Source organism: Hemitrygon akajei, chromosome 11 (genome assembly GCF_048418815.1).
Source record: "Hemitrygon akajei chromosome 11, sHemAka1.3, whole genome shotgun sequence".
Classification (NCBI taxonomy): Eukaryota; Metazoa; Chordata; class Chondrichthyes; order Myliobatiformes; family Dasyatidae; genus Hemitrygon; species Hemitrygon akajei.
The window spans coordinates 18928543-19000631 of NC_133134.1; the positions used below are offsets into that span (position 1 = coordinate 18928543).

The following is a 72089-nucleotide window of genomic DNA, read 5'->3' on the forward strand; positions in this document are numbered from 1 at the left end:
GTCAACCCCCTACCAACTACCAAAGAAAAAAGCTGATGTATGATAATGGATAAATTAGAAAAGAAAACATATTTGCTTAAAAAGAGAAGATAAAAATATACATAAAAGTCTGTGCACTGTTAAACTTTATAAATTGGAAAAGTAATTTAGGAAAGGTCCCCAGATATCATAAAAAGATTGTTTTGAATTTAAGACTGAGCAGCAGATCTTTTCTAAATTTAAATAAGACATAATATCACGTAGTCATTGAAGATGTGGAGGAGGGGTAGACTCCTTCCATTTAAGCAAGATTGCTCTCCTTGCTAAAAGAGAGGTAAAAACTAAAACCTGTAGGTTAGAAGTATTTAAAGTTATATCTTCATCTGCAATAATACCAAACAAGGCAGTAAGGGGATTTGGGTCAAGTTGGACCCTAAAAAGTTGTGAGAAGATATGGAATACTTACCGCCAAAACTTTTCAATTTTAGGGCAAAACCAAAACATATGAATGAAAGAGGCATCAGCAGTTACATTTATTACAAAGTGGAGAAACATTCAGATAAAAACTGGACAGCTTCTGTTTAGAAATGTAAGCCCTCTGAACCACTTTAAATTGTAGAAAAGAATGACGAGCACAGAAAGATGATTTATTAACCCGTTTAAGAATTTTATTCCTTCTATCATCAGAAATCTGACAATTTAGGTCATCCTCCCAAGCTTTTTTTAAAAAAATCACTCAAAGAGTTGAACTGCATGTGCATATAATGAGAGCTGTATAACTCATCTCCTTCTACCTTAGGCCACAAACTTATCAATCACCCATCTGTGGACACTTTGTGGAGGTCCAAGATCCATATGCTCCACGACCCGCTGGACTAGGTGTAAAAATGTAGGAGGGGACTATGTTGAAAAATAAATGTGCTAGGTTTTCTAATATTGATTCCTTCTACCTTAGGCCACAACCTTATCAATCACCCCTCGTACTTTGATAATAAATGAACCTTTGAACCTTTATTGAGTGTTTTCTGTATTTTCTGCTTTTATTTCAGACTGTCAGGATTTTATTATCACCAAGAGCTGGTCACCTCAATGTTATCACATTGTCCTCTGTGGGATCTTGCTGTGCTCACATGAGCTATTCACATTTCCAGCGTTACAGGTCGCAGCTGTAAAGGGTGTGGACAAGTGCTGAGACTGCGAAACGTATAACAGAAATCTGAATCTTTCTCATTTGATTATCTCACTTTATAATAGTTCTCTTGCTTGTTGCGCTGACTGCTGTCATTTCATCTTAACTTGATATCACAGAGTTATGTCAACTTAAAAGTATGTAGGTCAGCAAATGTCAGTGCCTTGCTAGATTTGCATAGTACACTAAATGGGCAGAACACTGAAAGACTGACACCACAAACCACAGGTACAACTTCAAAATTTGCCAATCCTCACAACAGTGCTTTTCTTCAGCTGCTCAAGTCTCAATGACTTGCATGACTTGTTATACATATCAGTAGTTCTATTAAAAGGTTCTCCTAGTGGGTGGCTTGTAGCATCTTGTACGTGGGTGGTATAGACTGTAGCCCTCACAATTAGAACCATATGGCTATGTTCTCTCATCCTCCCCAGTGGCTCTGTCCCCTAAATCCATGTCAAGCAATGTATCAATTGACACTAATTCCATCTACACTGGACATTGTTAAATACATGGCTGAGAGTAAGGGGCTGGATGGAATGGACAAAGATGCCAAACAAGAGATGCTGCGTCGGCACATATTGGTTAGCTGCTCCACCTCCCACTTAGCTTCACAGATTTCAAAATGGCATTTTGGATAATAGTCAGTTATTTCCTCATCATCTGCGCCAGACTGATGGTTTCTCTTTAAGGACTCTTAATCTTGTTACTTCATACTTATTATTCATTGCTATTTATTTATATTTGCATTTGCACAGTTTTTCATTGATTTTGTTTACAGTTACTATTGCCAAGTATGCCCACAGGAAAAAGAATCTCAGGGTTGTATGTGGTGACATGTATGTACTCTGCTAATAAATGTTACTTTGAACTTCTGAACTTTATCAGACAAGCTGATTTGCCTTCATCTGCTGCTGACCCAGTGTGAGATGAGGAACTCCTGTGAGCTTGTCCTTGCAGAAACATGGCTCTGAGACAGCATCCCATGCATCATCAATCTTCAGGCCATACCAGTCAGGGACTTGTGCCAATATTATTTTTGTGACTGTATGTGCAATTGTAACTATATGTGCTCTGTGCTGTGTGTGACTGTAAGTACCACGTTTTGCATGTTGGCCCAGGAACGTTGTTTCGTTTAGTTGTATACATATACACTATTGAATGATAAGTACATTGAATTTCAACTTGTTTTGCATTCTGGACTACTGCCTTTGTCTTTACTATTGAAGCAGGTGGATATTTAAATTCAAGTTCTTTAGGCCTTGTACTGATTGAAACCACATATTTACGTTCCAGAAAATGGAGTCCAGTCTCATCCCTCTTTATTGCATTGCAAACATCTGCACAAGCTCATACATAGTTTTTTTTAAAGAAAGGAAGCATTGTGTTCTTGCAATATCAACAACAATAATATTAAAATAACAGAACTTATGAATGTTCGCAGCATAATGCGATCCCATGGAAATCAGGCACTTCCTTTTTGTAATGATTGAAGTTCAGCTATTGTTCTCTCTGTTGATAATGGGCATAGTTTTGGGGACGTGAGAAAAGACAGTATGAACTGTGGCAGAGTGAGCGGGTAATACGGCCAGTTCATTACAATTTTTGGCATTAATGTTTGAAACAAGAATGCTCACTGGGTGATTTGCTAATATAAACCTCATTACATTCTTCTGGCACAATCCACAAATTGTTTGCTTCAAGGCCAGCAAATTAATTAGCATGCCATGCATTCTTTCTACATGGCATGGAAACAGACCATTGGGCTCAGAATGCCAGCGTTGTTCCCTATGAGCTTCTATTTCTGACTATATTTAATCCCAGCCTTCAATTCCTTTCTTCATTAGTGACTACGTAGAAAAATTGATCATATGATGACACAATAAGTAAGTGTTCCGGTGTTGAAATATATTTAGGATTGTGCCTTATGAGAATAGGTTGACTGAAACTCGGCCTTTTCTCCTTGGAGCGATGGAGGATGAGAGGTGACCTCATTGAGGTGTACAAGATAATGAGAGGCACTGATCATGTGGATAGTCAGAGGCTTTTCCCCAGGGCTGAAATGGCTAGCATGAGAGGGCATAGCTTTAAGGTGTTTGGAAGTAGGTACAGACAAGATGTCAGTGGTAAGTTTTTTTACTCAGAGAGTGGTGTGTGCGTGGAATGATCTCCCGGTGGCGGCGGATATGATAGGGTCTTTTAAGAGACTCCTGGATAGGTACATGGAGCTTAGAAAAATAGAGGGCTATGGGTAAGCTTAGGTAGTTCTAAGGTAAGGACATGTTTGGCACAGCTTTGTGGGCAAAGGGCCTGTATTGTGCTGTAGGTTTTCTATGTTTCTATCCAGAACATAAGGGCACAGGGAAGGTTAACAGGGATACTGCATAAGGAAGTCCAGGCCATGAAGAAAAAAACTAAATTAATCGAAGTATATCCTAATTAGGTTTTGTGCACCAGGTTCAACAGACTAAGCTAATTCCTAATTCACCCACTCATGGCGCACACTTGGATAAAGAAAACACTCTACTGTTGGATAATTATGTTGTGACACATAGTTTTTTGTTTGATCTAGTTGTTGCAAACTTAGAATGATAGAATTGCACTGGTAAAAGAGGGAGACCTTTTAGCACATGACATCTGGGCTCCAGCCTGGTGGAGCAATCCCTTCAATCCTATTCCTCTTCACTCTCCCCATGGGCCACAAGTCCTCTTTCCCTCATCTAATTCCTTTAACCTTTCGAGAATCAGATTGAGAATTGGGTTCATTGTCACTGACATGTCGTGAAATGTGTTGTTTTGTGGCAGCAGTACAGTAAAAAAATTACAGTATGTTACAGTAACAAATGTAAAAAGTGCAAAATGTAAACAGTTAAATAAATAGTGCAAAAAGAGAGTAAAATAGTGAGGTTATTTTCTTGGGTTTATTACCCATTCAGAAACTTTGATGGCGGAGTGGAAGAAACTGTTTAAAGTGTTGAGTGTGTGTTTTTTAGCTTCTGTACCTCCTCCCTGAGCGTAGTAATGAGGGCGTGTCCTGGATAGTGAGGGTCCTGAGTGATGGAGAGTGATTCTCAAGACATCACCTTTTGAAGATGTCCTCAATGGTGGGGAGGCTAGTGCCCATAATGGAGCTATCTGAGTTTACAACCCTCTGCAGCTTTTTCTGATCCTGTCAGAATGTTCTCCATGCTATGTCTGTAGATTACTTCTTAAAAAAATTCTGCTTTTATCTTGATTTAACTATTTAATATACATATATACTGTAATTCAGTTTTTCTGTCTATTTATCATGCATTGCATTGTTCTGCTGCTGCAAAGTTAACAAATTTCACAACATATGTCAGTGATATTAAAGCTGATTCTGATTTGGATTCACACCCACAAACTTGAAGCTGCTCATAGCCTGTAAATTTTGCCCAAAATCTTAAATCTCCACATCCTGTTCTTTGGGTATTCAGTTAAATGTGAAAACTTCCTTTAATTTATCTCAACTAAAACAGTCATGATCTTGTAGAGGATTACTATGACTTCTAAAAGCAAGAACTGAAGTGGATCTTTTTCAAAACCATGAATATTGCTGCTATTTTCAGAACTTTGTGTGTTGACTCCATTTAAGGCCATAAGTCTGTGAGACATAGTAGCAGAATTAGGCCATTCAGCCCATTGCCTCCACTCTGTCATTCCATCATGGCTGATCCCGACCCCATTCAACCCCATACACCTGCCTCCTTACCATATCCCTTGATGCCCTGACCAATCAGGAATCTATCAACTCCTGCCTTAAATATACGCACAGATTTGGCCTCCACTGTAGTCTGTGGCAAAGCATTCCACAGATTTACTACTCTCTGGCTAAAAGAATTCCTCTTTACCTTTGTTCTAAAGGGTCACTCCTCAATTTTGAGGCTAAGCCCTCTAGTGCTAGATATACCCACCACAGGAAATATCCTCTCTACATCCACCTTATCCAGTCCTTTCAACATTCGGTAAGTTTCAATGAGATTCCCTTGCATTCTTCTAAATTCCAGTGAGTACAGGCCCAAAGCTGCCAAACACTCCTCATATGTTAATCCCTTCATTCCCAGAATCATCCTCATGAACCTCTTCCGGACTCTCTCCAATGACAACACATCCTTTCTGAGATAAGGGGCCCGAAACTGTTGACAATACTCCAAGTGTAGCCTGAGCAGGTAAAGCAGCTTCCGTGGAAGCAAAGGGATGTTTGTTGTGACATTTCATGTTGAGACCATTTAATCACCGACTGCATTTCTCTGATTTATGATGGGGCAGGTTACCATATGATGAATGCTGTTTAGTACAGAGCTAATATTGAAGTGAATTCCCCTGGATCACTCTGTCAAGTCTTCCAGAAAATACTTACTTTAAAAATACCATAAGACACAGGAGCAGAATTAAGCCATTTGGCCCATCAGTTCTGCTCTGCCATTACATCATGGCTGATATATTATCCCTCTCAACCCCGTTCTTCTGCCTTCTCCCCATAACCTTTGACACCTTTACTAATCAATAACCTATCAACCTCTGCTTTGAATATACCCAATGATTTAGCCTCCTCAGTTTCACCACCCTGTGGCTAAAGAAATTCCTTCTCATCTCTGTTCTAAGGGGATGTCCTTATATTCTGAGGCTGTGCCCACTGTGCCCAGACTTACCACTATAAAAAATATCTTCTCCACATTTATTCTAGGCTTTCAATATCAAAAAGGTTTCAATGAGATCCTGCCTCAGTCTTCTAAATTCCAGCGAGTATTGGCCCAGAGAAATCAAATCCTCCTCGTACGTTAAACCTTTTATTCCCAGGATCATTCTCATGAACTTCCTCTACATCCTCTCCAATACCAGTACATCCTGTCATAGACGAGTGGCCAAAAACTGCTTACTATATCCCAAATGTGGTCTGACCAATCTCTTATAAAGCCTCAGCATTACGTCCTTGCTTTTACAGAACCCATTAAAAAGTATTCACCCCACCCGAAGTTTTCATGTTTTATTGTTTTACAACATTGAACCACAGTGGACTTAATTTGGCTTTTTTTGACTCTGAGCAACAGAAAAATACTGTTTCATGACAAAGTGAAAACAGGTCTCTAAGTGAACTAAATTAATTACAAATATAAAACACAGAATAATTGATTGCATAAGTATTCATGCCTTCAAGTCACTATTGAGTAGATGCACCTTTGGCAGCAATTACAGGCTTGAGTTTTTATGGATAGGCCTCTAACACTTGGCACATCTGGCACACATTCTTCTTTATGAAACTGCTCAAGCTTTGTCAGATTGCCTGGGGATTGAGAGTGAACAGCCCTTTAAAGTCCAGCCACAAATTCTCAATTGGACCAAGGTCTAGACTCTCACTTGGCCACTCCAGGACATTAACTTTGTTGTTTTTAAGCTGTTCCTCTGTAGCTTTGGCTTTATGCTTGGGGTCATTGTCTTGCTGGAGAACAAATCTTCTCCCAAGTCACACTTCTCTTGCAGTCTGCATCAGGTTTTTCCTCCAGGATATCCCTGTATTTTGCTACATTCATTTTCCCCACTACCTTCAGAAGCCTTCCAGGGCCTGCTGCAGTGAAGAATCCCCACATGATGCAGCCACCACCATGCTTCACGGTAGGGATGGTGTGTTTTTGATGATGTGTGTTGTTTAGTCCAGTGGCCAAAATGCTCAAGTTTGGTTTCATATGATCATAGAACTTTCTTCCAGTTGACTTTAGAGTTTCCGCATGCCTTCCGGCAAACACTAGCCGAGATTTCATGTGAGCCTTTTTTCAACAGTGGCTTTCTCTTTGCCACTCTCCCATATATCTGCAACTGGCGAAGTACCCAGGCAACAGTTGTTGTATGCGCAATCTCTCCCATCTCAGCCACTGAAGCTTGTAACTCAGAATCAAGTTTATTATCACCGGCATGTGATGTGAAATTTGTTAACTTAGCAGCAGCAGTTCAATGCAATACATAATCTAGCAGAGAGAGAAAAAAATAATGAATAAAATAAAACATAATAACAAATAAATCAATTACATATATTGAATAGGTTTTAAAAATGTGGAAAAACAGAAGTAATGTATATTAAAAAAAGTGAGGTAGTGTCCAAAGCTTCAATGTCCATTTAGGAATCAGATGGCAGAGGGGAAGAACCTGTTCCTGAATCGCTGAGTGTGTGCCTTCAGGCTTCTGTATCTCCTACCTGATGGTAAGTGAGTAAAGGGCATGCCCTGGGTGCTGGAGGTCCTTCATAATGGACGCTGCCTTTTTGAGACACCGCTCCCTAAAGATGTCCTGGGTACTTTGTAGGCTAGTGCCCAAGATGGAGCTGACTAGATTTACACCCCTCTGCAGCTTCTTTCAATCCTGTGCAGTAACCCCTCCCCCCCCATACCAGATAGTGATGCAGCCTGTCAGAACGCTCTCCACGGTACAACTATATAAGTTTTTGAGTGTATTTGTTGACTTACCAAATCTCTTCAAACTCCTAATGAAGTATAGCTGCTGTCTTGCCTTCTTTATAACTACATTGATATGTTGGGACCAGGTTAGATCCTCAGAGATCTTGACACCAAGGAACTTAAAGCTGCTCACTCTCTCCACTTCTGATCCCTCTATAAGGATTGGTATGTGCTCCTTCATCTTCCCCTTCCTGAAGTCCACAATCTTTTGTCTTACTGACGTTGAGTGCCAGGTTGTTGCTGCGGCACCATTCCACTAGTTGGCATATCTCATTCCTGTATGCCCTCTCGGCACTACCTGAAATTCTACCAACAATGGTTGTATCGTCAGCAAATTTGTAGATGGTATTTGATCTATGTCTAGCCACACAGTCATGTGCAGAGAGTAGAGCAGTGGGCTAAGCACACACCCCTGAGGTGTGCCAGTGTTGATTGTCAGCGAAGTCCTATAACAACTCCAGAGTTGTCATAGGTCTCTTAGTGGCCTCCCTCATTAGTCCCCTTCTTGCATGGTCACTCATTTTTTGAGGACAGCCTGCTCTAGGTAGGTTTACAGCTGTGCTATATTATCTGTTTCTTGATGATAGACTGAACTGTACTCCAAGGGATATTTAGTGACTTGGACATTTTTCTGTATGCAGCTCCTGACTTGTGCTTTTCAATAACTTTTTGCAGAGTTGCTTGGAGTGTTATCTTCATGGTGTAGTTTTTGTCAGGATATTGACCCACCAGCAGTTGGACCTTCCAGATAAAGGCATATTTTACAATAATTAACTGAAACACCTTGACTGCACACAGGTCTCCAAAAACAAATTTCCATTTTACTAATTATGTGACTTCTAAAACGAATTGGCTGCATCAGCAATGATTTGGTGTGTTCTATTAAAGGGAGTGAATACTGATGCAATCAATTATTTTGTGTTTTATACATATAATTAATTTAGATCACTTTGTAGAGATCTGTTTTCATGATGACACGATAAGGTCTTTTTCTGTTGATCAGTTCAAAAAAGCCAAATTAAATCCACTGTGATTCAATGTTATAAAACAACAAAATACGAAAACTTCCAAAGGGGGCAAAAACTCTTTATAGGCACTGTATATTCTAGTCTTTTTGAAATGAATGCTAACATTACATTTGTCTGCCTTACCACTGACTTAACCCGCAAGTTATCTTCAGGGAATTCTGCTTGATTTTTTAGTTGCTCATAGTTTTGGAAGCATTACTAAATCTTTGCTTTGCTTCAGGCTTAAATCATTTTCTTCTTCAATTGGTTTGTTTGCAGGGTTGGTTCAAGCCCTCCCATTTAACATGGTCATGGCTCTTCTACCTCATCAATTTGGTGCATGTGTCAGCAGTGAGTTTGGTGACAGACTGGCAAGACTCATTGTCCATGCCAAATTGCTGCTGGACAGAGAAAGCCATAGAGTCAACAAGATTGGTAGCACTGGGATCATATGCAGTGAATTTGGTTAACTGGACCACAATGGGACCAGTACATTTTGGCCCAATTAAGCGACTGCCCCAGTTAGCTGTCAGGGCGAGAACCTACAAACTCCTGACAGGCAGTGGTGGGAATTGAACACCAATAAAAAAGACAAACTACCGTTTAACTGAGTAATAAATTATGCATTTAAATAAAATACAGAACAAGTTAGAACATTACCCATACCACTATAGTATTATGACTGTGTATTAGTTCCTAATAATTATTAATGGAGAAATTTATCCGGTGTATGCTGCTGTGTACTTCTGATTGGCTGTAAATGAACAGACGCCTGGTACAAATAATGGATTGCCTTCATACAATACTTTTTTTTTAAATTAGTTTTTTATACATTTTCTACATAGCTACAGATAAAAAAATCCACAGATCAGAATGAACATTAATACAGTGCAAAAATAAACATACAATAATAATGATACAAAGAAAGATAATTGAGAAAGCACCCAAATTGAAGACATGTAAAATTAGTATCCTCTCCAAGCCCCGCAATAAAAAAAACTCCAGACCAACCACAACACAATATAGAGAATATAAATCAGGACAATCAAACCCCCAAAACTGTAAATACACTTAGCAACAGAAGATATTAATGCCTACTACCAACAAAAAAAAAAGGAGCTGAAAGCAAGGGACCGAAAAAAAACCTTAGTCAAGAGGAAGGATATGAAAGTACTCAATAAAAGGTCCCCAGACCTTATGGAACTTTAAATCCGAATTAAGAACTGAATAATGAATTTTTTCAAGGTCTGAGCAGGCCATAATATCGTTAAGCCATTGAGCATGCGTGGGCGGGGCAACATCTCTCCATCTAAGGAGGATTAAACGTCTAGCCAGGAGAGAGGCAAAAGATAATATTCGACACTTAGTCGAACTCAGACGTAAATCTGTCTCACCCCAGAAACCGAACAAAGCAATTAAAGGGTTAGGTTCTAGGTGGTGATTCAGAATATGCGATAACGTTATGAAGACATCTTTCCAAAATTTCTCCAAGCTAGGACAAAGCCAGTACATATGAATGAGAGAGGCCTCGCCCCTTTTGCATTTATCACAAAGCAGACTGATGTCAGGGTAAAATCGAGATAATTTAGATTTAGACATATGGGCTCTATGAACAATCTTAAGCTGTAAAAGGCAATGGCGAGCACAAAGAGGTTGAATTAACCGATTTGAGAATTGAGTCCCAATACAATACTTTCGATGACTACATCCTTCAAATCTTCATTTTCATTGTAATGATTGTTGATACCTTCAAATTTTTCCCTAACATGTGAAGTCATGAAATAGCCATTTTCACTTCCAGCTGTTTCTGGCATCTCTAAGCCTGAATGCTTGAAACTGTAGTGAGCGAAACAGTTCTGAATTGTTTTACCAACTAATAGAGACAAAAATCGCTGCTTTTAGAAAACAGGCAACTATTTAAAAACTGTTTACTCTAAACAGTGTAGTGTGTAACAGACACACAAAGGCATGTGATTGATGCTAGTTAGCTGTTCAGAAACAGTCTCCTGTCCCATCTGAGTGGTATAGTGTCCCAAATCAACAAAGGGAATCCCGGATATTTTCTCAGTTAGTTTTTGTTCTTTACAAGTTGTCTCAAATAAGTGGCCACCCAGATTAACCAATGGTGCAATTAACTGGAATCCACCGTATATAAATCTGAACAATTAAGGATTTATTCTGTGAACGAATCAAGTGAGCTTTTAGCAATTTGATAGGTACAGAGTCACCATAAATGATGCATCACATTTATTTAATTGCTTGAATTTAATGTTCCCCAGGTGCCTTGGTGAGACTCTCCAGATATAGAACCATGGAACATTACAGCACAGGAACAGGCCTTTTGGCCCTTCTTGGCTGTGCTGAACCATTTTTCTGTCTAGTCCCACTGACCTGCACCATATCCCTCCATACACCTCTCATCCATGTACCTGTCCAAGTTTTTTCTAAATGTTAAAAGTGAGCCCGCATTTTTATCACCCAGTACACCCTCCAAAATCAGGAAGAAAGCATTTTGAATGATTCATTTATAAGACAGTCTTTTAGAATTGTTTCTCTAGATCCGAATTAGGTTTAATATCACTAGTACATATCATGAAATTTGATGTCTTTGTGGCAGCAGTACAATGCAATACATGATAATAGAAAAATGTGAATTACAGTAAATATATATTAAATAATGTATCTTATATATTAGATAGTGCAAAAATTAAAAAGTAGAGAGATAGTATTCATAGATTCAATGTCCATCCAGAAATCAGATGGCAGAGAGGAAGGAGCTGCTCCCAAATTGTTGAGTGTGTGCCTTCAAGCTTCTGTACCTCCTCCGTGATGGTACCAATATGAAACAAGGCATGACCTGGGTGATGGGGGTCCTTAATGATGGATGCCCACCTTTTTGAGGCCTCGCTCCTTGATGTCCTAGGAATTCAGTATTTGTAGTGTTTTCAGCCTAATATTCACCCTAATTCTGCTTTGCTTCTGTTTTAGACAGAACCTATGAAAAAGTTGTGATGGTGATATGATGTAATGAGCCTGTGACAACAAATGCGTGAGGTCAGGAAGCCACTGTGACAAACAGGAAATAAATGCTAGAGATAGACTTTTAATAAGTTGTGAAGAAATAGCAGTTCATCTGGATAATGTGCAGTGATATATTAGTTCAATTTTCTTAAGGGGCTTTCCAGTGATCTTGAAATCTTAGTGGCGAAGCTGTTATTTTAATATTCAAACCATCCATTTTACTCTGTGTATTTTTGGTATTTTCCAATCTTTCCCAACTTTTTTTGAAATTGGAATATATGCAGGAAACAATTTAGTCCAAGACTACAAATTATTTGAACAACTTCCTGAATAATTAAAGTTTTACATTATATTTTAAAGTTGAAAAATAGTCTTCCGTTTTCTATTTTCAGCTTTTCCCATTTTAATATTATTCAGTTAATAGAATCTTAGAACATTAAAACACAGGAAGAGGATACACCTGCACCAATGTTAACTTCAGTTGACCAATCCTGAATAATCCTACTCTCCTGCTAGTTCTCCACATCTATTAAACTCTTTTTAAAGCAAATGTCAAATTACCTTAAAATGGCTTCTTTTTCATCAATAGCAGCTGAACATTCTCTTTAAACACCTTGTTTTTTTCCTCTACAGTTCTTCAGTTCTTTTTTTTAAAAATGATTTGAAATGTGTGTAAGTCAGAAAACAAGAATCAAAGCTCAATTTTTGAACATATGTTTATTTCACAGCAAGGCGTGGGCAACAATTCTCAAGAATGCATGAAAACCGGCTGTTCAGTTTCATTAATAATCACATTAATTAAATATAGATGTTCATAATTGGTTTATTATTTCACATGTACTGAGATAATAGAGGAAAAACATTTTGTTCGCCATCTGTACAATCATTTCAAAACATAAACACATGCAGAACATAGCTTAACTGGCAAAGCTTCCCATTTAAAAACACTTTGTCACCTTTGCAAATAAAAATAAAACACAAAAGGCCTTTTATGAAACTTCATAACTGGCATGTAATTGTCTTTAATTTTTAGCTAGGGGAGGAACAAAGTCAGTACTAATGCAGTCCATAATTTAAAAACCATGCACTAAATTTTCAGTCAGATGTTTAAAAATGCCTCAGGGTGTTTACTACAGTGATTTTGAAAGTGCTTGAAATCTGTGGAGTAGATTTTTTCTGGAGTCTGTGTTGGTGGGATTCCATTGTGAGGAAAACAGTGGGGTTATGTCTGTCTCTCAGTATATATTAAAGATCTCAAAATTATGGGAAGAAAGCAAAGGAGATCCTTTGCCCCCAAATCTCCCTCTCTCTGTATTGATATTATTGAAGTTAGCTGATCATATTCTTCACAATATTCTTTGAGAGGCCTTCCCACGCACGTGGCTGCCACAATTGCACGCAGTTTTCCAAGCCTCCACAATACATTGCTGTCCCTTCATCACCACTGGAACTCCATTCCCAGCGGCGTCCATGAAGTGCCTTCCTTCACCAGGAGGTGAAGATCAAAATGGCAACTCACCACCAGTTTCTCAAGGGATAGGCTAGTGACATTAACATCCCAAGAAAAAATAACAGCAACAACACGCATTTTCTTGGCAAGTATTTTGAGATTTTTTTTAAAGAATATGAATGGCATTTAAAGTTGAAATCTTACAGAACGAAACAGAGTTAATCAATACCTGCAGATCACATGATCACCGGCCGCAGACATCGGGGGGGGGAAGGGATCTCTTCGCACATGCGCACCACGTATCGGCTGTTATGAGGGAAAAGGATGCTTGACATTAGCCCCGCCTTTTGAACGGCAACGTAGCCTCACCCCGGACATGACGCCATACTTGGAAAGAAGCGCCCGCCTCCTGGAAGAGGGAGAAAGGAAGGGGGGGGGAATTTGACGTACGCCCTCCTCACCCCGCCCCTCCGCTGGTCAAGAGGCGACAGCCGCACACGCCCCGCCCACCCTTACGTCACCAGACTGACGCTGCCTCCCGCCAATCGCTCCTTTGGCCGTCGCCAATAGGATTGGAGATGAAGGAGGCGGGGCGAGAGTGCGCAGCGGTGGGCGGGGGAGAGGGCGGACGGTGCGGTGCGGGGCGGCTGCTTCCGGCCGTCACGCTGGGGACTAGGGGCGCGGCGGACGGCGCGTCCCTTCAGTTTAATAACGTCAGCGAAAAGTGCAAGTGGGGCGATTGTTGACGGCGCCGACAAGGTTTTAATGGTGTCTGTGTTGGGGGAAGGGGGTGGGGCTTGTGTGAGTTTAGGGTGGGGGGCGGGGGTGGGGCGGGAGGAGAGACTAAGGGGGGGGGAAATCAGCTGGAGCTGAGGGGGGCAAAATAATATAAAGCGATAAATTATACAAAAATTGCGAGAGAGAAAATTACCGCCCGCCCGCCCGGCACGGGAACTCGAGGCAGGGCGGCCTGCGATGGAGGATAAGAAAGACGAGCGGGAGTCGGAGATCCAGGAGCACTGCCCCGAGCACTGGTTCTCCAAATGGGAGCGGCAGTGCCTGGCCGAGAGCGAGCAGCAGCAGCAGGCCGAGGCCGAGAGGGCGTCGCTGGAGCAGGAGCAGAGCCAGCAGAAGCTGTGGCATCTCTTCCAGAACTCGGCCACGGCGGTGGCCCAGCTCTATAAAGGTACGGCGGCGGGTCATCCTCCTTCGACACCTCCACCCCCACCCCATCATCCTTCTCGTCCCCATCATCATCCCTTCCCCCTCCCTCATCACCGCCATCCTCTTCCACTTCCCCTCCCCCATGATCATTCCTCTCCATCTCGTTCCCATCATCATCCCTTCCCCCCTCCCTCATCACCGCCGTCCTCTACCACTTCCCCTCCCCCATGATCATCCCTCTCCATCTCGTTCCCATCATCATCCCTTCCCCCTCCCTCATCACCGCCATCCTCTTCCACTTCCCCACCCCCATGATCATTCCCCTCCATCTCGTCCCCATCATCATCCCTTCCCCCTCCCTCATCACCGCCATCCTCTTCCACTTCCCCACCCCCATGATCATCCCCCTCCCTGTGATCACCCCCACCATCTGGCCATAATCACTCCCTAAACGTCCCCTTGATCACCCCACCCTTCCCCTTAAATCATCCCCATCCCTCCCCTTGATTGCCCCAACCCCTCCCCATAATCATCCCCCACCACTGCCTACAAACCCTATGCCTTCATCCCAGCCTTCTGCTCTCCCCATAGTCAACCCCATCCTCTGCTGCTCTCCCTCCCCATCATTCCCATCCCTCTCCTTGATCGCCCCCATCCCTTGTCTCTACCCCTCCCTATAGTCATCCCCCACCCACTGCCCCTTCCCTTCCCCATGATCGGCACCCAGTCTCTGCCCTATCTCCTTTTCTATGGAAATCCCAAATCCTTAGCCCACTCCCTTTCACATAATCATACCTAACCCCCATCTCTTCCCCTCAGCATGATCATACTCCACCCTTTGCCCATTCCCCTACCTGTGATCATGCCCCAACCCTTGCCCATTCCCCTTGTGATCATACCCCACCCCCTGCCCATTCTCTCCCTGTTATCATATCCCACCCCCTGCCCATTCCCCTCCCTGTGATAATACCCCACCCCCTGCCCATTCCCTCCCTGTGATCATACCCCACACTCTGCCCCATTCCCTTCCCTGTGATCATACCCTACCCCCTGCCCATTCCCTCCCTCTGATCATATCTCATCCCCTGCCCATTCCCTCCCTGTGATCATATCCCACCTCCTGCCCATTCCCTCCCTGTGATCATACCCACCCCCTGCCCATTCCCTCCCTGTGATCATACCCCACACTCTGCCCCATTCCCTTCCCTGTGATCATACCCTACCCCCTGCCCATTCCCTCCCTCTGATCATATCTCATCCCCTGCCCATTCCCTCCCTGTGATCATATCCCACCTCCTGCCCATTCCCTCCCTGTGATCATACCCACCCCCTGCCCATTCCCTTCCCTGTGATCATACCCCACCCCCTGCCCATTCCCTTCCCTGTGATCATACCCCACCTCCTGCCCATTCCCCTGGAGATCATACCCCACCCCCTGCCCATTCCCCTCCCTGTGATCATATCCCACACTGCCCCATTCCCTCCCTGTGATCATACCCACCCCCTGCCCATTCCCTCCCTGTGATCATACCCACCCCCTGCCCATTCCCTCCCTGTGATCATACCCACCCCCTGCCCATTCCCTCCCTGTGATCATACCCACCCCCTGCCCATTCCCTCCCTGTGATCATACCCACCCCCTGCCCATTCCCTTCCCTGTGATCATACCCCACCCCCTGCCCATTCCCTCCCTCTGATTATATCTCACCCCGTCCATCTCTCCCTGTGATCATACCCCACCTCCTGCCCATTCCCCTCCCTGTGATCATATCCCACCTCCTGCCCATTCCCCTCCCTGTGATCATATCCCACCTCCTGCCCATTCCCCTCCCTGTGATCATACCCCACCTCCTGCCCATTCCCCTGGAGATCATACCCCACCCCCTGCCCATTCCCCTCCCTGTGATCATATCCCACACTGCCCCATTCCCTTCCCCATGGTCATACCCCACCTGCTGCCCCTTCCCCTCCCTATGATCTTCCAACAGCTTCTGTTCCTTCCCCTCTATAACATCATCCTGCACCCTTCACCATCTCTGCTGCCCCACCCCCCAGCATCACAAACAGTACTGAAGTTTCTCAGCATCATCCCCAGAATCTGCCCCAGTTCCTCTGCCATCATCCCCAAAAATAGCCCCCCCTACATCTGCTATCATCACACCAACTCATCATCAGCCATCCCCTGCCATCCTCCACATCCTCATCACTCCCCCTTTCCACATGATGTGTCACTGCTGTCTGCCCCATCGTTCCCACCCCACCCTTTACCCCACCTTACACCTGCTGTCCTCCTCCACTCTGATCTTCAGTCTCCTGTAATCTTCTTCACAGCCTGCACCCCCACGGTTTCCCATGCCCTCAGTCAGTCCCAGTACCTCTCCTTTCCCTCTCCCACCACTAATTATTGGGCCCGGATCCCTTTCCGTACCCCTCCCACCCACCAACATATGGTTGTTATCCTTTCCTCTCCCCTTCCATGGCTGGTCCACTCCCTGTTCCACTCATCACCTTCAGTCGAACCCCAAACCCACAATCTTAATTTCCCTTTCCCTTGCCTCCCCCATCATCATCGTCCTCCCATTGTCAGATTCCCCCCCCCCCCCACCCCAAGGTCAGTTCCTGTCCCTTTCCCTCTCATCACCAGTTCCTCCCATCACTGCCCCCGTCATTGTGCTCTGTTCCCCCTACCCACTGTCACCACCCTGAATTGCTCTCCATTCATCCCACCCATCCTGCTTTCCATGTCATTAAGAGCAGGTCCTTTGACCAACTCGTCCATACTGGTCATGTTGTTGACCTGAGCTGTTTGGTTCATATCCCTCTAACCTTCCTATTCCTGTACCTTTTCAAGTGTTGCAATTGTATGTTACACTACCACTTTCTCTGGCATATTGTTCCACGTACCTTCCACCTTCTGTGGAAAATGTTTCCCCTCAGGTCCCTTTTATATTTTTTCTCCTTTTAAACTTATGTCTTCTTGTTTATTTTTGATTCTACTGCCTGAGAATGGACTCTAATCTACAGCCCTCCTGATCTTATATAGATCCATAAAAATAACCCTCAGTCTCCTTTATTCCAGGCAAAGTCTCAGCTTATTCCATCTTTCCTTTTAGCTCAACTGCTCCAGTCCTGGTAACATCCTTGTGAATAGTCTTATCAGTCTTCCCAGCTTAATGATATCATTCTTACAGCTGGGTGACACAATATTAATGGTGTGGTCTCACCAACAACTTGTACAGTTGCAGAATAACGTGGCAAGTCATGTACTCAGTGCTTTGATCGAAGGCTGCCTTCAGCACCCTGTCCACCTGCGTTGCCACTTTCAGGGAGCTTTTCTGTTTCTGCCCCTGGTCTCTATTCTATCACACTCTCCAGGGCCTTAGCATTTATGTGCAAGTTCTGCCCGTTGCAGAGCTGGCCAAAATGTAACAGCTTACACATGTGAATTAAATTCCATCTGCATTCCCTTGCCCTATTTCCTCAGTTCATTCAGGTCCTGCTGTAATCTTAGAATGGTTTTCACTGTTCATTACACCAACAATTTAAACTTGTTAACCATGTTCGCAACATTGACATCCAACTTGTTAATAATGATGACAGACAGCAAAAGCAGCTTTGATTCCGCCAACACGGCAGTGGTCACAGGCCTCAATGGCTTCCATCACCATCTTCCACATCCTAACTGGCTAGCTCACCCTAGATCGCACTTAATCCAACTTTCCATACAGGACACTTTCTTCTGCCATCTGAGTTACTGCTTCAAAAATCTGAATCATAATTGTGCACATTCCAAGAGGAAGCTACTGGCAGGATGAAGGAAGCCCTGAACACCACCAGAGATGGAGGGCCTTAAATACCAGAGTGTAATAGGCAGTAAATAAAAATAGTTTTCCATATACAAAGCCATGTTTGCCAAGCCTAATCAGTCACTGCCTTTCTAAATACAGGTTGATCCTGTCTCTTAAAATTTCTTCAAGTCACTTTCCCACCATTGGCCTTCTCTGGCTTGCTTTGCAGCTTTTCTTTAATAAAAACACATTATCCAAGCCCTGCCTTCCTCTACCTCACCCATGTCAAAAAGATGAAGCAAATTTCTCAGCCGGTGCTCCTGCCATTTTTTCTCTCCCCTCCACGTGTCTGCACTCTTCTCTCCCGCACCACCTTCACATCCCTCTGCTTCTCTCTCTCCCCCCTCCCCCGTCCCTCTGCTCCCCACCCCCATGGTCTGCTTGGCAGCTCATGTAGGGGGAAGGGCGAAAAAGTGTAAAGTCATGTTTTATTTCCGCAAGTGCATATCTTTGGGTGTGCTGTTTGATAGTGCAAACGATATCTTTAATTCTATGTTTCGATAAATCCGAATCGAGCTGGGAATTGTGCTCGTAAACCTGTAATTTTATTTTGTTATGGAATTTTGGTGGGCCGTTAGTACTTTGGTGGGATGCACACAAAACAAATTTGGAAGGTTGAGTTACCAATTGAGATGGTTATAATAATGTTTGTAGTCATAATTACAAACCCTTTATGTGTATTTGTGTGGGTTAGGTGTTAACATTGTAGGAACTGAAGTCGGGGCGGTGTCTTATAGGATGCGTTAAAAGACGCAGGGAAAAAGCACAACAGGACTGATTTATTTCCCAGTGTGAGTTTAATAGCAATAAAATATTTTAATATTTGAAATCGCCTGAGTTTTAATTAAAAAAAGACGCAAGCAAAATGGCGAAATCAAACATGGCCGGCGGATTCTCTTTCCTTTTAAAAAAAATTGTATTACAGTGTGTCTTTTCGAGGAGCAGTTTGCATTTACTGCTCTACTAACTTGTATTTTTAACCCTTCTTCCCTCTCCTTAACCTGCCCTTTCCCCTCTCTGCGTGGCCTTCGTAGATCGAGTGTGTCAGCAACAAGGGCTGTCACTCTGGGTTCCGTTTCAAAATGCCGCCTCGGCTGTCACCAATGTGTATAAAGGTAATATTCAGACCTCTTACTTCTTTCCCGGCATTGTTTGGACTCGTGTGTACTTGTGTCCGCATTCCAGTGCCATGGGGTTAACATTTTAGGCGCTGGAGTTTAAAAACCGCCAAGTGAAGCAATGAGCAGCTAGACTGTGAAATACTGAAGTTTCATACAGAGACTTGCTCAATTGTTTTTAGTGTTGTGGAAATTAATGTAACGTGATGAATTGATTTTTGTAAATTAAACTCTTTCAAATGAATCGGCATAATTTTACCAAATAGGCTAAGGGCTGTTTCCAGTTTTTAAGTGACTACAGGAGCCCAGTCTAGAACTCTCTTCCTCCTCTCCCTCCCCTCCCCCTTCTTAATTTCCTTGCATGACTCATGTTTCTGGATACCCAATACAGCCAAAACAAGACTTTTGCAATACATTTCAATTCTTGCATCAAACAATTTTGGTTTAATGCTATTTTTGTTAGCTGTCTTCAGTTTTTAAAATAAATTATAGTTGTTAAAATTAAATACTGAAAAGGAAAGTGCTTACTATTTCCCTTCAATGAAGATCTTTATTCAAATATAATATTAGTGATATGGGATGACTTTTTTCTAAGCATTAAATTGTGCATTTAAAGTTATGTCAGCCCCATTTAATTTAATGTTGCTTTGCAATTAAAGCTTTTATTGAAACCTGTTGTGGACTCTGTAAATTATTGTAGAAAGCTTTAAAAGCTATCTAGGACTTGCTGAATTTCTCCTTTTATGTTTTTATATTTAAAATATAACTTCTACCCACATTTGGTTGCATCCATTTGCTTTCTGAATGCTACTGTTATTAAGCCCTTATTAGCATCAACGTTAATACGGTATGCAAAATTTCTTTCCAAAGTAATTGGTCTAATCTTACAATAAAGGCATGGAGGTACATTTGTAAAATAAATTATAGTGTGTTGGAATGTAAAGTTAACTACTGTGGCTACATTTGAATCATTTCCTTCCTGTTTACACACAGCTGAATGACTCTTGTCTGTTACTAATATTCAGTCACATGGACATAATGCATAAAAGAATACTTGAAGTCTGAACACAAAATATGGTGGACTTTTTGAGATTCTAGGTAGTTCAGAATAAGTAAATTAAAATGGTAAAGAAAATATTTAATTTGGATTACCCAAATTTACCGTATTTACCAATAGTTTGAAGGTTGAAAGATGTGATTGGATTTTGCTGGTAAGAATAGCATTTTATCATTGTACTAATATTAATAAAAATACCTAGATATATTTTTGCTAAAAATCAATGCATTTTAATTTGTGCCCAGCAGAATAATTTGGCCAAATTAATCTTAGTCGGTCAAGACAATTATAAGTATGATTTTTCTTCTGACGTTGTTGATGAAAGTATACTTTTCGCATGTTAATTGGAGAAGAGATTGTGACTGAGAGCCCATATGCATATACACAAACATTACCTTGTCGTTCTGCTGTTGTGTGTGCGCGCTTCAGTGTGTTCCCCAGTATATTGTTCAAATGGGTCCTAAACAGAGCTGATGCAGTCGGGTTGGCTTTATGGTGCTGTTCCTGCCATGCACAGCGGAATATTCCATTTCTTTAGTAATGGGGAGGTGTAAATGTGTATAGTTTGTATACTGTGTTTAAGGTAGATACTTATGTTGATTTTTAAAATATAATTGTACCTACATTATGGGGTGCATCATGTTCTAATTCATATGTAGTCGTAAGTTAACTTTGTAGATAATTAAAGATAATGTGTCCTGGGGCCTAATAAAACAGAGCACTTCGTTCTTAGTAGGAGAAAGAGATGGGAGCTGAAGAACTATTATTGTGTGTTCTGTCTTTTTGTAAATATTGCCACAAGCTTGCACTAAAATGCTAAGCGACTCTAGCCTTTTTTTCTATCTAACATAGATTTTTTGCGGTCTTCAAAGATAAATGTTCACAAACAACTGTCATCAATTTTATGTTTAGTCTGTGATTCGAGGACACCATTCAATGATCCATATGAGACATCACTGGGAAAAAAAATCCTTATACTTCAAATTTGGCTGTTTCTTGAGTTTTGCTGACATGCTCTTGTCACAACTCATTGTCAGCATTCAGTGTTGCAATCAGATGCATAATCAAAATATATTGCACATAAGTATTTTATTTCTGTTTCCAAATGCAATTACTCTGAGGAAGTTCTTGCTCGTCATTGGTTTTCAGTAACATGTTAAGCAATTCTAAATTGTTAGTTTAAAAATAACTTGTATAGTGTGGTTGAAATAACCTTGTATTTATTCAAGTACCTGATTCTGCAGAATTGGTTTCAAACCTGATACCCAAGTTCTGTAATTGGCATGGGTTAAAAAAATACAGATCTTAGTGTATAGTATTTTAATCTGCAGTTTACCTATTCTGAGAAGTTTTCTTTTTGTTTCAGAAAGTATTGAAGCTCAGCGCAGAAGTTATGATTTAGGAATTCAGGTCGGTTATCAACGTCGTAATAAGGATGTGTTAGCTTGGGTAAAAAAGCGGAGACGAACCATTCGGAGGGAAGATTTGATCAGCTTCTTATGTGGAAAAGCACCACCGCCACGCAGTACCAGAGCTCCCCCTAGACTGACAGTTGTTACCTCGCCCACCAGAACACCCACAGCAGAAGCTAATTCATCTGTAGAGACGGACTTGCAGCCTTTCCGTGAAGCCATTGCACTACACGGTAATTATGTGATGTGATTAAGCTCTTTGAAAAAGAAGATGCTGATTTCAGAGGCTGTCTGTCATGCTGAATTTCAGCATTATTAGATTAAATATACCTCGCTTTTGACTGTAGAATAGTTTAGTTGGGGTTGTGATAAATTTTGTTATATTGTAACATATAGCTCCAACATTAATTCCTTCAGCTGCTCTTCCAATATGGTAGGCATCAATTACAATATTTTTAATGAAATGGAAAAGGTTTAAATACATATTGTTTTGCTCACATTTTGTAGCACACAAAATAGTTCTTTTTTGTTGGTAATAACCCTTTTTAAGGTCCTGAAATTTTGAATCATATTGAGATTTTACATCCCTTTGTCTGAACTTATTCTTGGTACCAAGTTATGTTTTGCCCTTACAATTGGGAATTGTATAAATTGTGCTTTATTTTGTCTATCAAAATATTTTTACTATTATTTGACTTCTCTGGCATTTCATGAGTTGCAGCAAAGAATATTTAGCACACCTGATATAATCTCTTTAGACGTGGCATTTTTAATATGCCCTTTTTCCAAGAATATTTTAATATCTTGTGTATTTTAATTCTTGTTTATCTATTTTAGTATCATTAATATCACATGATACTCTTATGACAAGCACTTAGTAAATCATTACTTTAAACAAACACTTTAAGAAGTTTCCCTGTCTTTGCTAAAGAATTTACAAAGAACCTACAATGCTTGTTTCATTTTTTGTGGAGGTAAGAGTTTTTCTAGTTATTTTAAATTCAGATCATATTCCTTAAAAACTACATTGGATGAGATTTTTATCGATATCTAACATTTGCAACTTCATGATGGCATGTATTTATTAAGTTTTGACATGTTTGGGAATTAAATCAACAAGCACTTTTGATGGTTCATCCTTGGTTTTATAACTGGACCCTTTGTGTTGTTGCTCGATTGCAGCAGAATTACCTTCTCTATTTTGATCATTACTTGCATCAAGGGAAGTCAGTGGAAATGAGTCAAGTGAACAGAATACAATCAAAATAGACTAAACTGATGTAATGCCAGATGTAATCTGTGTCATAAACTTTACTGAGTCTGGTCACGGAGCGAAGGAGTCTCAGTGGATCATAATTGATACTTAATGTTTGGTAGAAAAAAAGATAAAATTTTATGTAGGTGAGTTCAGGTAAAATGCTACCGTGGGCCAAGAATTTCTTTAATTTGTCTGATATGCAACTGTGTTAACGAAGTTTGTCTGAGAGCTATTTCCTAGAAAATCTGTAGACTGAAACTAGTCACTGAGCAGGAAATAAAACACTAGTTAACCTTGCTTTTGTGGAGCATGTCTGGTGTTCTGTAAGTTTTCATAATTTGGTTAGATGCTACTACAGGTTGAGTACACCTTATATGAAATTCTGAAATCAGAAATTTTTTGAGTGCTGATATAACATCACAAATGGAAAATCCCATAAGGCGCTGAGAAGGTTCCCAGGTAATGCGCTGGTCTCTGCACACCACAGACAGTTCTGAGAAGTGACCTCAATATGTGATGAACAGAAGTTAATGAAAAGGTAGAAAAACACTGCAGAAAATGAAGAATAAAGATCTCGATTGTGTATTGTCAGTGTCGGAGAGCACGTATGCCGCTTAACAGCATGCTAAATCATAAGACAAGCAAAGATCTATCACGAAGAACTGAACATTAAAGGAAATTGAAAATATTCAGCAGACTGGTTGCAGAAATTTAAGAGAAGGCAGGGCATTAAATTTTTAAAGCATCTGCTGATCACAAAAATCTAGCATCAGAGCAAGTCTAGAACTCTGATTGTTTTTATACCTTCAAAGTTCAAAGTAAATTTATTATCCAAGTTACATGTATGTTACCACATACAAACCTGAGATTCCTTTTCTTGTGAGCATACTCAATAAATTCAATTACTGTAATAGAATCAGTGAAAGACCAAGTCAGCTGGGTGTTCAACCAATGTGCAAAAGACCATAAACCGTGCAGTGCAAAATAATAATAACAAATAGATAAGCTATTCACTCTAGTTCAAGAGCTTGATGTTTGAGGGGTAATAACAGTTCTTGAACCTGGTGGTGTGAGTCTTGAGGCTCCTGTACCTTCTTCCTGATAGCAGCAATAAGAAATGGCCTGGGTGGTGGGGAGTCCCTGATGAAGGATGCTGCTTTCCTGCGTCAGCACTCCCTGTAGATCTGCTCAATGGAGGAGAGGGCTTTACCTATGATGAACTGGGCAGTTTCCACTGCTTTATGTAGGATTTTCCATTCAAGGGCATTGATGTTTCCATACCAGGCTGTGATGCAGCCACTCAGTATGCTCTCCACTGCACATCTCTAGAAGTTAGTCAGAAGTTTTAGATGTCATGCCAAATCTTGGCAAACTCCTAAGGAAGTAGAGGCATTGCTGTGGTTTCTTCATAATTGCGCTTGTGTACTGTGCCCAGGACAGGTCCTCTGAAATAACGTAGAGGAATTTAAAGTTGCTGACCCTCTCCACTTCTGATCCTTCGATGAGGACTGGCTAATGGACCTGTGGTGTCCTCCTCAAGTCAGTAATCAGCTCCTTGTTCTTGCTGATATTGGGTGAGAGGTTGTTGTTATGGTGCCACTCAGACAGATTTTCAATCTCTTTCCTATATGATCATTTCTCACCACCTTTGATTCACCCTGCAACAGTCAACAAACTTGAGTATAGCAGTGGAACTGTGCTTAGACACATGGTCATAAGTGTAGAGTGAGTAGAGCAGGGGGCTAAGCACACAGTCTTGTGCACCTGTGCTGATGGAGATCGTGGAGGAGATGCTGCTCACCTAAACTGACTGGGGTCTGCTAGTGAGGAAATAAAGGATCCAATTGTACAAGGAGTATTGAGGCCAAGGTCTGGAAGCTTATTGATTAATTTCGAGGGGATGATAGTATTGAATGCCCAGCTGTAGTTGATAAAGAGCATCTTGATGGATGCATCTTTACTATCCAGATGTCCAGGGTTGAGTGAAGGGTCAATGTGTTGGCATCTGCTGTGGACCTGTTGCTCCGGTAGGCAAATTGGAATGGACATTACATATTCCTAATAAAAGTAAAATACCAATACAGTGTCCTGTAACTTTTTAAACAAGACACGGCATCATAGGTGGAGACTGAAAACCTGCCGCTACTTCTTGTTCAACAGCTGATACAGGTATTCTCCTCATGCTGCTGTGCTGTTTTTGTTACCCTGCACTTGTTATATTTTTTATTATATTAATGTAATAATTTTCACTGTTTAGTACATATGAGTGATGAACAAGTGCAAGACAGAGACTGCTTACCAATAGTGCACAGATTCAGGGTTGGAAATGATGGTGATCCCAAGCTACCTCATATATTCCAAAATCTAAATAAGTCTTAAATCCAAAAGACTTGTAGCCTTAAGCATTTCAGATAAGGGGTACTCAACCTGTACTGCATATCTTGAAACTGAAAGATCCCTAATCTCAATTATTATAAATAGCTTTATGCAGTTTGTCATTGAAAAAAGAAACTTGTACATATTAACAACACAAAGGGCGGGAGGAACTCAGCAGGCCAGACAGCATCTATGGAAAAGAGTGCAGTTGATGTTCCGGGCCAAGACCTTTATCAGGTCCTCCAGCATTTTGTGTGTGTTGCTTGGATTTCCTGCTTTTCTCTTGTTTGTGATTGTACATATCAATCTCATTATAAAACTATTCAGACACTGTTAGAGGCAGTAAATCAAACAGCTTGACAAGCTTAAGGTTGAACGGTTCCATTTAATGTCAGAGAACCTGAAATTCTTGCTCTCAGTGTTATCAATCGATTACAAAAGGGTTATTTTGAAGAGAGGCCATGCTACTAGGAAATATACATTGAGTTTTGAGACTTGAAAGGTACTGATTTGAATTATTGTTTACTTTTTGGGGGGGGGGGAAGAAAAATTACAAGTCGGTCTGCTTTGTGCCACTGTACCCAAGCTTGTAAGAATGAGAAATATTTGGAAATGAGGGGCAAGTTTTGGGACATTAGGGTGTAGAGGAAATAGGACTTAGGTGGCAAATCTGAACTCTGATTCAACAATTGTCACTTCAGATAAGGTCTAGGAATTTAGTCTGTAGCTAGTTTTGTGGGAATCCATCTGAGTTCACTTTAGTTAAATCATTCTTGACCATAAGACTTGACCATAGCCCACACAGGCCATTTTAATTCTGTGCTGAGCGCATAGGTAAAGAACAATGTGGTTTTGTGAAAGGCAAAGGTACAAGAAATGCGATATTGATGTTAAGGATACTATCAGAACGGTTTATTCAAGTGCAAAAAGATTTGTTTGTTTTATCGACTACACAAAAACATTTGATAAAATGAAGCACAGTAAGTTATTTTAAATGTTACAGGAAACTAGATCTAGATTTGAAAGACCTCTGCTTAATCAGAAATCTGTACTGGGAACAAACTGCTGCTGTAAGAATAGATGGAGAAGTGAGTCAGTTTACGAAAATCAAGAGAGGCGTTAGACAAGGGTGTGTTTTCTCCCCTGATTTGTTTAATGTGTACAGTGAAACAATTTAACAAAAAATATGAGACATCTTGGGAGTCAAAGTTGGCGGTGAAAACGTCAATAATTTCAGATATGCGGATGACACTGTTAATTGCAAGTACGGAGGAAGAACTACAAAACTTCGTTGATATAGTTGTTGAAGAAAGTGCAGAAATAGTCTATCTATCAATTGCAAAAAGACAATGTACGGTGATATCCAAAAAGAAGGAGAATCCTATCTGCAGGCTGAAAATAAATGGGGAAGACCAAAACAAGTACAGAACTTTTGCTACTTAGGAAGCTGGTGACATCAGATGGCAGGTGTGACATGGACATCAAAAGAAGAATAGGGATGGCAAAAGACACCTTTGCGAGAATGAAGAATATACTGACCAACACTAAACTAGGCATGACAGCCCGCCTCAGTATTGAAATATTACGTTTATCCATTTATGTTATATGGTTCAAAATGTTGGACAATATCTAGTAACATGGGGAAACGAATTGAAACAGCAGAGATGTAGTTTTTGAGGAGGATGCAGAGAATATCATGGATGAAACGAATATCTAATGATGTCGTGAACAGAGCAAACACAAAAAGAGAAATAATGTATGAGATCATGAAAAGGCAATGTAACTTCATTAGACATGTGATTAGGAAAGAGGAGTTAGAATGCACGGTAATTATGGGAAAGATTGAAGGGAAGAAAGCAAGAGGAAGGCAAAGATGATGGAGACAGCAGCCAGAGAACTGGAAATGAATACCAATGATTTGATCCACTTGACCCGAAACAGGAGTGTGTGGGCCATGGCAGTCGAAGCTCAAACTGGGCATGGCACCTGATGACGATGATGATGCTGAGCACATAAGTTGGTTTTGACCCAATCTGCATCAAATTTGAATTCAGAAGGGTGGGGGTAGTTTTCCTCTAGATTAGTTAGTTCAATTTTTGTTTGCTTGTACTCCAATCCCATTTGATAAATTTCCATGCAACACACAAAATACTGGAGACTCAGCAGATCAGGCAGCATCTATGGAAAAGAATGAAAAGTCAACGTTTCGGGCCAGGACCCTTCATCAAGACTCTTGCATATGTGATAAATTCCTGTGGCCAGCTGTTTATAAAATGGACTTTTGTTTTACTGAGTCTGTTTTAATGTGATATTTTACCATAGGTATTTTAATTTTTGTCAGCTTTGGTTTGTGTTTAAATAATGTGGAATTTTTATTCTAAGGAATTTAGTTTTTGTTTTGATGATGTTCCCAACAGTTCCATGTAGAAAGGCAGGTATTTATTTGCATATTAACAACTTTCTGAAATCTTCTACAAGCTTGGTCCCAGTTGGCTGAAGAAAATCCCACCATTAACATTGGGACAGAATCAATTAGCCCATTGATTTGGCTAAGGGCCAAGAATAAAGTAGTTGACATTTTCTATAATGCCTTCTTTAGCTTTTAAATTGATAATAGATTTTAAAAGTAGCATCACAGGTACATGGGGTCATAAAGAAAGCTTTTGGCACATTGGCCAAAAGTTTTGAGTACAAAACTTATGTTGAAGTTGTATGAAAAGTTGATGAGGCCTAATTTGGAGTATTGAGTGCAGTTTTGGTCACCTACTTACAGGAAAGATGTCAATAAGGTTGAAAGAGCACAAAGAAAATTTACAACGATGTTACTGGGTCTGGCGAACCTGAGTTACAAGGAAAGATTGACTAGGTTAGGACTTTATTCCTTGCAACTCTGAAGATTGAGGGGAGATTTGATTGAGGTATACAACATTATGAGGGGTATAGATAGGGTAAATGCAAGCAGGCTTTTTCCATTGAGCTTGGGTGAGACTACAACTAGAGGTCATGAGTTGAGAGTGAAAATAAAAAGTTTTTAAGGATAACATGAGGCAAAACTACTTCACTCAGGGTTGTGAGAGTGTGGAATGAGCTGCCAGCACAAGTGGCACATGTTAACTCAATTTCAACATTTAAGAGAAGCTTAGATAGGTACATGGATAAGCTTACATAGGTTGGGCTATGGTCCTGGTGCAGGTCGATGTAAGTAGACAGTCTACATGGTTGGGCAAAAAGCCCTGTTTCTGCTGTACATTTCTGTAACTGTTATACCAGTATTGAAAAGTTTTGGCGGAAATGTGCTGGGAGGGCGTTGGTTGTGGAGGCAGGACTTTGCCACTGGTCAGAGTTTGCGGAGTTTAATGGGCAATATGTGTTCTGATATGTTTGTGTCAATAAGGCATTTGTACCACTAAATCTATCTTCGATGAATATTGGCCGTGGGCCCTGCTATGAATATCTGACTATGAAACTCAGATGAGATAGAGTTTTATTGGGGCCTTTGGACTCTCTGGTATTTTACTGACCTGACAATAATGCATTATGGTAATTTTAGCTAGCCATTTGCTGTTTAGAGTCCAGTCTTATTGTCCAGCTTCCACAATAGGCACTTGCATTAAAAGTTGTTTGATACTACTTGCCATCCACATTTTACACTACCTGTCCTTCCAACACCATGCATGAAACAAAGCTAATAATTTTCTGCTGTTCTTTTAAATATAGACGTCTGAAACTAAAAATTAGGGTTGTTCTTGTTAAACACTGGTGTGTTTAAGATGAAGGATACTCCTGTATAGCTTCATCTCCATTGTCCACACTGGAAGCTGACCAGCACCTTTAGAATTATAACTTCCCCTCTTCCTTCAGTTGTTTTCTGAAGACAGTTGTATGGAAGGTTCCCATATGCTTTCTTTGGGAACAGTAGTTTTCTTGTGGTTGTTCTTTTAAGCTTGAAGATTGTACATTTATTGACCATTTATAGTGATATAGCTCATAGCACAAGATGCCTAGGTTCAGTCCTGACCCCCTCCTCCCATTTTTTGTATCAGTTTGCATGTTCTCCCTGTGACCATGGTTTGCACCTGGTGGTCTTGATTTCCCCTCATTCCCAGAGTGTTGGGATCGGTAGTTTAATTGGCTGCTATAAGTTGCCCTTTGTTCGAGTGAGTTGTAGAACTTGGAAGGATTTGATAGAACATAGGGAGAATGAGATTAAAGCAGGGTTGTTTGAAAGACCTGTTCCCATGCTGTGTATTTCTGCCACAGTTAACACTTAAGCATTGTTGATTATGATCAGGGTTGAAATTTTGTGGTACTTTCAGTAGCTTGTATAATTGGTGCAGAATCATGACACTCTATAAATCTGAAGCTCATCACTGTACTTCTTTCTGTGGAGTCATGAGACTAGATATGCTAAAATACCAAGAAAGAGAAAAGCTACTGTATGATCTCACCAGTCCAAGTGAAGGGTCTTACCCGAAATGTCGATTATCTGTTCGACTTCACAGGCACTACCGTGAGTTTCACCAGTAGTTTGTTGTTGATAGTTCTAAATGTCTTGGTTAATGGGTATAGAAAGTTGTTTTCTGATGCCCAAAAAGTAATTTGGGTTAAGTCTGGGAGACTTAATCTGGGAGATTTGAACAAACTAGCAAATTAATTTTCTATGGATCAACTGCATGGTCATCTGCTTTGAACCTAAAAAGGACAAAACAGAGTATTCTAAATGGGAAAAACTGAAGTAGTGGAAGGCAAAGACATTTTGTGTTTAATTAATGCAGATTTTTTAAGATGGCAGGTAAATGAATGGCTGATAGGATCCTTTACTTTGTATAATGGCGGGGAGGAGGGGGCGATTGTGGGACGAGAGTACAGGGCCATTGTACACTAGCAATAAAGCCCTGGTAATACAACATCTGGTTATTGCCAGGGCATATATTTTGGCCTTGGAGGGAGTGCAGGACAGATTATCATAATGATGCCTTGACTTTAACCCTTAAGTTACAACGAGGTTTATTCTGAGAATTCAGGGTGTTAGGAATTACCCTGATATTTTAATTTCATGAAGGGTAATTGAAGGTGAATAGAGTCCTCTTCCTCCCTCCCCAGCTGGGGATTATCAACCAAGATTTACATGCAAAGTGGAGCATAAATTTTCAGTGCTTTTGCTAGTGTAACTGTTGTTTAATTTTAAATCTGAACAAGTCAAAAGTATTTAAAGGATATGGGGGTGGCTTGGGAGTTATGAAAGACTGCAGAAGCATCTGGGTGCTCTTATAGGTGAAGCACAAGCTAGCCTGCAGGTCCAGAGTCCGTGAAAGATGGGCCTCGTGAGGAGAAGTAAGAAAGCCTGTTGTGCCACAGGGACTCTAGTAAGACTGTACTTTAAAGTTTTAGTCTTTAAACAAGTTGTACACTTGCATTGGAAACAGTTCAGAGAAAATTCACTTGGTTAATTCCTGGGATGAAGTAGTTGTCTTGAGGAAAGGTTCAGTAGGATACGTCCATGCGCAGAGTTTGGAAAAATGAAATGCAATCTTACTCAAACATTAGGGGTTTGGCAGTTTATTTTCTCTCGAGGGTGTCTAGAACTAGAGACCATAGCTTCAGAGTAATGGAATCCTTTTAAGATGAGAAATTCCTTCAAAGTTGCAACATTTTGGAAATAGCAGTGCATTAGCCATTGAATGGCAGAGCAGGTTAAAGGGGCCACATGGGCTGCTTCTCCATTTTCTTCATGGGTGTGTATGCAGACTTGGTTACAGATCAACTGTAATCTTATTGAATGGCAGAGCGATGTCAAACAGGTGGCCTCCTCTTTCTGCTCATGCAGAATGATTTGTAAGCGGTCCTTTAATGGAACTAAATTTATGCTATCTTAGTACAGGCCCCCTCCAGCTGTCAAATGCAGAGCCGTGTGTGCGCGTGCGCGCACACACACACACACACACACACACAAAATGTTTGGGAGGCTGGTGACATGGATTTGCTGGGTATCGCAAGCATTGTTTGCCATGTGGGGACTCTGTTTGTGGCCACTTTTTGGATTTGTGAACCATCCAGATAACTGTCCTCCCCTACAGGAACGGAACCCTGCTGTAATGTGGGGAGGGTATGTTCCATTACCAGTCTTTCGGTGTTGTGCATTTAATAGATGTTTTAGTCAGAAATCTATTTAGTTTAATGATCACAATCTTAAGTGAATGACTTTTGTGAGGTGATCAAAATCTGTTAATTATGTTGGAGAGTTTTGCCAATTCCTAAATATAGTCAAGCAACTGATTCCCACGGTTATCTTGACTATACTTCTTGCCATCCTGTTTCCTGTAAAAATGATATTTCCTTTTCTCAGTTCTTTTGTCTCCACTGCATCTATTCTCAGGATCTGGCTTTCCTTTCCAGGACATCAGAGGTGTCCTCCTCCTTTGAAGGACAGAGTTTCCTTTCCTTCACCATTGATGCTACCCTTGCCCAAATTTCCTTCATTTCCCAAACATCTGTGCTCACCCGTCTTCTTGTCACCCTAATAGTGATAGAGTTCCCCACCCCCCACTTTCTGTAAAGATTGCTTCCTCCATGATTCCCTTACCCTTACCCTCCCCACTAATCACCCTTCCATCATTTACCCCTGCAAACAGCCGAAGTGCCACACCTGCCCGTTTGCCTCCTCCCTCAACTCAGAGCCTCAGACAGTCCTTTCAGGTGAGGTAACACTTCACCTGCAAACCTGCTGAGGTCATCTATTGTGTCCAGTGCTCTTAGTGTGGCCTCTCGTCCACGGGTGAGACCTTTCGTAAATTGGGGGACTGCTTCATCAATACCTCTGCTCCATCTGCCAAACGTTGAACTTCCCATTGACCAAACATTTTAATTTTCACTTCTGTTCCAATAAGTTGGTCCATGGCCTCCCCTTGTGCCACAATGAGGCCACCTTCAGGATGGAGGAGCAACACCTTGTATTCTGCCTGGGTAGCCTCTAATCTGATTGCATCAATATTGATTTCTCCTTCTGGTTGAAAGAAAATTCCCTCCCTCTCTCATCTTCTATTCCCCACTCTGGCTTTTACCTCTTCTCACCTGCCTATCACCTCTCCCTGTGTCCCCTCCTCCTTTCTCTGATGGTCCACTCTCCTCTCCTATCAGATTCCTTCCTCTCCAGCCTTTACCTTTCCCACCCACCTAGCTTCACCTATCATCTTCCAGCTATTTTCCTTCCCCTCCCCCCACACTTTTATTCTGGCATTTTTCCCCTTCCTTTCCAGTTCTGGGGAGGGTCTCAGCCCAAAACATTGACTTTTTATTCAATTCCTTAGGTGCTGTCTGGTGTGCTGAGTTTCTCCAGCATTTTGTGTGTGTTGTTTCGAGTTTTGCCAATGTTGTTTTCTTTATTCATTGCACTAGGAATTCCACATTGCAATCACAAATACTGAAACATCAAATTATGCAAAAAGCCAACAATTTTGTGCTAATTTGTCATCATGTAGTCAGTCCCTCACTTAACTCAGCAATTGTATGGCCATTTGTATTGTCTGTAGGATCTTGTTATGTGCACATAGGCATTCATATTTCCAATATTATGATAGCAAGGGTTGTTCGAAAGTGGGCTAACTGGAGATTATGGAAGGTAAATCTGTATTACTTTTGTTTCTGCTTCTCATCTTCTCTGCCTAATCTCTCAAACATTTAGCACTTTGTGTGCACAAGTTGTCACTGTACCCCAAACGGATTTTATTTTGGTGTAAACCATGTTGTTGAATATTGGCAAATTATTTAACTCTGCAGGTCAGTGCGATCAAGGCTGCACCTTTTCATTGCACAGACTCTGCTTGCTCAATGACAATCTAGGGATTAGGCACATTAGCCAGTTTTTTTCCTCTACTTAACCCATAGTCAACATACTGTCTACAGCTCTGACTAGGATAGGTTTGACCTCTGTGGATCAATTTTATTTTCCTCACTAATGTAATGAAACTTTCAAAAAGCCAGACTTCATCCTGTTTTGATGATTTGGGTTTCTACTAAAGTTGTCAAGTAGTTGGAGCCAGAATACTGAATTGTTGTGTGGGATTGCATATAAATTTTGGTGAGAATTTGCTCGTTACTTACTAATAATGGGCCTGAACAAAGAAAATTGCATGTGCCTAAACATGCCTATGAACCTTCCAGTGATTGAAGTGGATTAAATAGTTAAATATTAAAATGATAGCAAGAACAAGCCATGCATGCACTGGGACCATTAACACACTCATTTGACACTTTTTTTTGTGTTTTCACAGGCCTTAGTGGAGCAATGGCTAGTATAAGCGTGCGCTCAAGTACTCCTGGATCTCCCACTCATGTAAGTGGTAGCTCTAACTCTTCACGCAGGAGAAATGGACTCCATGATGTGGATTTGAACACTTTCATATCAGAAGAAATGGCACTCCATTTGGACAATGGTGGCACTAGGAAGCGTTCCTCAGCCCAGTGTACTGATGTGATCACTGATTCCCCAACGCACAAACGCAATCGAATGCTTTGAACTTTTATATTGTCGCCATGCTACTTGAAAGCCACTTGATACTCGACACTTTCTTGAATGGAAATGGAGGGCCATCGTAACTAGTTTTGATTGTGAAAGTACAAGTGAATTCAATAATGATTGCCATAAAGGAAGTTCTAACTAATGCGGTAGATGCTTCTTGTAATTATGGCTTTCCCAGTACTGGTCTTGTGACAGAGGACATCCAATCATTTGTGTAGTAGTTAGCAAGATCATCATAGGTAAACACATTAGGTTCCAAGCTAAAGTGACCTTAACTTTTTTCTCTTTAAGGGAAGGGTGATTTGGATGTTAATTTGGTTAACATGTTAATTGCCCTTTTTATTTTCTGCTGTGTTGACTGCTTGAACAGTTGCCAATATATCACTGGTATCATTTATGTTAAAATAGCCTCTTTTGTCAAATCTCCAGACTTCCATTTTAAAGCACTGTACTAAGACACTACTGGTTTTCGTATAGTGCAAGTACATACATTGTATTGATATTGGATTACTTTTATTTAGACTCAAGCAGCTGCTAATTCTGTCGATTGTGAAAATGGTGCTATGATGGTCATGCAATGAATACTAAATATCAAAAAAAATCAACAAAGATCTTTATTGGATTCACTTCTTGTGTTTGTGTTGCAAAACATACAAAAATACTATTGACTTTCCCGTAAATTCTAAAATACTCTTGTTATGTTTAAATATATAAATATATATAAATATATGTAATGTGTATATACTAAGCATTTGAATGCTGGTATGATACTCGTTCTACAGAATGTAAATAAAATGTGCACACTGAACCCTGGAGTGGATATCCAAAATTAGAACTGCATCATGCTTGCTTTTAAATGTTTTCTCACACAATGGAGTTGGTTCAGATGGCTCTTGGAACAAATCTTTGGGTAGAAAATGACAACTTAGTTGTTTAGTGGCCTGCTCACTCTTGAATTGTCAGCAGTAGTTAGTTAAAGAAGGTTGATTACTTTTGTGAAGATATTTGCGTAAACTACTTGCATTAAATCTGAAGAAATGCTTTTCGTCGAATTGTAATTCGGTGACCTCTGATTGCATTGTGGTGATGTTTGAAAGAGGAGCCTTATATTGTCGGTTTTTGGGGGAATTTTAACTTCTGAATTTACACTGTGGTAAGCAGGCTTAGCAAAAAACTTCTGCAATTTACTGTAATTTTAAAGGAGATCTGTTTGAGTTAATTTGCATTTTGATTTTCAAGTTAAAATCCTTAGCTGTGGGTCGCTACATAGTCCAACTTGCACAAAAACTTGATGTACACACACACACACACTAACTCAACAAATTTGCCCATTTGCACATGCAGACAGATACCAGTCTTGATGGCTATTTTGATTTGACTTGTTTTCTCACTGGGAAAGCTATGCAAAGTGCAATTTTACTGTTTCAAGTAATACTAACTGGGGGGTTTTGTCTGTTGGCCTCTCCTGCTTGTTTGCAGTTAGACAACCCAGCCAGCCTAAAAGAGGGCTTGCTTTTTAAGCCAGAGGCAGTAGGGATATGCTGCAAGGCAGCACTTTTGTTTTTTTTTGTAATAGTTATAATTTTTAGGTAAATTAATCTTCAATCTATAGTTCCCTGTTTTCCTAACCCACCCCTCCCAGTCACTCACTCCAAGCCAGATATAAGTTGTATTGGCAAAGATTAGAAACCATGTCAGTGGTTTCTGGAGAGGCTTATTTGAAAATGATTTGAAAGTGCAAGGAGGGCTTCAACTGATCCTGGATTTCCTAATGAAAATCCACATGGTAAGAACCGAGTACATCTCTTAAATGCTGACCTGTATTAGATTTTTTTTGTGAAATTTTATTTTGGTCTCTAGATTCCTTTTCACTTTGGGAATGCTAGGAGCTCAGGATGATCAACTTAGTATTAAAAAAAAATGTTTTATGGTCAGAAATTGTGTTAAATTGTTTGTGTGGTTGGTGCGGAGGGGGGGGCAGTGTAAAATCCAGCTGCCCATGTTTTGCAGTTTCACTGTTTGAACGCGCATGGTGTTTTGCGGTGGAGTGAAGGAAGCTGTTCGTGATATTTTTACAGGTTTCTGGCGGGGGGGGGGAATGTAACGTAATTCAAAAAGTGAAAATAAGGCTTTCAGCAAACTTTGCACTAACAGTTTTTCTGTTTACATTTGACATTTACATGTCTGTTCACATTCTTGCCACAACCCCCTCGAATGATCTTTTGCAGTAGTTTTTTTGCCACTTTTCTAGCTAAATGTATAATGTTAAATCTAGGTGATGAAGTACAGTAGTGATAGGTCACCACCTTTGAGGCGATTGATAAAATTCCATAAATGTTTTGATAAGGTTAAATTTTAATAGTGTTCTGAGAAGGTATTACCAGATACCTCAGTGAAAAGGTGCCTGGATGAGTTTAAGTTGCACGCTGTTTGCTTTTGTTGAAGTATTTTCATTTGGTGGAAACCACTGTAAACTGTAATTGCCATTTTAAGAATAGGTAATTGACAGTTTTATGCATTAAAAGTTTGTATCAAAATGTTACTTTAACTGTAGCGTGCACTTGGAGAAAGAATAAACACCATGCAAATCAGATGTTGATTTTTTTCCATTGCATTGGTCTACTTGGAAATTATTTTAAAATGGCTTCTTTTAGGGAGTACATTTGTGTGTCTTCCTTCTTTCCCCCCCCCCCCCCCCCCACACCCCCGATATTATGCATCCATTCTGAGGATATTGACAGAAATGGCAAATTCAGTTTGGGAAATGCCTTAAAATGGGGAATTGAAAACGTAGTGCTCACACCACTCCGGAGATCTTTTGGTTCATTTTTGCTTTTACCTTTAAGGACTTAAATCATGGCCCGTAATATGGCCAATCATTTGCTAACTGGAAAACTGCAGTTACAGAAATTAAGTTAATTTTGGTATGTTTAGTTTATTTTTATAAATTACTGAAAAAAATCAGTTAATGGTACATTGTTAAGTTCATGGTACTCATGTTCTTTTAGTGTTCAACAGGCATAAGTTGTTACTAGGAGATGCCTTTTAAAATAAGGCCTTTGCTATGTAATGAGTTTTTAGTTGTAAATGAAATGCTGTTTTTTTTCAATCAATAATCTGAAAAAATGCTTCAATCTGTAGTCACAGGATTAGGCTGTGAAGATCTGAACTGCTGGCCTTTCAGTCTCCAAATTTTGTTTTCCCTTGTATACTCTGGTATCCCTTTAATAAATATTACTGCCCTTTCAGAGGGTCTGATTTAACTATAACAGTAATAAAGATCTATGAATTGTCTATTTTTCATGCTAGTACATTAGTCAGAGTCAATTTATTTGATGGTTTCTGCTTTTAAAAAAATGATCTTAGTAGTACCATTGGCCACTAAAATGGTAGTACCATTTTAATTGTTCCTGTGTGGAACATTTTCTGTTAATTCCTGTTGTCCCTTTTTGCTGTCTCAACCAAAGATGGGGATGTAAGCTTAAAGCACCATCTCTTTATAAAGTAACACACACAATATGCTGCAGTAACTCAGCATGTCAGGCAGCGTCTGTGGAGATGAATAAACAGTCGACATTTTGGGCTGCAGCCCTTTAGACCCTGTGTGACCTGCTGAGTTCGTCCACCAATTTGTGGGTGTTGCTTTGGATTTCCAACATCTACAGACTTCCCTATGTTAATGCCTTTATAAAGTTGCTTGACTCTCTTGAATAGGAGGTGAGGGAATTTCCATCAGTTTCTCTGTTTTGTACCAAAAAGATTTATAAAAGTGATTTGAGTGAAACCTGAGCAATGAAATTCAGATGGTTGTTATTCTGGGATTCAGCATACCAAAAACGGTGGCTAAACCATTCCAATCATACTGAAATTGTGAAACTGAGTTAGTCATAGCTTTACTTCCCTCAGTTTGTAATGCAAGTTCATCCATTTTGGTCGACTGCAACACCAAGTTAGTTGTAAAGGTCAAGTGTGCGAAGGTACGTGATGGGGAGAAGCAAGTAAGAAAAGGGATTTCCATATCTAAAGTCTACTACCAAGTAGTGAAGAGAAGTTGAGGAACACTGGAGTGCATACCCAGCAGAACACTGGCAAGTGGATCAAGAAGCCATTTGGGATGCTCTTCAATAGCTACAACACTGATTAAACAAAGAAGAAAGGTACCTTCCATGTTAGGCTTTATGACGGGTGATTGATATGTTAGTGGCCTTAAAGTAGAAGGAGTCAATTTTAGAAAACCTAGCACATTTATTTTTCAACATAGTCCCCTCCTACATTTACACACTTAGTCCAGCGGTCGTGGAGTATATGGATCTTGGACCTCCAGGAAGTATCCACAGCAGGGGTGATTGCTAAGTTTGTGGCCTAAGGTAGAAGGAGATTAGTTATACAGCTCATTACATGTACATGCAGTTCAACTGAGTGATTATGCAGAATGTTTGAAGTTAACTCATCTGCAACCTTAGGCCACGAACCTATCAATCACCCTTGATGAGATACTAACTTCAAACTTTCTGCATAATCACTCAGAGAGTTGCCCTGCATGTGCATGTAACGAGAGCTGTATAACTCAACTCCTTCTACCTTAGGCCACAAACTTAGCAATCACCCCTGCTGTGGATACTTCCTGGAGGTCCAAGATCCATATACTCCACGACCGCTGGACTAAGTGTGTAAATGTAGGAGGGGACTATGTTGAAAAATAAATGTGCTAGTTTTTCTAAAATTGACTCCTTCTACCTCAGGCCACGAACATGTCAATCACCCCTCATATTAAATTGTTCTGCTCATCAAGTTACAGGAAAGTTATGAGGCTTCATCCCAAAGTGATGTATTGCCAGGATGGGACAAAATTGAGAAAGGATAGGCTTGGCTGATTTCTGATTGTTGGCTGAATAACATTTTGTTTACATAGCCAGATGGCTTCAATGAGATGAATTGCCTCAGCACCACAAAATTGTGACACTTCCACTGTCAGGGCCATTGTAATGTACTGTGCTTTGCTGCATAGTACACCTGGAAACAGATGATGATCAACACCTACAAACAAGCTGGATGAACTCAGCAGGTGATGGTGATCAGTTTCGTCATGGGGAGGGCACCAAGTGTTGAGATGGATCTTGGGGAAATTGTGTAAATCCTATTGATCTGTGCAGGGATATCAATTTTGGTTGATGTATGGTGTCAATTACAATGGAGAACAGTTTGCTCAAGATGCAGAATACTTGGTACAGTGACAATGGTCCAACTATTAACTTTGTTATTAAAGGGTCACTATGCAGTTATAGTCCTCTGAAAAAACTACTATACAAAATCAAGTACTTATTTCAATTATACTTGACCTTAATGTATCATTAATGTGACAATCATTTCCTCTTCTGAGTGTAATAAACATTCCTGGGAATAATTCAGCAGATTAGGCAGTATCTCTTGTAAGAGGAAAAACAACTGATGTTTGTTTTGAATCTTTTTGTCAGTATTGAAAGGTGAATAACCTAAAATGTTAACATTAGCTCCATAGGTTGTCTTGTCTAATAAAGACTTACAGATCCTTTGTTCTGGCATTGGTACAGTGCGGCGATTTTGGCATTGGTACAGTGTGGCGATTTAGCCATTGTTGCAATCATCTTTCTTCCAAATATCTGCTGCATTTTATTTTTGTTCCAAATGAATTAGTTCTGTGTAGAACTAATATTCAAGGTACATTTGTTATCAAAGTACACGTGCAGTATGCAAGTCTGAAATTCGACTTCTCCAGACAGCCACGAAAGAAAGCCATGCAAACCATTCAAACAAAAATCAATCAACCCCACTCCCCACGTGCAAAAAAAAACTGTGCAAATGTCAACACCTCCCACACACAAAAACCAAATTGTGCAAAAGAGAACAAGAACATCAAGCCCCAAACCCCTCTCATGCCAATAAAAACACACAAGCTGTGCAAATGGCAACAAGAACATCTCATCCATTTCCTGCCCAGCCTCACTGTTGTCAAATCAAATTTGAAACCAAGGGTAGTTGAGTCCTAGCATTTGAATTACATTCGAAAATCTAAATGGACAATATTTTTAACTTGGTAAAACTTGAAATTTAAACATTTTAAGTACAGAGACTGACATTTGCCTTTAAATGTCTCATGCTAAGATTGTTGCCGGACAGTTCAAGTCATAATGTTATTTAGAATAGTGATAACATGTTTTTTGTTGTGGATAACAGCCAGAATATATTGTCATGAGAATATCAGTAACAGGATCTTAGCTTCTTGTAAGTGGCTGTAAAATTTTCTTCAAGTTTCAACCAGAAGTTAGTTAAATTTAGCCAAAGTTCAGTGACTCTTGTTTTACCCCTTCCATTGTGTCTGCCCCTTTCCCAGTTAGTCATCATTTACTTGAATGAGAATTTTAATTCATTTATTAAATCTGCTCTGCTATCTTGAGCGCAGACATTTACCACAGCCACACAGTTACTTGTTAAACTGGGGTAGCTGAGTATCTTTTGTAATTAATTTATATAAGTAGTCATGTAAATAAAGCTGAATGGAACCCTGTGAGTACAGATGGCTACTAGGCTTACCTGGAGTTTGGTTGTTTAGGAGAAATCTTTAGCTCCTGCCTGGCTCTCCCCTTGTATTGTTGCACTTCTCCATTGAAGTGTGTTATTTACCCCCCCCCCCCCACCCTATCGGACAATCTATCCCAAATGGTAAATTGGAAACGTAATAGTGGAAATGCTCAGTAGACAGGCAGTGTTTGTAGAGAAGCCAAGTCAATGTTTTGGGTTATTGACCTTGAAACATTAACTCTCACTCAACGTGTTATAGTGTTTGTGAAAATTCCTGAGAATCTTTTGTTTGTATTTCACATTTCCATCCTCTGCCTTTTTCACTTTTTTTCCCAAATCCAAAGTGCTTTTTGCAAGGCTTTTTGTGCTGTTTCTGGTCTTTGCTAATTGCCCTCTTATAATTCAAAGTCAAAGTAAATGTATCATCCAAGACCATATATGTCACCTTTCTTGTAAAATTTACTGTAAAATAAAGAAATACAGCCATAGCACACCACAACACAACACAGAAACAGGCTCTTAGGCCCATCTGAACCATACTGCCTAACCTCATTGATCTGCACCCAGATTAAAGCTCTCTATACTCCTCCCATCCATATACCTATCCAAATTTCTCTTACAGTGCCTATAAAAAGTATTCACCCCCTTTGGAAGTTTTCATGTTTTGCTGTTGTACAACATTGAATCACAGTGGATTTCTTTTGCCTTTTTTGACACTGACACAAAAGTCTTTCTTGATTAAAGTGAAAACAGATCTCTACAAAGCAATCTAAATTAATTACAAATATAAAACAAAATAATTGATTTTATAAATATTCACTCTCCACCCCCCTTTATTTTTTTTAATGTCACAGCAAATCATCACTATTGCAGCCAATTGGTTTTAGAAGTCTCAGTTATTTAAATGAAGATCTGTTTTTGGAGACCTGTGTGCAGTCAAGGTGTATCAACTGATTGTAGTAAAAGTACACCTGTATCTGGAAGATCCAACTGCTGGAGAGTCAGTATCCTGGCAAAAACCACACCATGAAGACGAAAGAACATTCAAGTAACTCCATGAAAAGGTTATTGAAAAGCACAAGGCAGGAGATGGATACAATAAAATTTCTAAGTCACTGAATATCCCTTGGAGTACAGTTCAGTCAATCATCAAGAGACGCATGAGAACTCTGGAGGAGTTGCAAGCTTCAGTGGCTGAGATGGGAGAGATTGCACATACAGCAACTGTTGCCCGGGTGCTTCACCACTTGCAGCTTTATGGGAGAGTGACAAAGAAAAAGCCACTGTTGAAAAAACTCACATGACATCTCAGCTAGAGTTTGCCAGAAAGCATTTGGGAAACTCTGAAGTCAGCAGGAAGAAGGTTCTATGGTCTGATGAAACTAAAATTGGGCTTTTTGGCCATCAGACTAAACGCTATTTCACACATCATCCCTACTGTGAAGCAAGGTGGTGGCTGCATCATACTGTGGGGATGCTTCTCTGCAGCAGGTCCTGGAAGGCTTGTGAAAGTAAAGAGTAAAATGAATGCAGCAAAATACAGGGAAGTCCTGGAGGAAAACCTCATGCAGTTTGCAAGAGAATGGTGACTTGGGAGAAGATATAGTTTCCAGCAAGACAATGACCCCAAGCATAAAGCCAAAACTATGGAGGAATGGCTTAAAAACAATAAAGCTAATGTCCTGGAGTGGCCTAGTCAGAGACCAGACCTCAGTCCATTGAGAATTTGTGGCTGGACTTGAAAAGTGCTGTTCACTCACGATCCTCCTGCAATCTGACAGTTTGAGCACTTTTGTATAAAAGAATGGGGAAAAATTACTGTGTCAGATGTGCAAAGCTGATAGAGACCTATCCACACAGACTCAAAGCTGAAATTGCTGGCAAAGGTGCATCTACTAAATACAGACTTGAAGGGGCTGAATACTTATGCAATCAATTATTTTGCATTTTATACAGTATTTGTAATTAATTCAGATCACTTTGTGGAGATCTGTTTTCACTTTGACATGAAAGAATCTTTTTCTGTCGATCAGTGTCAGAAAAAAAAAAAGCCAAATGAAATCCACAGTGATTCAATGTTGTAAAACATGAAAACTTCCAATGGGGGGGGGGGGGTGAATAATTTTTATAGGCACCGTAAATTTAAACATTGATCCTGCATCCATAACTTCCAGTGGCAGCTTGTTACACACTCTCAGCGCCCTCTGAGTGAAGAAGTTTTCCATCATGTTCCCCATAAACATTTCACTTTTCACCCTTAACCAATGGCCTCTAGTTCTAGTCCCATCCAACAACAGTGGCAAAAGGTCTGTAAAGCAGTGTGCTACCCACTGCACTACCGTGCTACGTATTTCCTTAACTTGCTCTGACTTTCGATGTCCATGCATAGGCATCTCAATTCACTCTTTTATATTAAAGGATTCTTTTTAATTTCAATCATTTAGCTTATGATTTCTTGACATTTTCCCTACCAAAATACATCATTAAATTTCATGTGCCTGTGTCTATTGCTCAAAGTTCAAAGTAAATTTATCATCAAAGTGCCTACTTTATATGCCACCATATACTACCCTGAAATTCATTTTCTTGCAGGCATTTACAGGGAAATAAAGAAATTGAATTTATGAAAATTTATAAATACCAAAGCCTGACAAACCACTGTGCAAAAGAATACAAATCTGCAAATAATAAAAAGAAAGTAGGCAATACCGAGAACATGGGTTGTGGAGACGATGCAAGTGAGTCTATTGCTGTGGAGTGGGTTCAGTGTTGAGGTTAGTGATATTGACCACGCTATGTCAGGAACCTGATTACACTTCCTTCATCGATGCAATGAAGTAATCTTCATTGATATCTGTACTTCCGTGTGTCTTAAAAATATGGCAAATTTTGTCTTCTCTCTGGGTTTTGGGAAGCTCAGCCAACACTGATCTTGGAGCTCTCATGGGCTACAATGAACATGAGTGGATAGCTTTGGTCTTGCTTTGAACTACCTATACCTCATCCCCTGCAGTAATGAAAACACCCACTTATGATTGTTATTTTAAATATGAAACATTATAAATGTCCTAGAACCATTTGTAAATACTACAACCGATCAATGCCTTACTGTGTAGGGAAACAACACGTGATTAGAGAAAGAACCGTGAAAGAATAGTTCAATGAATTTCACAGCCACCGCTGAAAATATAAAGACAGAAACGATTCTGCAGATGCTGAAAAACTTGAGCAAAACACTATGCTGGGGGTTCTCAGCAGGTCAGGCAGCATCTATAGTGGAGAATAAACAGTCAATGTTTCGGGCTAAGGACCTTCGTCATGACTGATGTAGGGGCTTGGCCTGAAACATTGACTGTTTATTCCTCTCCATAGGGGCTGCCTGATCTGCTGAGTTCCTCAAGCATAGTGTGTGTGTGTTGCTCTGAAAACTCAGTCACTTTTAAAAATCGAGCAAACCTCAGCTGTAGGTTTTGCAAACAGCAGTGACAAGCATTGGTAATCATGAGTTGAAAGATGGTAACATTGTTCAGAAAAATGATGTTAAACAAGAGCTATGAGGAATCCAACACCACTCACTACTTTGGCTAATATTGCGGAATGATGAACGATGTATTTTGTGATATCAGCCCAACAAACATCCCACAACCCACCCTGAAATGTCTTATTTCTGTCAGAACTCTAAGACCATAAAGATCAAGAAGATCAATAAAATAATAGTACTGACTTTTTGAGCCAGCTCACCGTTAATCATGGTCATGACTGATTCATCACTTTCTGGTACCATCTACACACCCTGACGTCCACAAAATATCAGTCTCCATTCTGAATGAAGTGAAGTGAGCCATTTGTATTAACAACCAGCACATCCAAGGCTTGAGACAGCCCACACCAAATACTGAACCTTCTGTCCAGTAGAGATGGTGGGAGACTCTGTGCCTTATGTCAACCTTTTAATTGAAAGGTAACCTTCAGAATCCCTTTGTTACAGTACTGAAGATTATGTATTCCATTCTGGAGAAAATCCAGACCTATCCTGAATCCAAAGTAAGTTTGCCACCTATGAAGACTCGGGGCTTAAAAAAATACATTACCCAGATTATCTTCAAATAAGAGGAAGATGGGAGGTGATAGGTAGAAAAGGTAAAGGGTTGAAGAAGAAGGAATCTGAGGAGAATGGATCATGGAAGAAGGGTAGGTGGGAAGGGGCACCAAAGGGCAGGTGCTGGGCAGGTGAGGAAAAGAGAAGGAGTAGTAGGAGAACCGGAGTGGGGAATAAACAAAGAGAGAAGAAGGAAGGGGGAGAAATGACCAGAAATTAGAGAATCAATGTTCATGCCACCCAGACCCTATGGTAGCTCCAAATGTTCCCACATCAAATGAAAAGACTCTTGCTTGAAGGAGAAGTTCCGTTTCTCTCTCCACCGTTACTGCATGATCTGAACATTTCCAGAACATTTTTTTAAAATTTTGGGTTCCCAGCATCTGTTATGTTTTCCTTCAATCCTTATAGATATGTTATTTCAGGATTTTGTCAACATACTGAATGTTTCCAAGTTGTTGCCATATCAAAGTTTATTCCCACTTAGTCAATAATGGTCCGGTAATTGCAATCAAACATTGTAGCAACTTGGGTTTTCTTCATAGTTAGAAGTGATGTAGCCAGTCCAATAATAGGCTCTGTCTCTGAGTTATGACTGTATTGAAACAATACAAGGACATCAGATTGACTGGGAGGTGCTGATCCTGAGATCGCATTGACCTCAAAAGTATTGATCAAGGCACGTAACTTAAAATGAAGGACGCCAAAGCACAAAATGATAGAAACACTTGGAAGGTCATGCAGCATCTGTGGAGAGAGAAACAGAGTTAAAGTTTTATTGTCAAAGGCACTTTATCAGCATTTGGGACAGAAACAAATAAGTTAATTTTAGTTTGGTGACTGAAGGATGAACATGCTTGACCTGTACATAACAATGATTAACCCATACCTAGTGCACTGTGTATAGTCCTGATCACCACACCGCAGGAAAGTTGTGATAGCATTGAAATGCTCACGTTAGAAATTTATGTGAATGCTATTAGCTCTGAAGAATTTTACTTGTGAGGAAAAGTAAGAGGTTCTAGCTTACTAATCTTCCCTGTATGCACTCCATTACATTGGAAGCTTGCCTTCAGCTAACAAGACAAACTCAAAGATTCCTTCCAAAAATCTCTTCGTTTGATCACTTTCCCTTCCTATCTGTCACCTTCTAAAGTTAAAGTCACCAAGTTTTTGGTTAACTCTCCTAATATTTCCTTCTGTGACACATTGTCAATGTTTATTTGCAAATGCTCTTCTGAAGCATTGTTGGGCATTCCATCATGGGAAATGTCATAGGAATGGATGACCACAGTGATGGGTAAACCCCGGTTAAGCTGTGAATTGATCACTCTTTGCCTGTGGTTACTGGTACATTAGCTTCTATGCCAGAACCTACACTGCATTAGGTTTTTGGATATCTCAGAGAAAAGACTCAGGTGATGCCAATATGCCAGTAGGTTGATGTGTGCTTCCCTTTCTCTGGTGGTTCTGATGTTCTGTATCTCCAGCTCAATGAGACCTTAGTTTCTGACTTGGAACATGAAAGACATTCAAAGCAGCAATTGGATGCCTGTGCACCCGACCTCCCTGTCTGCTAATTCCGAAGATGAGGAGGGTGGCTGCTAACCCAGATAGAACATAGAACAGTACAACAGCCCATCAGCCCACGATATTGTGCCAACCTATATAAATCTACTCCATGATCAACCCAACCCCTCCCTCCTACCCTTTCATTTTTCCTTCATCTATGTGTGTATCTGATAGTCTCTTAAATGTCCCTAATGTATCTGCCTCAACCATCACCCCATCTGAGCATCAGTCTGTTTTAAAACAAAACTACCTCTAACATCTCCCCTGAACTTTCCTCTGCTCATTTTAAAAGGATGTCCTCTTGTATTAGCCATGGCCACCCTGGGAAAAAGGAGCTGTTTGTCCACTCTCTCAATGCCTCTCATAATCTTGTACACCTCTATCACTTACCCTGAACCAGCAACTATCCTTTTCCCTTTATGTTGCCCAACCCTATCGAGATCCTCCAGCAAATTCTTTGTTGATCCAGTTTCCAGTGTCTGCCACCTCTTGTGTCCTCTCAGTCTGGGTTGGCTAAGGTTGAGAGTGAACATCCATACATAGGGATAATTGATCCTAAATTTAACGAAAGTGAGGGTGTTTGGTTCACTTATTTTAAGTGTCTTTTTATTTAGAGTTATAGTGCAGAACAGGCTCCTCTGGCCCAATGAGCTGCACTGCCTAACAACCCACTGATTTAACCCTAATCTCTGGACAATTTACAATGACCAATCAGCCTATAAACCGGTACGTCCTTGGACTGTGGGAGGGAACCGGAGCACCCGGAGGAAACACATGTGCCCACGGGAAGGAAGTACAAACTTGTTACAGAGGACTCTGCAATTGAAATCTGATCTCCGACACCCGTACTGTAATAGTGCCGCACTAACTCCTAATGCCCAGATGGTTGCCTTGTTTTCATCTTGTAATTATGGCCCTGATTTTGGTTCCTAATTCAAGGCAGAGACATGTCCTGATCTTATCAAGCCTTTAGAAGTATCAAACAAGGGTGGTGAAATTAAAGCAGCGGTCAGCACATGGCGCCATGACATTGCAACCATTGCAGACAATTGGCAGGATGAGCTGCTGGATGTTCTGAGGTTTCAACGTTTCAAAAGGGTCAAAGAGGAAGGGAAACAAAGTGGGGGAGTAGCATTGCTGATCAGAGATTGTATCACAGCTGCAGAAAGGAAGGTCATTGTGGAGGGATGGCCTGCTGAGTCAGTGGTGTGGAAGTCAGAGGGTAGTAGCGATCACCCTATTGGGTGGACTCTATACAATTTCCAGTAGCAACAGAGACACTGAGGAGTGGATCAGGAGGGTGATAACTCCCTAGCACAAGAAGATTGGATAGGCCAGAATTTGTTAGGTAAGGATTCTTGACAATCCTTGGAGAGGCTGATGGAGACAATCCAATGGAAAGGCTGTAGTGGATCTGGTAGCAGGCAATGGACCTGATCGGACCCTGGAGAAGAAGCAGGCGGAGTTCAATCTGGAGAAGTGTGAAGTGATACATTTGGACGTTCAAACTTGAAGACAGAATACAGGGTTACTGTCAGGTTTCTTAGCCATGTGTTTAGTTACTGTGCTGTTATGTTCAACGTTTACATGATTTTAAATAAAACATTCAAGTCCACTTCCAGTTTATCTTTAATTGCACCATTTGTCTTCTTTTGCACATTGGTGTTTGCCTGTTTATGTGTAGATTTTCAACAAGGTTCAGATGGGATTCAAATGGATCAACTTAATATCAGAGAATGTATACAGTATACAACCTGAAATTCTTACTCTTCACAGACATCCACGAAACAGAGAAAAATCCAAACAATGAATGACAGAAAATGTTAGAACCCTGGAGAAATACAAGGTAGTCAGGAATGAGCTGAAGAATGGACTTAGGAGAGACTGAAGGGGGCATGAGAAAGCCTTGGTGAATAGGATTAAGAAAACCCCCAAGGTGTTCTATATGTACGTATGTGAAGAACAGGAGGGTGACTATAATAAGTGTAGGACCCCTCAAGGATAAAGACAAAAATATGTGCCTGAAGGTGAAAGAAGTAGAGGAGGCCCTTAATGAATACTTTGCTTCAGTGTTCACCAGGGACAGGAACTTTGATGAAGGTGAAGTCAGTGTAGAACAGATTAATGTGCTGGAACAACTTGAGGTTAAGAAAGGAGCAGTGTGTTGGAGCTCCTGAGAAATGTAAGTGTCTGGGCCACCAGAAAGTGAGGAAGGAGATGGCTGGGGCATTGATGATGAATTTTACACCCTCCTTTGCCCCAGGAGGGATACCAGAGGATTGGAAGGTGGCAAGTGTTGTTTGGTTGCTGAAGAAATCTCACAGGGGTAAGACTGAGAATTATAGACCAGTGGGTCACCCATTAGTGGCGGGAAAACTATAGCAGAGTATTCTTAGGGACAGGATTTACAAGTATTTGGAGAAGTATTGTGATAGCCAGCATGGTTTTGTGAGGGCAGTTCATATGCCATGAGCCTAACTGAGTTTGCCGAGGAGGTGTCAAAGCAAAGTGATGGAGATTCATGTGGAGTATGTGGATTTTAGTACGTTGTTTGACAAAGTTCCCCATGGTGGGCTCATTCAGAAAGTCATGAGGCATGGGATTCGGGGAAAATTGGCTCCATGGTTTCAAAATCGGCTTGCCTACAGAAGGCAGAGGGTGGTAGCAGATGGAGTGAATTCTACCTGGAGTCCCATGGTCAGTAGTCAGTGGTGTTCTGCAGGGACACCTGTTCTTTGCAAATGACTTGGATGAGAAAGTGGAAGGGTTGGTTAGTAAGTTTGCAGATGACGTGAAGGCTGGTGGTGGTGTGTATGGTGTAAAAGGCTGTCGTAGGTTACAGTGGGATACAAACAGGATACAGAACTGAGCGGAGAAGTTAGGGTTCCATCTGGAAGAGTGTGAAGTGATACACTTCGGATGACCAAACTCACAGACAGAGTACAGAGTTAATGGCAGTATTCTTAGCAGTGTGGAAGAACAGAAGGACTTTGGGGTCCAGATCCACAGATCCCTCAAAGTAGCCACCTAAAGAGAGAGGGTGCTGAAGAAGGTGTATGCTATTTTGGCCTTTATTGTATAAGGATTGAGTTCAAGAGCTGTCAGTTAACCTTCAGCTTTATAAAACTCTGTTTAGACTGCACTTAAGAACATAGTGTTCAGTTCTTTTCGCCTCATTATGGAAAGCATGTGGAAAATTTCGAGAGGGTACAGAGGAGGTTTCCCAGGAAGCTGCCTGGATTAGAGCATGTGCCTTATCAGGAAGGTTGAGTGAGCAAGGCCCCTTTGTCCTGACAGAAGATAAGATGAGACTTGATAGAAGTATATATGATTATGAGAGGCATAGATAGAGTGAACAACTAGCGGCTTTACCCAAGGCAGCAATGACAACACCGAAGGACATTTGTTTGAGGTAAGTAGAATAAAGTTTAAGGGAGATGTCAGAGGTAGGATTTTACCCAGGGAGAGCCTGGGTTGTAGAGGCTGTTACTATAGGAATATTTAAAAGACTCTTAGATAGGCTTAGATAAATGGAGGGTTACGATCTGCATAGGAGGGAAGGGTGAGATTGACTGTGGAGTAGATTTAAATTGGTTGGCACACCTCTGCAGACTGAAGGACCTGTGTACGGTTCTGTACTGTTCTATGTTCAATTTTCCTTGTCTCCGGGTCCTCACTTTAGGCAGTACTGCAACATTCTGGCTTCTGGTGAAAAGAGCTGACGTAAGCAGGTTTTGCATTGACTAAGAGATGACTGCGCAGGGAAAGGGATGGTCAGTAACTCATTTCCTTCCTGCAGTGGGTGACAGCTCTAAGGCACGCTATAGACAGCTGAAATTAGATTACCTAGGTCAGAGTGGAGAAGGGCTGCACACCACTGCAGTGTGCGACTGTGATAAATGCACGCTTCACTGTGCATATCGTTTAGGCAATGTAGATGGGTTTTGTAGAACTGTTCTGTAGGATAAAGCTGACCATTCTCACCGGGTTGCTTCACGTGAGCGTTTTGTGATCTCGTGACGTCATGAACAGTGATCTGGTAACTGGTTCATGGTCCTTCCTCAAAACTTCAGACTGCAGCAGTGACAGACCAACTTCTCCATTGTCTGGCCTCGAAAGAAGCGTGAGATATTTTAAAGACTTGATGACTTCTATTACCAGACTTTGTGGTGCCTTTCCTTTATGTCTTTATTTAGACGCCGATTCAGAGTTATTTATTTATCACATGTACATGGAAACATGCAGCGGAGTGTGCCGCTTGCATTAACAACCACCGCAACCTAAGGATGAGCTGGGAACAGCCCGCAAGGTGCGCCACTCACTCTGCCATCAAGCCCACAATTCTTGGCAGAAGAACACAGAACACAATAAGCAACAAAACAACAACAGCAAAACAAGTCCATTTCCTAAATACGAGAAAGTCTGCAGATGCTGGAAATCCAAAACAACACACACAAAAAATGCTGGAGGAACTCAGCAGGCCGGGCAGCATCTACAGAAAAGAGTAAGCAGCCGGCATTTTGGACCGAGACCCTTCATCAGGACTTCCTTCTTCCCTTTCCTCCCTCCCTCCCACCCACCCACATACACAGACAGTCCTCCAGTTCTAGGGCAGGCCTCTAGTTTCCAAACCTTAGGTGTCAGGCTTTGACTGCTGGAGTTCTGACTGACCTTCTGCCTTCAATCTTTAGGTATCGACCTCCTCCGACATGAGCACAGGAGGTACGTGGGTGATAGATTCTGTAATGCTGAAGTGCAGGGCAAATGGGGAGACATTTTCTTGAAACCTTAGGAAAATCTGGAAAATTTACAGGAGGTCCCTTTGTGGAATCTCAACGTTGGGCTATACAGTGAGCAACCAGCTGATGGGAGCTGAGATGAAGCCCTCAAGAACACTAGATTGCAGCTGCAAACTTTCACACTCACTATGTCCTTGTCACTTATTACCCAACAGTATGTTTGCTGCAGATGTTACACAGCTGAAAAAGTCATGACACTCTGCTTCAGCCACTTTTCCCATGTTTAAAATCGTTTCTCGTCCTATGGCAGAAATGGAAAGAATTTATTGTGTTCAACAGCGACTGCCAATTATTTTCACAGGAATAGTCTCTAACATTCCCAAATGTGCCCACTAGGTGGAGCCATTGGCACATCTTTCAATTATTCAGACACCTTTCCTTGCTCAGGATCCCCACCGTGTGGCCAAAGGGTTCACGACATCTAAATCTTAAGGCAATTTTGTCTATTGCTTGAAATTCCTTTATTAGAGATGAGGTCTGGAGGTCATCAACCTTAATCAAATTGAGTGGTTGGATAGAAGAGGAACTGATTTACCTACTCCTGCCCCTAATATGGCATTATATTCTCAGATGTTTGATCTTTTTATATAGAGAGGGCCAGTACAGAAATGGGCCCTCAGCCCATCAAGGCTGATCATCAATCACCCATCTACAGTAATCCTGCTTTAGCGCTGTTGTTTAATTCTTCCCTCATTCTCATCAACATAAGGTTTGAGAAGCAAGGATCAGACAGGGCTGTAGAGTAGGGATTCCCAACCTTTTTTTTGTGCCATGGACCAATACTATTAAGCCATGGACCACAGATTGGGAATCCCTCTGCTGGACATTACAATATAGCCAGGAGGGAGCTTAAGAATAGACATAGGGCAGGGAGAAGGGGGCCTGAGAAGGCCTTAGGTGAGCAGGATTAAGGAAAACCCCAAGGCATTCTACACGTACATGAAGGACAGGAGGATGAACAGAGTGAGTGTAGGACAGATGAGGGATAGAAGAGGAGACACCTGCCTGGAGTTGGAGGAGGTAGGAGAGGCCCTTAGTGAATACTTTGCTTTAGTATTCACCAGTGAGAGGGACCTTGATGTTTGTAAGGACAGCGTAAAACAGACTGTTATGCTTGCCATGTCAGCATTAAGAAAGAGAATGTGTTGGAACTTTTGAAAAACGTAAGGATAGACAAATCCTTGGGGCAGAACGGGGTATATCCCAGATTACTGTGGGAAGTGAGGGAAGAGATTGCTGCACTTTTGGCAAAGATCTTTGTGTCCTCACTCTTCACAGGAACAGTATCAAATGATTGGAGAGTGGCAAAAGTTATTCCTTTGTTCAAGAAAAGTAATAGGTAATTATAGACCAATGAGTCTTGCTTCAGTGGTGGGCAAATTATTGGAGAAGATTCTTAGAGACAGGATTTGTGAGCATTTGGAGAAGCACAGTCTGATTAGAGACAGTCAGCAAGTCTTTGTGAGGGGCAGATCATGCTAAACAAGTCTGATTGCATACAACTCCACCAACCTTCATGTCATCTGCAAACATCTAACCTACCCCTCCAATCTACACAATCTACCTCTTTATGATTTTACTGTATTGTGCTTTCTCCATAGTTTGAATAAAGGTGGCTGGCCAAAAAGAAACATTGCTTCCTTTTTTGAAGGTATGAAAGACTGAAATTACACACCACCGGAATCAAGGACAGCTTCTATCTACAGTATAAGACCATAAGATATAGGAGCAGAATTTGGCCCATGGAGTCTGCTCTGACATTTCATCATGACTGATACAAGTTTCCTCTCAGCCCGAAACTCCTGCCTTCTCGCCGCATCCCATCATGCCCTGACCAATCAAGTATCTATCAACCTTTGCCTTAAAGACTTGGCCTCCACAGCTGTCTGTGACAAAGAATTCCACAGTTTCACTGTCCTCTGGCCAAAGGAATTCCTCCTCATCTCCATTCTAAAATGGATGCCCGTCTATTCTGAGGCTGTGTCCTCTGGTCTTATTCTCTCCCACCATAGGAAACATTCTCTCCACATCCACTCTATCAAGGCCTTACACCATTCCATAGGTTTCAATGAGGTCTCCCCTCATTCTCCTGAACTTTAGTGAATACAAGCCCAGAGATGCCAAACACTCTTCATATGACAAGCCATTCAATCCTGGAATCACAATTGTGAACCTCCTTTGAACCCTGTCCAGTTTCAGTACACCTTTTCTAAGATAAGGGGCACACAACTGCTCACAATACTCCAAGTGAGGCCTCCCCAGTGCTTTATAAAGTCTCAACATTACATATTGTTCTTAAATTCCAGTCTTCTTGAAATGAATGGTAACATTGCATTTGGCTTCCCCACCACAGACTCAACCTGCAAATTAACCCTTAGGGAATCCTGCACAAGGATTCTCAAGCCCCTTTGCACCTCAGTTTTTGTGTATTTTCTCTCCATTTAGAAAATAGTCAACCCTTTCATTTCTTCTACTAAAGTCCATGACCATACACTTCCTGACACTGTACTCCATCTGCCATTTCTTTGCCCATTCTCCCAATCTGTCCAAGTCCTTCTATAGCCTCTCAGCTTCCTCAAAACTACCTGCATCTCCACCTATCTTCATATCATCCTCAAATTTTGCAACAAATCCATCAATTCCATCATCCAAATCAGTCTTAAGTCAGACGCCTGTGGAACACCACTAGTCACCGGCAGCCAATCAGAGAAGGCTCCCTTATTCCCACTCTTTGCCTCCTGCCAATCAACCACTGCTTTATCCATGCTAGAGTCTTTCTTGTAATACCATGGGCTCATAGCTTGTCAAGCAGCCTCATGTGTGGCACCTCGTCAAAGGCCTTCTGAAAATCCAAGTCCACACCATCAACTGATTCTCTGTTGTCTATCCTGCTTGTTATTACTTCAAAGACTTCCAACAAGATTTGTCAGGTATGATTTTCCCTTGAGGAAAACATGCTGACTTCAGCCTATTTTATCATGTGATTCCAAGTACCCTGAGGCTTTATCCATAATAATTGACTCCAATATCTTCCCAACCACTGAGGTCAGACTAACTGGCCGATAGTTTCCTTTCTTCTGCCTCTCTCTTCTTGAAGAGTGGAGTGGCATTTGCAATTTTTCTGTTTTCCAGAACCACTCCAAAATCTAATAATTCTTGAAAGATCATTACTTATCCTCCATGGTCTCTTCAATCACCTCTTTCATAACCCTGGGGTGTACACCATCTGGTCCAGGTAACTTACCTGCCTTCAGACATTTACTCTAGTAATGGTAACTTCACACACTTCATGATCCCTGACACCTTGAACTTCCACCGTACTGTTAGCGTCTTCCACACTGAAGACTGAAGCAAAATACTTGTTCAGTTCATCTGCCATTTTGTTGTCCCCAATTATTATCTTTCCAGCAGTCTGATATCCACTCTCACCTCCCTTTTGACTTTATGTATCTGAAGAAACTTTTGGTATCCTCTTTAATATTATTGGCTAGCTTCCTTTCGTACTCCATCTTTACTTAATGACTTTTTCAGTTGTGTTCTTTTGTTTTTAAAAACTTCTCAATCATCTAATTTTTGCTCTATTATATGGCCCCCTTCGGCTTTGACTTCTCTATCAGAGCCTGGAATGGATACCTTGTATGAAAAGATGGACTCTTCACCTCTCAGTCTACCTCGTTATGATCTTGCATCTTATTGTCTGCCTGTAGATGTTACACTTTATTCTGCATTCTGTTATTGTTTTACCTTGTTCTAGCTCCGCTCGCTGTGTAATGAATTGATCTGTATGGGACAGTATGCAAGAGACGTTTTTCTCTGCGTCCTAGTACAGGTGACAATAATAAACCACTGCCAGTCCCTCACTGCTACTGCAATCTCCCCCACCTTGACACCTCCTCTGTGCTTTTCCAATTCTGGTTCTCTGGCACTCATCAAATGGCCGTTGCTTCAGCTGCCAAGTCTCCAAGCTCCGGAAACCCTTCCTTTATCCTTGCCATGTTAGGGTCGGGTCCGAAATCCGCATTCTGGTTCTTGATCCGGTCCGCGGACTCCAGACTCCGGGTCCTTTGACCACCCCTCGTTTCGCCTTGAACTCAAATAGTCACACCTGAGGATCATCTTAGCTTAGTTGGGCTCAAGGAGGCGCACCTGATGCCTATCGGTTGGCTGTGAATATAAGGGGCTCTGGGATTGAGTACAGTTTGGTGGTGCTGCTGCCTTGGAGTACTACTGTTAATGATGAGTTCTGTGAGTGAGTTATGTGCTGGGCTGCAGTGAGTCTTGAAGTCACCCTGGACTAAACTCCCTTCCTATCCCTTGCCTCTGATGAGTAAACCAGGCCAGATTGCCATTGCCTGGTGGGGTCTCTGCCCCTTCCTATCTCTTGCCTCTGATGGGTTGTGCCCTGTGACCTGCCCAGGCCCCTGGGCCCTGCCCAGGAGTTCTGTGGCCTGCCCAGGGGGCTATCCTCCCAGCATTCCTAGTCCCAAGACCCCAGCCTCAAGCAAGCCTCTAGCCAAGCCTCAAGAGCATCTCTGAACTCCCAGGTCATCTCTGAACTCCATGGTCTCCACACCTTGTACTATCCTTTAGCTTGTCCCGTCCTGCCCCCACTACTTCAGTGCCTGTGTCCTGCATTGGGGTCCAGTCTCGCGTCCCCTTATAACATGCCATCTCTCTTCTTCCCTTTCCTCCCACCAAATATTTCTTAAGTCCTATTTCAGGGGTTCATCACTCTCTGAGTGAAAAAAGGTCCCCCTCGAAATCTCTTACCCATTACCCTAAATCCACATCCTCTAGTTCTATTCACTCAGAGGTAGCTTTGAAAGATGGCACTATCAGCTTTACCCTTTCACTTGAGATTTTGCAGATGGTGGGTATCTTGTACAATGCACACACAAAATGCTAAAGGAACTCAGCAGGCCAGGCTGCATCAATGGAGGGAAATGAGCCGCTGATGATCTGGTTTGAGATCCTTCATCTGGACTGGAGACGAAGGGGGCAGAAGGCAGATTGTTTATTTCTCTCCAAGGACCTGCTGAGCTCCTCCAACATTTTGAGTGTTAAGAACATAAGAAATAGGAGCAGGAATAGGTCATCTGGCCCATTGTATGTTGCTCATTACCCTCTGAGAAGGCAGGACAGGACTGTTGGCAAAGCCTGTTCTGCTTTAGTTTGTGGAGGGGTTGAGGTTTAAACTTGCAATCTTCTGTCTCTGAAACAAGAGTGTTAACCACTGAGCTATAGCTGTCTAACCTCAGAGTGTCTCAAGCTGGGCCTGGTCTGATGCCAGAACCAGCACAGGACATGTAGTCTTGGCTATCCGGTGCATCAAAAATGACTCATTTTACCTTCTCAGTGGCATTAATACTGGCATGGATAGAGGAATGGCTGACAGGCAGGAGGCAGCAAGTGGGAATAAAAGGGGACCTTTTCTGGTTGGCTGCCGGTGACTAGTGGTGTTCCTCAGGGGTCAGTATTGGGTCCGCTGCTTTTCACAGTGTTTGTCAATGATTTAGATGATTGAGTTGATGGCTTTGCGGCAAAGTTTGCGGATGATACAAAGATAGGTGGAGGGATAGGAAGTGCTGAGGAAGCAATGCGATTGCAGCAGGACTTAGACAAATTGGAAGAATGAGCAAAAAATTGGCAAATGGAATACAGTGCTGGGAAATGTATGATAATGTACTTTAGAAGAAGGAACAACAGTGCGAACTATTTCTAAATGGGGAGAAGGTTCAAACATCAAAGGTGCAGAGGGACTGAGGAGTCCTCATGCAAGACTCCCAGAATGTTAAATTACAGGGTGAGTCTGTGGTAAAGAAGGCAAATTCAATGTTGGCATTTATTTCAAGAGGACTAGAATATAAATGCAATATGTAATGTTAAAACTTCATAAGCACTACCAAGGCCTCACTCGGAGTATTGCAAGTAATTTTGGGCCCCAAATCTCAGAAAGGATGCATTGTCATTGGAGAGAGTCCAGATGAGGTTCATGAGGATGATTCTGGGAATGAAGGGGTTAACATATGAGGAGCGTTTGGCAGCTCTGGGCCTGTAATCACTGGAATTCAGAAGAATGAGGGGTGACCTCATTGAACCTATTGAATGGCGAAAGGACTAGATAGGGTGGATGTGGAAAGGATGTTTCCTATGGTTGGGGGTATTCAGAACTAGGGGGCACATCCTCAAAATTGAGGGGCGACCCTTTAGAATAGAGGTAAGGAGGAATTTTTTTAGCCAGAAAGTAGTAAATCTGTGGAGTGCTCTGCCACTGACTACGGTGGAGGCCAAGTCCGTGCGTATATTTAAGGCAGGAGTTGATTGATTCCTGATTGGTCAGGGCATCAAGGATATGGTGAGAAGGCAGGTGTATGGGGTTGAGTGGGATCTGGGATCAGCCATGATGGAATGGCTGAGCAGATTCGATGGGCTGAATGACCTAATTCTGCTCCTATGTCTTATCCTGCTTCCACCCCCATGCAATTGAAATTGATTTATTATTGTCAAATGTACGGGATACAGTCTTGCAATACTGTTCATGGAAGTCAAAGCATTACACAGTACATTAGGGTAAAACAATTACAGAATGCAGAACAAAATTAACAGTTACAGAAAAAGTGCAGTGCAGGTGGACAACAAGATTCAAGATCATAATGAGGTAGAATATGAGGTCAAGAATTTATTTTATCAAACTAGGGAGCCATTTTTAAAATAGCAGGGTAGAATCTATCCTTAAGCCTGGTGGCATGTGCTTTCAAAAAAAACCTTGCACACATCAGTTACTCTGGCGGTTACCTGCTGCTTCTGGAGACATTGGGAAATCTCACTGAAAAGGCTGTATGTAATAAATCTAGTCAAGAAGCAAAGAAAAGCTTACAAAAGGTTCAGGAAGCTAGGTATTGTTAGAGATCTAGAAGATTATAAGGCTAACGGGAAGGAGCTTAAGAAGGAAATTAGGAGAGCCAGAAGGGGCCATGAGAAAGACTTGGCGGGCAGGATTAAGGAAAACTCCCAAGGCATTCTACAAGTACATGAAGAGCAAGAGGATAAGATGTGAAAGAATAGGACCAATCAAGTGTGACAGTGGGAAAGTGTGTATGGAACTGGAGGAAATAGCAGAGGTACCTAATGAATACTTCAGTATTCACTATGGAAAAGGATCTTAGTGACTGTAGTGATGACTTGCAGCAGACTGAAAAGCTTGAGCATGTAGATATTAAGGAAGAGGATGTACTGGAGCTTTTGGAAAGCATCAAGTTGGATAAGTCGCTGGGACTGGATGAGATGTACCCCAGGCTGCTGTGGGAGGGGAGGGAGGAGATTGCTGAGCCTCTGGCGATGATCTTTGCATCATCAATGGGGATGGGAGAGGTACTGGAGGACTGGAGGGTTGCAGATGTTGTTCCTTTATTCAAGAAAGGGAGTAGAGACAGCCCAGGAAATTATAGACCAGTTAGTCTTACCTCTGGCTGGTAGGTTGATGGAGGAGATCCTGAGAGGCAGGATTTATGAACATTTGGAGAGGTATAATATGAGTAGGAATAGTCAGCATGGCTTTGAAAGGACAGGTCATGCCTTATGAGCCTGATTGAAATTTTTGAGGATGTGACTAAACACATTGATGAAGGAAGAGCAGTAGATGTAGTGTATATGGATTTCAGCAAGGCATTTGATAAGGTACCCCATGTAAGGCTTATTGAGAAAGTAAGGAGGCATGGGATCCAAGGGGACATTGCTTTGTGGATCCAGAACTGGCTTGCCCACAGAAGGCAAAGAGTGGTTGTAGACAAGTCATATTCTGCATGGAGGTCAGTGACCAGTGGTGTGCATGAGATCTGTTCTGAGATCCTTACCCCTCTTTGTGATTTTTATAAATGACCTGGATGAGGAAGTGGAGGGATGGGTTAGTAAGTTTGCTGATGACACAAAGGTTGGAGGTGTTGTGGATAGTGTGGAGGGCTGTCAGAGGTTACAACGGGACATTGACAGGATGCAAAACTGGGCTGAGAAGTGGCAGATAGAGTTCAACCCAAATAAGTGTGAAGTGGTTCATTTTGGTAGGTCAAATATGATGGCAGAATATAGTATTAATGCTAAGACTCTTGGCAGTGTGGAGGATCAGAGGGATCTTGGGATCTGAGTCCATAGGACACTCAAAGCAGCTGTGCAGGTTGACTCTGTGGTTAAGAAGGCATATGGTGTATTGGCCTTCATCAATTGTGGAATTGAATTTAGGAGCTGAGAGGTAATGTTGCAGCTATATAGGACTCTGGTCAGACCCCACTTGGAGTACTGTGCTCAGTTCTGGTCACCTCTCTACAGGAAGAATGTGGAAGCCACAGAAAGGGTGCAGAGGGGATTTACAAGGATGTTGCCTGGATTGGGGAGCATGCCTTATGAGAATAGATTGAGTGAATTCGGCCTTTTCTCATTGGAGCGACGGAGGATCAGGGGTGACCTGAGAGAGGTGTATAAGATGATGAGAGGCATTGATCGTGTGGATAGTCAGAGGCTTTTTCCCAGGGCTGAAATGGTTGCCACAAGAGGACACAGGTTTAAGGTGCTGGGGAGTAGGTACAGAGGAGATGTCAGGGGTAAGTTTTTTACTCAGAGTGGTGAGTACATGGAATGGGCTGCCGGAAACGTTGGTGGAGGCTGATACGATATGGTCTTTTAAGAGACTTTTGGACAGGTACATGAAGCTTAGAAAAATAGAGGGCTATGGGTAACCCTAGTAATTTCTAAGGTTGGGAGATGTTTGGCACAACTTTGTGGGCTGAAGTGCCTGTATTGTGCTGTAGGTTTTCTATGTTTCTATATTTAAAACCTTTCAGTGTTCAATCCACTGTGCTCATCAGTAGATTCTATTTAAGAGCATTAAGTCAAGAAGTAGGAGGAATATATCTGACATGCAGAGATCGTGAGTACTGCCCCTTTGCTCACGAGTGTCAGCTGCATTCACTCAGCTAATAGATTGATTAACAAGGAGGTCAAATCCTTGGGGAGAGTTTTATTTAAGATAGCTAAACTGTTTTATTGACATGCACTACAAACAAGGCGAGATAGGAATTGACTCTTTCATGCTATTAGCATTTAATTTTTATTCGCAAGGCTTTGCACACTATAAACAAAGAAACTAATATTTGCTTTTCTTTGAAAAAATGGTTTTGAGTAGGTAATTAATTTAGTAGGCTCTTGGAATCTTTTCTCTTATTTTCACCCTTTTGGAAGATGGGAATGTCCAAAATTTCTCACTTTTTGACATAGTGTCATCAAGTCATAAAATAATACAGCATGGAAACAGGGTATTCGGCCCAACACATCCATACTGACCCACCAGACCAATCCTATTTGCCCCGTATTCCTCTAAACCCCTCCTATCCATGTATTTATCTAAATGTTTTTTGAATACTGTTGCTTGCCTTAACCACTTTCTCTGGCAGGACATTCCATAGACCCACCACCGTGAAGAAGTCACCCTGCAAGACCCTTTTGAATCTTTCAGCCCTCACCTTCGACCTATGTCCTCTAGTTTGTTGGTTCCGCTTCCCTAGGAAAACCTTCAAGTTGACCTCAAATTTGTCATGGTTTGGAGGCTTGCATGCCTCAATGACTCAGAGAGCCTACTTTGGCTGGAGTCGGGGCTTTACGCTTAGCCTCTTGGTAGGGTCACCCATGACAAACAGGTCAAAGGTTAGAGGCCAGAGTAAGAGTGGTCCACCGGTCCTCCAGGTTCAGGAGTTCAGCTCAGGGCTAACAGCCCTGACTGGTAAAACAGCAATGAGGAATCCTTCTACATCTGAGTGTGACAGTATTCCTGAGGACTTGGACTAGCAGCTAGGACTTGGATAACTGACAGTAGTGAAACGAAGAGACAGCTACTGACATGATGACGGAAGCTTTGAACACTGCCAGAGATGAAGGATCTTCATTGCTGAACTAAACACCAGTGGTGTAATGGGCTATAAGTAAGTCAGTCCCTGGGAAAAAGACTTCTTGCGTTCACTTGGTCCTACATGATTTTATTCATCTCTGTAAGGACACCCCTCAATCTTCCATTCTCCAAATAATAAAGTCCTAGTCTGCCTAACACTTATCCATAATTAACATATTTTAGGGAACGAAAAGGAAGATGTTTTGGTGTGATCCGTTTTAGAAGATTTACGCTGTGCCTTTGCACATGGTAATTGGTACAATAATAAACCAATTACTGATTACCAGTAACCAATTATCAGTCCCAGACTAGGTAAACTGGATCAGTGAATTTGAAGATGAGGCCAAGACTAGGGGTGTAGTGGACAGTGAGGAAGGCTATCATGGCTACCAGTGGGATCTGGACCAAAGGCAAAAATGGGCTGAGAAACGGCAGATGGAATTTAATGCAGATAAGAGTGCGGTGTTGCATCTTGGGAGGACAAATCAGGGTAACACTTACATAGTGAATGGTGAAGCAATGAAGAGCGCGGTAGAACCCTTTGGGCAAGGTGTAGCACCTGTTAAGCACCCCCCACCCCCAATCAGGGTCACATGAAGTCATGGGAGCAGGTGGTGGATGGTTATATGAGCAGCTGGTGTATATCACAAGTCCTGGTTATGTGACCACTGACACCAGGCAGCCCGAAGAAGGCAATAACAAACTACTTCTGTAGAAAACTTTGTTAAGAACAATCATAGCACATAATGATGATAATGAATTCCATTCTAAAACTAACTGCAACACTGTAGTCTGTATTTTGTTGCTGCTTTCCCCTTTGTATTATGTTGACATACTTCAAATGATCTGCTTGGATGGCATGAAAAGCAAAGATTTTCACTGTGACCATAATAAGCCAATTACAAAGTACCTTAATACTGTTGGAAACTACCATAACAACGCAGTGTTAGCCAGAGATTTGGAGATGATAGCTAGGTGTATATCTAGATTTAGAAAAAATAACAGAGTTAATTTACCAGATAATTACAGTAAGTCTAGTTAAAAAGCAAAAGAAGCATGTACTATGCCAACTTCTTCCCTTTGAATTCTCTACCTGGAGCAACTATCTTTCTCAGTCACTGAGCGAATTCAAGCAACTGATAAACGTGTAAGGGAGTGAAGGGATATGGGGATAGTGCAGGAAGTGCCATGGTTGTAAAATGTCAGCCACGCTCTTACTGAATGCCAGAGTAGGTGGGGGAATGAAGCCTACTATATGAGGCCGTAAGACATGGGAGCAGAGTTAGGGCATTTGGCCAACCGAGTCTGCTCTGCCATTCCATCATGGCTAATTTATTATCCCTCTCAACCCCCTTCATCTGCTTTCTCCCCATAGCCTTTGACACCCTTAGAACCTGTCCAGCTCTGCTTTAAATATACCAGGTGACTTGGTCTCCACAGCTATCTGTGGCAATGAATTCCACAGATTCACCACCATACGGCTAAAGAAAGTCCTCCCATCTCTGTTCTAAAGGGACATCCTCGTATCCTGAGGTTGTGTCCTCTGGTCCTAGACTCAATGTTTGAGAAATTTTATAGGTTTCTTCTCCTTATTTTCTTTATAGGCAGGGTAATCTCTCCAGAAAGATGCAGTGAGCAGTGCTTAACCTGGAGGTGGGTTTCCTTGCTCTGAAAACCCTGCCCAAGCAGTCAATGGCTTGAACCTAATGACTGAAGGGTGGCATGTTATCATCCAGCTGTGAAGTTTGGATTCAGTTCCTGCCGCTGTCTGTAAGGAGTATGCATGTTCTCCACAAGGCCATGTGGATTTCCTCTGGGTGCTCAAACTTTCCAAAGCTGTGGATTAGGTTTAGTAATTGTGGGCATGCTGTATTGGCACTGGACACCTGCTGAGTTCCTCAAGCATTTTGAATGTGTTGCCCAGTACAAGCCTTGCTAATTTAACTTGACGCAAATGAGACATTTCACACAACACAAACAAAATGCTGGTGGAACACAGCAGGCCAGGCAGCATCTATAAGGAGAAGCACTCTCGACGTTTCGGGCCGAGACCCTTCTCCTTACAGATGCTGCCTGGCCTGCTGTGTTCCACCAGCATTTTGTGTGTGTTGTCGTTTGAATTTCCAGCATCTGCAGATTCCCTCGTGTTTGAGACATTTCACTGTATGTTTCCATGTACGAATAAAGCTAATCTTAATCTTATCTTAAAAGGAGTGTAACTTCTTGACAACACAGCTAAAATTCTGGAGGAACTCAGCAGGCCAGGCAGCATCTATGGAAAAGACTAAACAGTCGGATAAAGGGTCTCGGCCCCAAACATCGACTGTTTACTCTTTTCCATAGATGCTGCCTGGCCTGCTGAGTTCCTTCAGCATTTTGTGTATATTACTTGGATTTCTAGCATCTGCACATTTTCTCTTGTTTGTAACTGCTTGATAATGATTTCCAGAACTACACATGTGAATATATAACAGGAATCCTTCAATAATCCAAGGGAAGAATTTCAAAAAAAAATTGGCGCACAATACAACTCTAACAGTGGCATCAAGCGGCTTTGTGTTGTGCTGTAGGTTCCATATGCTTCATAAAAATATTATTAATTCTGTCATGGTTGGACATCAGTGTTCTTTGCAAAGGATTGTTGCTCTGTAATCTGTTCATTTACACATGTAAATTTTGTTATCATTGTCAACAGCTGATCAGTATGTCGTGGGTCTCTTTTTGTCATTAAGCCTGTTTTGATGTCAAGACACTGCTTACTCCTACAAAGAATAACAGGACAACATCTGCTGAGAATTTTTGCACTGATTGGATTATTATTGATGAGATATTTGCATTAGAATTCTGTTGAGCCAGATTCAAGTTTCTCAAGGGACAAGGGTCAAGGATCAACTTTATTAACTTATATATTTTTATGTTTTAGGTATTTGCTGTATTGTGTTGGCATGACATACAACTAAGTTCAATGTTCAAAGTAAATTTATTGTCAAAGTACATATGTGTCACTGTATGCAGTCTTGGGATTCATTTTCTTGTGGGCATACTCAATAAATCCATAATCGAACAATAAGCATTATAGAATTAATGAAAGACCACACCAACTTGTGCATTTAGCCAGTGTGAAAAGAACACAAACTGTGCAAATGCAAAAAGAAATAAATAATAATAATAAAAAATAAACAATAAATATCGAGAATATGAGATGAAGATCCATAGGTTGTGGGAACATTTCAGTGATGGGGCACGTGCTGTTGAGTGAAGTTAAACCCTTTTGGTTCAAGAGCCTGATGGTTAATAACTTCCTGACCTGGTGGTGTGAGCCCTGAGGCTCCTGTACCTTCTTCCTGATGGCATCAGTGAGAAAAGATCATGACCTGGATCGTGGGGCTCCCTGATGATGATTGGTGCCTTCCTACGACAGCACTTTGTGTAGATGTGCTCAAAGGTGGGGTGGGCTTTATCCCTGATGGACTGGGCCGTATCCACTACTCTTTGTAGGATTTTCTATTGAAGGGCATTGGTGTTTCCATACCAGGCTGTGATGCAGCCAGTCAATATAATCTCTACTACACATCTATAAAAGTTTTTCAAAGGTTAGACATCATGCCAAATCATTGCAAGTTCTTAAGAAAGTAGAGGCGCTGCTGTGCTTTCTTCATAATTGCATTTGTGCGCTAGCCGCATGTCAGGTCCTCCAAAATAATGATACCAACAAATTTTACCTCGCTGGCCTTTCCTACCACTGATCCTCTGATGCGGACTGACTCAGCAACTACAGGATTCTTGTTCCTGAAGTCACTAATCAGCTCCTTGGTCTTGTTGACATTGAGTCAGCGGTTATTGCAGGTAATACTCAGATAGATTTTCAAACTCCCTCCAATATGTTGATTTGTCACCACTTTTGATTCAGCCAACACCAAGTGGTGTCACCAGCACACTAGAATATGGTATTGGAGCTGTGCTTAGCCCCTCTGTCATAAGTAGAGCAGAGGCTAAACACACAGCCTCGTGGTGCACCTGTGCTGATGGAGATTGTGGAAGAGATGTTGTTGCCAATCCGCATTGACTGGGGCCTGCAAGTGAGGCAATTGAGGAGCCAATTAACTACTGAGGTATTGAGGCCAAGATCTTAAAGCTTGTTGATTAATATTGAGGGAATAATTGCAATGAATGCTGAGTTGTAATCGATAAAGAACATCTTGATGTATGGTGATTTAAAGTGTTTACAGAACAAAGTAGTCCTCATCCACTTTTGCAACATAATGCTGTCTAGTAACTGTGCTCTCTCATATTACTGCTGCTGGAAAGAGTAATGGAGAAATGTGTTCTTGTTTAAGTTTATGGGATAAGACATAAAATGTGCTGTGTTTATGTATCTGAACAGAACAGCTCAAGAATGAGGTTTGAATGAAAGACTTAAATCAAGAGAGTAAACATTATTTGTGTCTTGGAACAGAAAAAGGAAGTGTTTGAGGTCAGTCACCGTCTGCTCTATAAAGTTGGAGGTTTATGATGTGTCCCATGTTGTAAACTGTCTGAGCACAATGCTAGCAGATGAGCCAGACCTCTAATGTGACTGGAAATAAGAAGCAAAACTATTGGAATCAGTCGGCTCACAGTGAAACTATGATTCTCCTGGATATGCCATCTTCATCATTTGAACCATGGAGCCTTTTAGATGAAAGAGGCCAAACGTCCTTTCCTGCTCCTCTGTTCTGCCCAGTGGATGTGGTCTTCACTGTATGCAGGAGCAGTGCCATGTACTTCATCACCTTCAACCTCTTGGAAGCTTCTGACTCTATCAACAAGATGGAGTCAGATGATCCTTCTCAAATTAGTGGTCCTTAAAAATGTGACGGCATTATCTTCTCCAAGAAGACTGAGGCGCTGTAACCTTTTAGCATCGCAGAGCCAATCCCAGTGCAGACCGAAATAAAACAAAGATGTGGCTTCTCAACCTTCCTTTCTACACTACGGTATCAGCCCTTCAACAAACTTCTTGCTGGAATGGAATTGGAATAGGTTTACTATTATCACACGTACTAAGAAAGTATCTACTCTGATTTCCTTTACGGCAAGCGATCCCCAGAGAAAATGATTCAATGTGTCCGTCACACGTCCTGAAAAATGTAATACTGCACTGATTGGTGGGAGTCCCTGGCCCAAGACAGGCTCGAATAGGGAAGAAGCATTTGGGATGGTGCCGAGCACCTTGAGTATTTGATGGCACAAGAGGGGCCAACCTACTCCCTGACCAACCAAGCAACAGAATCAAGTTCATTATCACTGACATGTGTCATGAAGTGTGTTGAATTGTGGCAGTAGTACAGTGCACGAACTAAAAGAATTGCTATAAGTTGTGAATTCTGTAAATAAATAAATTAATGCATAACTTGTGCAGAACAGTGCACTTACCCTTTGCTAAGATCTCTCATGCAATTAACACACACGGAATGCTGGAGGGACTCAGCAGGCCAGGCAACATCGGTGGAAAAGAGTAAGCAGTCAAAGCTTCGGGCCAAGGGGGTCTCAGCCCAAAACGTTGACTGCACTCTTTTCCATAGATGCTGCCCAGCCCGCGGAGTTTCTCCAGCATTTTGTGTGTGTTGCTTGGACTTCCAGCATCTGCAGATTTTCTCTTGTTTGCCTCATACAATTGTCTCAGACCCACAGAATTATGGTGGAATCAAGCCATCCTTGAACCCAAAGAGCAGAATGTGTCTTCATTACCACCACACACCTTTTGAACACTTTTCCGCTTTATGTATTTAGTTGAAGCCCTTCTACTGCAGGGCTTGGAGTTGAGGCAATACTTGAAAGTAGTTTTGGGTCCCTTAGGGTGTGAAAGGGTTAATGTATGAGGAGAATTTGATAACTCTGGGCCTGTACTTGCTGGAGTTTAGAACAATGGGGAGCGGGGTGGTTGTTCTCTCTAAAACCTAAACAGAATTAAAAGGCCTAGATAGGAGGACATGGAGATGTTTCCTAGAGCGTGAGAGTCTATAATCAGAGGGCAGTCTCAGAAAAGAAGGACATTCCTTTAGAACAGAGATGAGGAGGAATTTCTTGATTAGTATAGATGTCAAAGGTTACAGGGAGAAGGCAGGAGAGTGGGGTTGAGACAGATAGTGGATCGGCCATGTTGGAATGGTGGAGTAGACTCAATGGGCCAAATGGCCTTGTTCTGCTCCTGTGTCTTATGGCCTTACTGTTTTAAAGCTATTGGGCCAGATTGTTCTTTCTGTTTTTTAGAGCTGAGTAGCATGAGTTGTTGAAACTAATCCTCAGCACTTAAATTCAGTTTTGGTTATCTGCCATCAATCATGAGTGTAGAGTGGTTGAAGTTCAAGAGCAGTTCTTCTCCACAGCACTACTGGAAAAAGTGAAATACGATCCAGCTCAACAGGGCCAATTCACTGTAATCTCCTTCCAAAGCAGAACTTGGTGAAATCTCGAAACCAGAACAGAGATACTGCTGTATTGGACTGTGATGCTGTCGTGACAACCAGGAGCTGGCTGCTGCAATCTAATTTTAATTTCCTTTTGTGGTCTTCTTTAAGCCCAATGCTGCTTCATTCGAGTATTGACATTTCTTTATCTGTGTAATTTCCCAGTTTATAATTTGCACATCAATTTTCTGCAATCACCGTTTATTGCAAAACCATTATGGATTTATACAGTTTTCAAAACAATTTATTGCCTCCTATTCTCAACTGCAAAAGCAATTATTGTTTTGACAACAGACTCTCATCATTTGAGCAACAGACTTTCTGTTTGCCTCATCACCTGTGTCATTTTGTTGTTTAATATATTGAAGCTAGACCATGTTTCGCTTATTTCCGGCTTGTGGTCATGTAGTAGCTAAAGAGATTGTTGATGGTTTTGGGCCTAAAAACCATTGATTGTTGATGGTTTTGGCTGGTGAACTCCATTTGGCGGACTTGGAAATGGTATTTCTGTTAGTTACCAAATTAAGCCGTTATTGAGTTACGATGTATATAAACTCTTGGCGCCAGACTAAAATTATTTAGAATGTTGCAAAGGGCAGTTACTGTAATACAAAAAATGAAGAATTTCATGAGGGGAGATTTGGGAGAGGTATACAGAATTATGAGGGGCATACTGTAGATAGGGTAAATGCAAGCAGGCTTTTTCCATTGAGAGTGGATGAGACTGAAACTAAACAATCATGGACTGAGATGAGGAGGAATTTCTTGATTAGTATGGATGTCAAAGGTTAGAGGGAGAAGGAAGTGGAGTGGGGTGGAGAGGGATAGTGGATTGGCCATGACAGATTGGGCAGTCTCATTGCAAGTGTATGGTCCTTTGCTGAGACCTTGTCTGGAGAACAGTGTTGATGTAAATTGAAAAGTAGTGTACTTGTCTGAGATGTGGGCCAGTGAATGCTCACCAGGTTGATTCCTGCCTTGAGAAGGTAATCTTTTGAGTAAAGATGGACCAGAATGAGCTTTTGGCATTTGTGAGAATGAAAGACTCTCTTACTGAAGTGACTTGAGGGACAGAGTGAGATAGGATGTTCTTCCTGCTTTAGAGCCGGGGCGCTTTGCTGATCTGAGGAGGATGCCCTTCTCTCAGAGGTCTGCTAGTCCTCAGAACTCCCTCTCTTTGACTTGGGCGAAAATGGAGTTGAGCCCAATGTTGAGTTAAACTATTGTCATTTTGATTACAGCAAGTTTGAGAAGTTATCATCAGTGACCACCGTATAGGGTACAGGAGATACCTAATAAAGTAGCCACTGAGTGAATATTCATGGTCTTCTGCTGCTGTAGCTCAATGTAGCTCAACAAAGTCCAATGTGCCGTGCATTCAGAGATACCCTGCTGCACACTACTGTTATAATCCAAGGCTATTTGAGATACTGTCACTTTTCTGTCAGCTTGGCCATTCTCCTCTGACCCCTCTCATTAACAAGGCACATTCTCCCACAGAATCATCGCTGACAGATTTATTTTTGTTTTTCGTACCATTTGCTGTAAACTCCAGACGGTTGTGCATGAAAATCCCAGGAGATCAGCTCTTTCTGAGGTACTCAAACCACTCATTTGCGTGGTTTCGCACCAGCAATCATTCCACTGTCAAAGTCATTCAGATCATATTTCTTCCCCTTTCTGATGATTGGTCTGAAAATAAACTGAACTTCTTGACCGTGTCTGCATGTTTTTATATATTGAGTTGCTGCTACGTGATTGTCTGCTTAGGTATTTGTGTTAATGAGCAGGTGTACCTAATAAAACGGTCACTGAGTGCATTTGACAACTATGCATCCACATTAGATACTACATAGATACGTTCTCATGGGAAGGACATCATATAGATGGGCTAGAGCTGCAACACCATTATAGCAGTTGTCAATTAGTAGCCACAAAATCAGAGGCAATGTCAGGAACATTTATCATGCAGTGAATTGGTGTGATTTGGCATCAATAGTCTGGAGAGATAGTGAGGCCAAATTAAAAAGAAACTTACAACAAGCAGTTTGGATAAATACTTGTTTTTTTTGCAAAAGCAGAGGAGATGTGTCACCTGTTTATTGGTGCGACCCAGTGTAGATTGGGAGACTGCTTCGTCAAGCACCTACCAGAAAAAGTAGGAACTCCCGGGGGCCACCCATTTCAATTCTACTTCCCATTCCCATTCCGACTTGTCAATCCATGGCCTCCTCTGCTGATGCAATAAGGCAACACCTTGTATTCCATTCGGGTAGCCTCCAACCTGATGACATGAACATCGATTTCTCCAATTTCTGGTAATTGCAACTCCCCCCCCCCCCCCCACCCCAGTACCATTCCTCATTCCTGTTTCCCTCTCTCACTCTACCTCCTTACCTGCCCATCACCTCCCTTTGGTTCTCCTCCCCTTCCCTTTCTACGATGGTCTTCTGTCCTCTCCTATCAGATTCCCCCTCTTCCAACCCTTTATCTCTTCCTCTAATCAACGTCCCAGCTCTTCAGTTCACTCCTCCCCCTCCCAGTTTTACCTATCACTTACCACTTTGTACTTCTTCCTTCCCTCTCTCATCTTCTTCCTCCTACTTCTCCTCTTTCTGACGAGGGGTCTTGGCCCAAAACGTCGACTGTTTACTCTTTTCCATAGATGCTGCCTGACCTGCACTTCGTGTGTGTTGCTTTGGATTTCCAGTGTCTGCAGATTTTCTCGTGTTTGAGATGATTCCAAGAATTGGCATTGATAAGAGGTTTCCTATTTCATTACTCCTTGATCCTCCAGGAGGCTGTGGAAAGATAGCGTCTGTGCTCCAACCAGATGTACATGACCAAGTCTGAAGGAAAAGTGCAAATCATTAGATATAAGCAGTAATTAAAATTCAATTATTTAATAACTGTTTTAGTCAGGAAATCATTATCATGTTAATAGCTGTCAAGAGACGGGGAAATGTAGTGCTAAATTAAACGTAAGTAAGAAAAATGTATAAAAATTATTAATTATCTGCTCTTAATGAGAAGACACATTTGTGAAGATCTTTGTATAATGGTAGGTTGGGGGTAGAATGCTGGATGGAATCAAATTGGATGTGAATGACTGAATCATTGAAATGACTCGTGAAGATGGCTTTGATAATGCATATAAAGATTTCTCAAATGGCTAATCTATAATTGATTGCAGCCTAATAGCGTTGGAATATAAGCCTAAGTCTGATAAGAAATGAATTTTTTTATAATTAAAATTCTTGATTAATTAAAATGGTAACTTTTTCTTGGATACTCCTGAAGGAGGAGGTGAGAGTTGGATGATAATAACATTGCAGGGACTGGATTTTTAAGAAACTAAAGGTAGTTCTGCTTTGACCACACCAATTTGAGCAAAAAACAATCTAGTAATGGTTGAAATTTAATTACATGCCAAAATCACTTTGATCACAATGATCGGGCGCTGAAATTTCTAAAAAGGTTTAACCAATGACACTTCTTTGGAGCTTGACGCACTCTCTGCTGAGACTCCAGTAAATGAACAGAAAACCTAACTGAGCAAGAAAGCATCTTACACTGAAAATGACTATTACAGTATTGATCTACAACTTGAGACGAAAACAACTTCAAAGCGTGTGCGTAAGGAGTGAGCCGGTCAGAGTTCTCTATCAGTTGGAGGAAGAAACCAAAAGGAATCTTGAGAACAAATATAATTGCATTGACGTAATGGCCCATGTTTTGCATTTGCAGTAATGATGAAACTGATGTCAGCAAATCAAAAACACTGGTCAATGACTTCGGCCTGGGTGGTGGCGCACTGTTCATGTCTACATCAAAGGTGCAGAGATTGAGAGGGTTGAGAACTTTACGTTCCTTCGAGCGAACCTCACCAATAGCCTGCCCTGTTGCAACTATGTAGATGTCATGGCTGAGAGAAGCATAGTAGTGCCCTTATGTCCTCAGGAGGGTAAGGAAATTCTGCACGTTCCCGTCCAGTCTCACCAGTTTTTATCGATGCTCCATAGAAAGCATCCTACCCAGATGCATCACACTCGGTACGGCAACTGCTGTGCTGAAGGCTACAAGGAACTGCGGAGAGGTGTGGGCGCAGCTCAGCACATCAAGGAAACCTGCCTCCCTTCCATGCACACTGTCAACACTTCTCACAGCCTCAGAAAAGCAGCCGGCACAATCAAAGACCCCATCTGCATCGCGCATCCTCTCTTCTCACTCCTGTCATAAGGCCCAAAAGCCTGAAAGCATGTACCACCAGGCTCAAGGACAGGTTCTACCCCTTTTCGGGCCAAGGCCCTTCATCAGTCCTGGAACGTCAACTGTCTATTTTCGTCCATAGATGCTGGCTGACCTGCCGATTTCCTTCAGCATTTTGTGTATTGGGAACTCGGGTTCTAATTCCCAAAATCCCTTCACTCACAAGTACCTTCTTTCCTTTTTTTCCCCTCTTACTCACCAGGGCTCTACTTCCAGCACCCACAGTGGCTCTGTTTTTTATGGTCCTTTTACTCACTGGGGCATTTCCCTGCACTCCATTTAGTGCCAGGAACTCGATTTCCTGTTCAGTCAAAGGTCAGTGGTGTGGACGTAGTCAGATGTTGGGCAGACAGATCAGCAAGGATGAGGACTGGTGTTCTTCCTGCAGGTTCTCCTTACTTGAGGAAGGATATACTGGCCTTGGAGGCGATGCAGAGGATGTTCACCAGAAAGATTCCAGAGATGAGGGGGTTAGACTGTGAGGACAGTTTGAGTCCCCTGGGACTGCATTTGCTGGAATTCAGAAGGATGAGAGGAGATCT

At 41.6% G+C, this 72089-nt stretch overlaps 1 protein-coding gene and 1 long non-coding RNA gene across 3 annotated transcripts; one reads left to right on the forward strand and one right to left on the reverse strand.

The window, feature by feature from the left end:
- Positions 1 to 2473: 2473 nt before the first annotated feature.
- Positions 2474 to 13456, reverse strand: LOC140735363 (uncharacterized). Its single transcript, XR_012100738.1, has 2 exons — positions 13346 to 13456; positions 2474 to 7152 (listed from the first exon to the last, which is right to left on the reverse strand). It is a non-coding gene; the product is annotated as an uncharacterized lncRNA (long non-coding RNA).
- A 514-nt stretch (positions 13457 to 13970) lies between these two features.
- On the forward strand, positions 13971 to 36458 carry hapstr1a (HUWE1 associated protein modifying stress responses a). 2 transcript variants are annotated; one of them, XM_073060327.1, is made up of 4 exons: positions 13971 to 14302; positions 19163 to 19243; positions 21670 to 21948; positions 33620 to 36458. In XM_073060327.1, exons 1-4 carry the CDS (start codon positions 14092 to 14094, stop codon positions 33862 to 33864), a joined length of 816 nt encoding a protein of 271 aa, XP_072916428.1. In that variant the 5' UTR covers positions 13971 to 14091; the 3' UTR covers positions 33865 to 36458. The 2 variants fall into 2 exon arrangements, with proteins under 2 accessions (XP_072916428.1, XP_072916429.1); XM_073060328.1 differs by lacking the exon at positions 19163 to 19243.
- Positions 36459 to 72089: the final 35631 nt, after the last annotated feature.

Excerpts from the sequence above, each read along its gene's own strand:
- hapstr1a (XM_073060327.1), top strand. The coding sequence starts at position 14,092 with ATGGAGGATAAGAAAGACGAGCGGGAGTCGGAGATCCAGGAGCACTGC. Across the intron at positions 14,303-19,162 it reads GGTGGCCCAGCTCTATAAAG|ATCGAGTGTGTCAGCAACAA; the intron begins GTACGGCGGCGG and ends TGGCCTTCGTAG. Across the intron at positions 19,244-21,669 it reads TGTCACCAATGTGTATAAAG|AAAGTATTGAAGCTCAGCGC; the intron begins GTAATATTCAGA and ends TTTTTGTTTCAG.